Below are 71639 nucleotides of genomic sequence, written 5' to 3'. Positions count from 1 at the left end.
GAGAAGGAAATGGCAACCCACTCCAGTGTTCTTGCCTGGAGAATCCCAGGGATGGGGGAGCCTGGTGGGCTGCCGTCTATAGGGTCCCACAGAGTCGGACACGACTGAAGCGACTTAGCAGCAGTAGCAGCGGTAGGTCGTGAGGGCAGGGCCCTCATAAGCGAAACTTGTGGTTACAAAGGAGGCCTGAGCAAGACCCCTCATCTCTTCCAGCATGCTAAGACACAGCGAGAAGGTGTCGTCGATAAGGAAGTGGGCTCACACCAGACACGCAACCTGCCAGCACCGTGACCTTGCATTTCCAGCCTGCAGAACTGTTAGGAATCGAGTCCTGTGGTTTATAAGCCACTCAGTCTATGGAGTCATAGTCACAGCAGTCCGAACAGACAAAGACAGGACAGTAAGAAGTATCCTTGTTTAGATTCTTAAAAGGAGTAACCTTCCTGTGAAAAACTAAACGAGAGGTTATGGATTTAAAAAATAGTACTTTTCTCTGTCACAGTATCATTTTATCATGACTAAAAATTATGTCAGCACCAGTAAATATTACCAAGCAGGTCATAATAATTTGTGGCTCGGAGTTACTCATTCATTGTTCAACAGGCATTTCTGGAATGCCCGTTTTGCGCATGGAGCTGGATGCTGAGAACACAGTGGTGAGGAAGAGAGGTTTTTTAAAATACTGCTCTTTTGTAAATCTACAAGGCTTTCTCGCTAATGCCTTTCATGGCGATATTCATTTCCTGGGTAATAGATGAAATCATTAATACAATTGATTCCATTTATCGTGGATTTATTTTTTAAAATAAGACCTTCTAAAAGTCTTGTCTCCGTTTGATCTTCGAACTCATCATTCCAGGCAGGAGTGAGGAGCTTCAGAGCACAGAACTGGGCAAGTGTCTTCTGTGCGAGTTTCCTCACACATATAATCGGGATGATGAGAATAAAAGCTCTCCTTCATATAGGATCGCAAGAATAAAAAATAAATCAATATATGTATAATGCTTAGAATGGTGCTCTATGTGGAGAAAGCACAAAATAAGAGTGAGCTTTAATTTTGTTTGTGAATTAACTCAGCACCTACTATGTCTTTTCTATCCTTATAAACAAACATACAAAGATTTTATGCTTTGATAATAGCTTGTTGTCTCCTCGTCCCTGTCTTATTCTCTTTTTTTTAATTGAAGGATAATTGCTTTATGGAATTTTGTTGTTTTCTGCCAAACCTCAACATGACTCAGCCATAGGTACACATATATCCCTTCCCTTTTGAACCTTCCTCCCATCTCCCCCCACATCCCACCCCGTTAGGTTGACAGAGAGCCCCTGTTTGAGTTTCCTGAGCCATACAGCAAATTCCCATTGGTACCTAGGTTACATATGGTAATGTAAGTTTCCATGTTACTCTTTGCATACATCTCACCCTCTCCTCCCCTTTCCCCATGTCCATAAGTCTCTTCTCTATTTCTGTTTCTTCATTGCTGCCCTGTAAATAAATCTTCAGTACCATTTTTCTAGATTTCATATATGTGGGTTAGAATACGATATTTATCTTTCTCTTTCTGACTCACTTCACTCTGTATAATAGGTTCTAGAGTCAACCACCTCATCAGAACTGACTCAAATGTGTTCCTTTTTTGGGCTGAGTAATATTCCATTGTGTATATGCACCACAACTTGTTATCCATTCATCTGTCGATGGACATCTAGGTTGCTTCCATGTCCCAGCTATTGTAAATAGTGCTGCAATGAATAATGGGATACATGCGTCTTTTTCAATTTTGGTTTGCTCAGGGTGTATTCCTAGGAGTGGGATTGCTGGGTCATATGGAGGTTTTATTCCTAGTATTCAAAGGAATCTCCATACTGTCTTCCATAGTGGCTGTACCAGTTTACATTCCCACAAAAGCGTTCCCTTTTCTCCAAGAAAAGAGTGTTCCCTTTTCTCCACACCCTCTCCAGCATTTATTGTTTGTACACTTTTTGATGATGGCCATTCTGACTGGTGTGAGGTGATATCTCATTGTAGTTTTGATTTGCATTTCTAATAATAATGAGCTATGTTGAGCATCTATTTATGTGTTTGTTAGCCATCTGTATGTCCTCTTTGGAACCTTGTCTTATTCTTCGCAACAGAAAATTTTCCAAAAGACAAGCTTTCCCATGATTTCCATCTGAACCCTCTGTCCTGTGTCTCCAGTCCTCTGCATATTCTGTATCGCTTTTTGCTTTCTCATTTTTGTTTATTTATTATTTATTTTTGGCTGGGCTGGGTCTTTGTTGCTACATGCAGGCTTTCTCTACTTGCAGTGAGCATGCTCTTGACTTTGGTCTCAGTAGTTGTGGCACCTGGGGCCTGGTTTTGCGAAGGAAATGTGGAATCTTCCCAGACCAAGGATTGAAACTGTGTCCCGTGCATTGAGCTTCCTCGGGTGGATCAGTGGTGAAGAATCCGCCTGCCAATACAGGATTTTTTTTTATTTGAAGTCGCTCAGTTGTGTCCGACTCTTTGCGACCCCCGTGGACTGTATCCCACCAGGCTCCTCTGTCCATGGGATTCTTCAGGCAAGAATATTGGAGTGGGTTGCCATTTCCTTCTCCAGGGGATCTTCCTGACAGGGATCGAACCCAGGTCTCCTGCATTGAAGGCAGACACTTAAACCTCTGAGCCACCAGATGCGGGTTTAATCTCTGAGTCAGGAAGATCCCCTGGAGAAGGAAATGACAGCCCACTCCAGTATTCTTGCTGGAAAACTCTATGGACAGAGGAGCCTGGTGGGCTACAATCCATAAGGTCCCAAAGTGTTGAACATGACTAAGTGACTAAGCACAAGACCTCCAGCCACCATCCCGCTTCCCAAAGGTCAGTGGGTGAAAGCTCCAATCTTCTAATAACTTGGTCTTTCTGGTGACCAGCCCTATCCTGAGGCTCTGCAGGGGCTCCACCCTATGTCCACTCTTTAACATAAACTTAGATGGGATGGAAGGGGGTTCATTATGAATAACAAAAGAACTTCCTATCATCAGGAAATTCCTAGGACCAGGACAGCAACCAAATGCATTACTTATTAAACCAGAGTCCCACGCCAGACTGTCTGGGTTTGAACCCAGGTATCCGGTCCTATCACTTCATGGGAAATGGATGGGGAAACAATAGAAACAGTGACAGACTTTATTTTCTTGGGCTCCAAAATCACTGTAGTTGATGACTGCAGCCATGAAATTAAAAGACGCTTACTCCTTGGAAAAAAAGTTATGATCAACCTAGACAGCATATTAAAAAGCAGAGATGTTACTTTGCCAACAAAGGTCCATCTAGTCAAAGCTATGGTTTTTCCAGTAGTCATGTATGGATGTGAGAGTTGGACTATGAAGAAAGCTGAGTGCCTAAGAATTGATGCTTTTGAACTGTGGTGATGGAGAAGATGCTTGAGAGTCCCTTAGATTGCAAGGAGATCCAACCAGTCAATCCTAAAGGAAATTAACCCTTGAATATTCATTGGAAGTACTGATGCTGAAGCTGAAGCTCCAATATTTTGGCCACCTGATGCAAAGACTCCCTGGAAAAGACTTTGATGCTGGGAGGGATTGGGGGCAGGAGAAGAAGGGGACGACAAAGGATGAGATGGTTGGATGGCATCACTGACTCGATAGACATGAGTTTGAACAAGCTCCGGAAGTTGGTGATGGACAGGGAAGCCTGGCGTGCTGCAGTCCACGGGGTCACAAAGAGTCAGACCCGACTGAGCGACTGAACTGACTGACCATGACTTATGAACTGTGTGACTTGGGTGCATTAAGGCATTTTCAGGTACCCCAGTTTCCTCATCTGTTAAGTGATGGTAACAAATGGTCCTATTATTATTACCAATCTAATAGGTTTGCTCTGAAGTTTAAATGGGGCTTCCCTTGTGGCTCAGCTGGTAAAGAATCCACCTGCAATGTAGGAGACCTCGGTTCGATCCCTGGGTTGGGAAGAAGCCCTGGAGAACAGAAAGGCTACCCACTCCAGTATTCTGGCCTGGAGATTTCTATGGACTGTGAATGAGTTAACAAAAGCACTTAGGATGATGCCTCCCACTCAGGAAGCAATCTGAAGGTGTTTAATTGCTATCTAATCCCTGGCTCAGGCCACAGTAAGATAAAATTCTAAGCCCTCTGTGCCTACAGACCAAATTCCAAACGGCATTCAAGTATTTTGCAAAAGCCTCAATTTCATATTATTCCCAGCAAGTAGTTTAATAAGTGTTAGATAGAGGTGAGTTTGATTAGCATGTCCTTTCTTCTAAATGGGGAACATGGGGAGCATAGGTTGTGTGTGTGTGTGTTTTTCTTTTTTTGTGCAAGTGCATGAGTGACTTTTATCGAACTCCACCCTCCATTATGCAAATATTTAGAAAGTGTATATCTATGTTTTCAGTTATTCCTGTCAGTACAGATAAGTTTCAAACCATTGCTCTCAGTAAGCATGAAGAAAAAAATCTTTTCAAATCTGAAACTGATGAGTGATTTTTGGTCAAGATATTTCAATAAATCATGTTCCCAGTTGCTGGCAGAATGTCAGTATTTCCAGTAGAAGATGTTATCAAATCCAGACCATATACGATAGAGGTTACCATGTTCCATTGCTGCTACTGCTAAGTCACTTCAGTCATGTCCGACTCTGTGCGACCCCAGAGATGGCAGCCCACCAGGCTCCCCCATCCCTGGGATTCTCCACGCAAGAACACTGGAGTGGGTTGCCATTTCCTTCTCCAATGCATGAAAGTGAAAAGTGAAAGTGAAGTCGCTCAGCAACCCCATGGACTGCAGCCTACCAGGCTCCTCCATCCATGGGATTTTCCAGGCAAGAGTACTGGAGTGGAGTGCCATTGCCTTCTCCAACTATGTTCCATTAATGACTCTCAATTTAAGGGTGCAGGTACCTTGGTTTCCCTCAGGTGTGACACACTTATCAAAACAGGGATAAATCAGTTGATTCATTAAGCTGATCATCATTTGACAGCGCACAATAAATTCAAAGACCAACCTGTGCAGGAAAAGTCAGGTTGTGAAAATGAATCTGTCTTACACACCCACATGTCTTTCCTGTGCAGCTATTTTTGGGACTATCCAAACCAAAAGTGAAGTCGCTCAGTCGTGTCCAACTCTTTGCGACCCCATGGACTGTAGCCTACCAGGCTCCTCTGTCCATGGGATTTTCCAGGCAAGAGTACTGGAGTGGGCTGCCATTGCCTTCTCCAGGGGATCTTCCCGCCCCAGGAATCGAATCCAGGTCTCCTGCATGGTAGGCAGACGCTTTACCGTCTGAGCCACCAGGGATTATACAGCAGTTTAATTTACAAGGACTCAGAGAACCTTTTCAAAAATCTGCCTGGAATTTCATCCTCTGAGCCAACGACATACTATGCTTCTTCTAAGGAAGTTCAAGTCACTCAGATGGAGAATCTGCTTCAACAGCCTTAAATTAGCCTTGGCCCTCTGTTCGTATGGGTTCATCATCATAATTACCTAATGAGTTTTGGGGGAAACAAAAATCTCAGGCCACACTTGTTGAGATTCCCATAGGGGATTTGGGGGGTAGAGACCAGACATTTATCATTTTTAAAGTTTTCCAGGGCATTACGATCAGGCTTCCCTGGTGGCTCAGCAGTAGAGAATCCACTTGGCTTTCCAGGTGGTGCTAGCAGTAAAAAACCTGCTTGGCAATGCAGGCAACATAAGAGATGTGAGTTTGATCCCTGGGTCAGGAAGACCATGCCCTCTGGAGGAGGGCATGACAATTCACTGCAGTAATCCTGCCTGGGAAATCCCATGGACCAAGGAGCCTGGCAGGCTGCAGGCCACAGGGTCGCAAAGAGTCAGATACGACTGTGAGCTAAACAACAACAAACAAGAGGTTATAATCATTAGAATTAGAAGCCACTGCTCTCTCTCAACGATCTGTTACTTGACAGAAGCGCCGGAGGTGAGGTCTGGGGATACCCAGCTTCCCCTGAGACGCCCCTTTACCGAGGACTCTTCCTCATCCACAAGGGGTAGGTCTTGACCAGCAGAGTTTTAATGCCGGACTGTCTTCCAGGCCATGGAGATTTGACCGAGGGAAGGATTGTCGCATAACCCGGGCTAACTTTTATCTCTTATTTTATTTAAATTGAATCACTGAGACTGAAAGAGCTGGAGGAGGGGACACAGAGGAGCAGAATCTCGGAGGCCCATGTAACAGTGCTGGGTTCCTAAGATGACCCTGGTTCCCACCTTTCCTGATGCCCACGCTGTTCAACTTCCCTTGAATTCTGCAAAACACTCTGCATTACCCACTGGGTGGCTTAAAACAATTGGAATTTATTGTCTTCCTGCTCTGGTGGCCAGAAACATACCATCAAGGTGTCGGCAGGCTTGGTTCCTTCTGACGGCTCTGAGGGAAAACCCTTCCCCTGTGTCTCTCCTGGTTTCTGGTGGCCACCTGCAATCCGTGGCATGTTCACGTGGCCCCGTTTCCTACAGCTCGCATGTACACACTGTCTCCTGGCTGCCACGGGATACCAGCGTTTCCCCCATCCTCCTCCATGGGAGTCTCTATTTCCCCAGCCACCCCTGGCACATGTGGTCTGCGGTATCTTCTCCACCTCGGAGACGGCTGATCCTGCTGGACACCGTGGTCATTCTCACGGGTGGTGTCCCTCTCCCCTCTCTCTCTGTCCCCTGCCCCCACAAGCCTTCCCACATGTGCAGAAACTTGTCTCCCACAGGAAGAAAGACCAGCGAGAGGGCTAACCCCAGGGAGGGGAGTAGATTTCCTTTTTTTATTTGACATACTTTTTTTTGTTGCTGATTTTAAAATAATTTCAAACATACAGAAGCATTTCAAGAACGGAAGAAATTCCCTCGAACAGTTTGAGAGTAAGTGACTGATATGGTACCCCATCACCCCTCGATGTTTTAGTTTGTAATTTCTACAAACAAGGACGTTCTCCTACCTAAGCAAAATGATCACCATCAAAATCAGGAAGTTAACACTGAAACCCTCATACCATGTAATCCACAGATTTCATGCAAGCACCTTCTCTTCTCTATGATCACATGTTGAATCTTCTTTGATGCTTTCCTCGATGTTAGCTACTTGAGGGAAAATACAGATTATCTTTATTTAAAATGTGTCCTTCACGTTGTTCTTGAGCAAACAAGGTGAGAGTTTCCCGGAACAGGTGGGAACACATGAGTAATGGTGGAACATAAGCATTGTCTCGGATCTCAGGGCTCCATGGAAGGAAGTTTGGGCTGGGACCCCTGGAGAAGGACTCAAGTCCTCTACCCCCACTCAGTTGCTTTCCCTTTTTATAGAGCAAGCATTTGCGTGGCCTTCCAATGGGGACACAATGCCTGCCTGAGCATCAGGCAGTCCGAAGTTAGGTGGCAGCTGTTCAGGGAGCGAGTCTGCAGTGCCTGCTGCCAGCACCTGTTGACCTGGGGGAAGTTGCCTTTGGACACAGCCCCTCCTGCTGGGGGATGGGGAAGTTCTGGACCCATTCAGATTGTTGCCAGGCAACCTAAGTCTTCAGGGTCAGACAGTCCTGTTTGTCTTTCCACAAGTATATAGGCAGTTTGTAAAGAAAAGTAAAGTTTAGATTGTTGAAGGAATGTTGCATGTGTGCGCTCAGTCGCGTCTGACTCTTTTGCAACCCCATGGACTGTAGCCCACTAGGCTCCTCTGTCCATGGGATTCTCCAGGCAAGAATGCTGGAGTGGGTTGCCATGCCCTCCTCCAGGGGGTCTTCCCGATCCTGGGAACCTGTGTCTCCTGCATCTTCTGCATTGCAGACAGATTCTTTACCGCTGAGCCACTGGAGAAGCCCCGCTGCTGTTGCTTCTGCTGCGAAGTCGCTTCAATCGTGTCCGACTCTGTGTGACCCCATAGACAGCAGCCAAGAACACTGGAGTGGGTTGCCATTGCCTTCTCCAATGCGTGAAAGTAAAAAGTGAAAGTGAAGTCGCTCAGTCGTGTCCAACTCTTCACGACCCCATGGACTGCAGCCTCCCAGGCTCCTCCGTCCATGGATTTTCCAGGCAAGAGCACTGGAGTGGGGTGCCACTGCCTTCTCCGGGAGAGGCCCCGAGGGAACATTAAATAGGACTTTTTTTTCTCTCTCTCTTCCTTCCATGATTGTTCCCAAAGGTTACAGATTTGAAGCAACTTTTAGATGGTCTGCACACATAGTCCCTGCAGGAGAGACCACTGGAATAAGCACCCCCGGAGCCAATGCTGTGATGATATTGTCATGAATGAGGAGTAGCCTCAGGGGAGCGCGGTGATTTATAATCTACTCTTTACAGGATGCAGAAATAGAGCTACTCATGTGATTTACATTGAATAACTCCACAAAATTCTTCTTTATCTTTTCTTTTTTGCTGTACTGTGTGGCATGCAGGATCTTAGTTCCCCAACCAGGTGTTGAAACTGCACCTTCTACAGAGTCTAAACCACGGACTGCTAGGGAAGTCCCCACAAAATTCTTTAACCATTTAATCATTTAGGGCTGTGGTTTCAGCATTTCACCTTGATCATATCTAAATCCATCCTCTACCACTGCCATAGGAAATCTTCCCTCTAGACCTGTGTATACAACATGTCCACGAGTCACATACGGTTGGTTATACATATTACAGTTATAATGCACTAATATTTAAGAGTTTAGTTTCTCAGTCACACGAGCCACATTTCAAGTGTTCAAGGGTCACATGCAGAAAGTTCTGTTGGAGAGTGCTGTTGACCTTTGCCAGGAAATAAAGTCTTGAAATGTCCAAATCCTGTCAAAAGCCTGTTTAGGAGAAGCAATGTTTACAGAAGACTGATGGAAGAGGGCTGGTTCCTCTGGTTCCACTCTAGCCTCAAATCAAACAAGATCATCAGCAGCATTTTTGGATCCCAGCGTCTTGGCTCTCACCAAAACTGCTTTCAGTGAGACCTATTTTGGGATTTTGTCCAAGAACTCATTAACCTATAACCTTGTGTACCGCCATGCCAGAAAGTGAAGAGCCACTCAAGTATGCTGGGGACCTGTCAAAAGGATACATGTGCCTGTTTAATGGAGCATTTGCCGGTCAATCAATCTGGGAGAAATTGAGCAGCAAAATAGGTTAGGAAAAAGTGGATTCGAGAATAAGCCCAGCATGGAAATGAGTCCACACCGATGTGTGGAGGAGGACGCTGTACTGGAAAATGCCAACAGTAAATGCAGAAGGCATGATGGACTGAGAACATCACTGCTGAACGCTCTCCATGGTCATAGCAGTTTCAAAAAAGAATCAGCAACAGAAACTAGGGGGAGAAAGTTGGAACAAAACATTTGCTTATGATCAGAGTATCTCATTACAAATTATTTCTGAATTATGAAGGTAAGAAATAGTGTGAGTTCGGGAACTTCCCCGGTGGTGCAGTGGTTAGGACGCCATGCTTCCATTGCAGGAGGCGTGGATTCAGCCTGGGAGGGTGGGGGGAGCGAGGGTGGAACTAAGATCTCACGTGCCTCGCAGTGCAGCCAGAAAAAGAAAAGAAATAGTGACTTCACAGTGGAGAAACCTGGCAGATACTACCTCACACAAGTGTTCAGAGTTGACATCATCAGGATGGGAAGAGCAGGGATTCTGTAGCTTCTGAAGGGTCACGCCAAGAACACAATACTACTGAGATTCTCATGCCAAAATTTGCCCTGAATATAATCGTGAAGAAACACTGGACAAACCAAAATCTTGTGACCCTTTACAAATATCTGGCCGGTACTGTTCAGAAACGTCAAGGTCTTGCAAGATAAAGAAAGACTAGAAGTGTTCCAGATGAGAGAGCAAGGAGACAAGGTGACAAAGTGCAAGCCTGATCCTAGGTTGGGTCCTGGGACAGAAAGGTTTGTTCTTTGTTATAAAGGACATTCGAGGAAAATGATGAAATCTGAAATGATCTCATATTAGGTGATAGTGGTGTATCAATGTTAATTTCTTGATTTTGATCAGAGCACTGTGGTTATGTAACACAACATCCTTGTCCTTGAAAATACACGCCCAAGTATTTAGGAATAAAGGATCGTATATGTATATGTGTATGTATATATGTATAGAGAAATAGAGAGATGGGGTGGAGAGGGAGGAGAGAGCAGGGAGAGAGAAAGAATGATAATGCATATATGATAAAATACAACAAAGGCAACATTTGGAGAGTTTGGGGGAAAGTATAATGGACATTGTACCGTTTTTGCCATTTTTCTCTAGTTCCGAAATTAATTCAAAATGGAAATAAAAAAATAATCTTATGAAGCCCTCATAAGATTACTTTTGTATTTCCATTTTGAATTAATTTGGGGGAAGTTTAACCGTCTCTGCTTTCCTGCTGTGAAACTTAATATGAGAAAGTTCTTAGAGAGTTAAAAGCTAGAAAAGCTTTGATTTCCCCCAAACACTGTATCATTTCTCATTTTACCCATTAAAAGACTAAATTTCTGGTAACTACAGCAAACATATAGGACCCAGTAGGAAATGCTCTGTGCTCTATTTATCCCCATTGGTTCTGTGCTTTTTATCCTTTCCTCATCCTGAAGTCTTTTGGTTGTCTGCGTGTTTATAAGCTGTCTGCCACAAACCCTCCGTGGTCTGAGCCAGCAGATACATAACAACTCCAGTTTCAGCATGACTAGGTTCTAGACCCTGTTCTCCGTACTGTCCATCCTGTCTTACTTAATGTGCACACGACCCCACCAGATGGTTGCTCCTACTTCTCTCCCCATTTTGCAGATGGAAAGACTGAAGCCCAGAGGGGTTAAGGAGAGCACAGGCTGGTGCGTTTAGGAAGCAGAGGAATCAAAGGTTAAACCTAGGCTGTCGGTCCCCACGACTGCAGCTGTTAACAAAGAGGAACCTTAATGTTTTGCCAAAGGTGAGACTCAGAGAGCAGGAGGTCATTTCACTTACGCACAGAGATCTTCTCTGCGCGGTTTGTTCTCAGGCAAGAATTAAACCATCTTGGATATAAATATAAAATTACCATGTGGAAATACAGCATAAGAAAGAGGGAACTACCTGAAAAGTTCAGTTACATTCATGGATGATACTCTGATGTATGATATTGGAGAAGAACTGGGTCACATTAGAAAAAAAATGGGAAGGGAGTCGCAAATATGGCAAAGATGTTAAAGTGGTAGCATTAGTTGTGATTCGCGGCCCCCCACCCACCCCCTGCCACCATAGCTGTTTAGGGAAAAAAGATACAAACAGCAAAGTTAAAACTATCTGTAAAGTGAGAGAGTGAGTCGAAAAATGCAGCTTTGGTGTCAACTGTTAGAACCTACTAATGATAATCAAAACAGCTGATGTTCATTAGCGGGTTAGCTCTGGACATCTCACCCAGCACCCATGATGGCACATCAGAGTCCCAGGGGCCCAAAGAGGGGGCTTCTTCTGGTATAAAGATGGGGAATTCAAGGGCTAGGAAAAACTCCTCGTTCTCTCTTCCTGGAATAAACTCACCCCCTTTACCTGGCCATTCCCAAACTAGAGCGAGACCTTCCTGTCAATCTATCTCAGCAGACCCTGATTTTTCCTCCATAAAATTTACTGTAAATTGTAATTACAAGCAAAAGCATTTCTGTTTATTTTCAACATAAAACCTTGTGCAGACAGAAACAAAGCTATACTCAGAACCAAAAAAATGAACCCCAGAAACAGAGTCTGGCCACAGTCGTGCATAGAGCAACCAGTTTGTGAATTTTCCAGCATTATCACTGAAAGTCATGTGTCCTAGGAAACCCCAAAGTAACTTGGTTGTTGTGCTGTGGTCAGTCATGTCTGACTCTGTGACGCCGTGGACTGTGGCCTGCCAGGCTCCTCTGTCCATGGGATTCTCCAGGCAAGAATATTGGAGTGCATTGCTAATACTGGAGCGCCCTGCTCCAGGGACTCTTCCCCACCCAGGGATAGAACATGCGCCTCCTGTGTGTCCTGCATTGCAGGCTGACTGTTTACATTGAGCCACCGTGGAAGCCCAAGTAACTTTACCATTCTGTTGTTTATCTTTGCTGCAAGATCACTGCTGGTACATACAGGCAACTCTGTGACCCCTAAGAAGAGAGGATCCCTCCTTTTGGTAGACCAACCGGAAAAGCATTTTCCTTCTCCCACGCTGGTGGAAGGTGGTCAGAAGCTGGGCCAGGCAGTTTGGTGATCAGCATGGAATTTAACCCAACCTGAGGCCTGTGCAAGGCATAAACACACATGATGGCCTTGCTTTGCGGGCATCACAAACTTCATAGCCAAGGGCCCTAACCCATGGCTAGGTTTATTTGCCCTATTTTAAATATATTTTAATCAGCTATGTTTGAATTCAGGAGGCCCAATCTAAAAATACAGATTTTGGACTCTCCTTGAAAGACCTGGTAATATTCCACTCTTCTCCCATGGCAACAACAGGCTGGAGTCAAGCCGTGCTGCTAACTTCTTGCTCTGCAGACCTGTGTGCTCCCCATCACCCCAGCGGTCTCGGGCTCAGAGACCCAGTAGAAAGTGTCCTTCCTTAATGCTTTGTACTGCCTTTCCTAAAGTCAACCAGCTTCATTCATATTGTGACTGCCAAGCCACTGTATGCTTTTAAGCGTCCAGTCCTTGTTACCATCTGTCTCTCCTTTGATCATGCGGCTTCCCGGGTGGCTCAGATGGTAAAGCGTCTGCCTGCTATGCGGGAGACCCGGTTCGATCCCTGGGTCGGGAAGATCCCCTGGAGAAGGAAATGGCAACCCACTCCAGTACTCTTACCTGGAAAATTCCATGGATGGAGGAGCCTGGTGGGCTACAGTCTGTGGGGTCACAAAGAGTCAGACATGACTGAGTGACTTCACTTTCTTTTCTTTTCTCCTTTGATCACAAGGTGACACACCACAGCAAGTTCAAACCTTACAGCATCTTGGTTCTTGGTTGGAAGACAAAACGCAAGAGCATCTCTCTGAGTCCTACTGTATTTCACTGTTTACTATCTGCTGTTAGTAGTGCCAGACCAGGGCTTCCCAGGTGGCTCAGTGGTAAAGATTCTGCATGTCAATGCAGGAGCTGCAGGGACACAGGTTCGATCCCTGGGTCGGGAAGATCCCTCTTCCGTGGAGGAAGAAATGGCAGGCCCACTCAGCATTCTTGCCTGTATAATCCCATGGACAGAGGAACCCGGTGCGCTACATTTCTTAGGGTTGCAGAAGAGTCAGACATGACTGAAGTGACTGAGCACGCACGCAAGCACACACGTAGGGCTAGACCAAACCTCACAATAGCGTGGGGTTACCTTGGATGTTGCATTTCTGGGCTTCCTATTGTTTGCAGTCTCACACTGTTCACATCTTTAGGGTGATGGTGGCTTGAAGAAAGGATAATGGATTTGCATTGTGTGTAGATTTCAGGGAGAGTTAGGTTTCTAGGAGGATACTGTTCTTGAGCTATTTTTAGGGGAGGGTGAAGGAACCCAGGAGCCGGGTGACTACTTCAGACTGAGGGGCTGGGACAAGGAGGGACAAACTGTGCTCAGGGTGAGGATGGAGAGCCACTGCCTGGCACTCCTGAGGACGTTCTGGGCTGTGTCTTTCTCTTCTTCTCTACAGAAGCTGGACCTATTTGTGATGCACGTCTCCTACAAGCTCTCAGCCAGAAACGTTTGCTGAAATAAAGGCCATCTGTCCTCATGGCTGAATGCCAACTTGTAGGGCTCTCCCAAGGAATATGAAACAAGAAAATGAATTCATTCTAGAGAAGGCAGACCTGACTTTGATCCCCTGTGGGGTTGGACACTCCCTGGTTTTCAGTAGATGTCCAGAAGCCAGCGAGGTCAGGCTTGCCAGTTTTCCAGAACTGCCAGGAGAGTACAAGCCTTCCAGAAGCCACTGAGTATGTGAAGGTGTCTATCTCTCTCTCTCTTTTTTAAATCAAATACATATTTAATTAAGCAATATTACCCAAACAAAATGTAAGCACATGTTCAATTATCATGTTCCATATTTCAGAAACCATTAAGGATTTATGGTTTATTTACAAACATATTTAGGATGCTGAGTTCAAGGGACTGATCCTTTTAAGAGACTGCACCTCTTAATGTGCTCCTCTTCCTACCTGTCTCATGGATTACTTTTTAAGCAGTTGGTGTCTTACTATAAAGAAAGGTGCAGCAAATTGAGACCCAAAGAACAAAGTCATCATAGCTAGTAACCTCCACTTGTTTTCCACTGAAAATGGTATATTCTTCCCTGGACCCTCCTCATAGTGGCTCCGATGAACCACAGAGATTGTGAACCCTTGGATGCTCTGTCCCAACATAGCGCTGCTGGACGCTCTACAAAAGATCCAGAGACCGGAGGCAGAAGAAACGATGGCTGCAAACCTACCACTCCTTGCCTCACGACCTTGCTCCTCTAACTGCCAAGGTGTCTCTCTTTGAATCAAGGAAGAAGCTTGCTGGTCAGCACAGTGCATTGGGCAGGTACTTGGAGGAACCAAAAGGCTGTCTATTTTTGATGCCTGAAAGACACAGGCCTGGGCAAGTGACAGGCGATCTGGAGTGAATGGATCCACTGTAAAATGGGAATGAAAACACTGTGTGGAGATGGACAGGTCTGCGACTCACTGGGCATAAAGGTCAGTTATTAGGGAGAAGCTTTGATGTGCGGGTAAGTAGAGAAATGGGACCACTGAGGTGGAAACAGATGGGAGGTCAAAGAAGGGATTTTCTCGTTTGAGAGGAGAGAGAACACGCTTGTTGGCAAAAGGGAAGGATCTAGTGGACAGCAACTGATGCTGCAGAGAGAAAGGGGTGACAGCAGTGTCCTAGAGAGCGTGAGAGGCAACGGGATTTAGAACCTATGAGGGGAGGTGAGCCTTGGCTAGGATGAGGATCTTTTTACTCGGTGCAGCGGTGAACACAGGTGGACCTGAGTACAGCTGCAACCCGGGTCACATGACGGTGGGAGATGCGTTACGTTAAGCAAGTGGTCTCCCCCCAGACTGAGGAGTGGCATTTAATCAACGTGGAACTTAGGACATGGGCAGGTGGGAGGAGGGGGAAGGGAAGTGGGAAATTGTGAGGTTTCCTAGGAGCATTTGGTTCAGTGGTAAAGAATCTGCCTGCCAAGCAGGAGATGCAAGAGACATAGGTTCGATCCCTGGGTTGGGAAGATCCCTGGAGGAGGAAATGGGAATGCACTCCAGTAAGCTTGCCTGGGAAATCCCATGGACAGAGGAGCCTGGCGGGCTCCAGTCCATGGGGTGGCAAAGAGTTGGACACGACTTAGTGACTAAACAACAAGAATAAAGTAGCACGTGGGCACTGAGTGTCTAAAGCACAGAGGAGGGACAGAGGGAGGGGGGACACATTTCTCTCTGTGTGGTTTTATTGAGGCTGCCTACACTAGTGCTGAGCTGATGAATAGTCCTGGAATCTTTGACATGAGTGCCCACAGACTGCCTCATCCTGATCTAAACTGGAAATCCTCTCAGAAACCAACTTCTGCTGAGTTATCAATGAAGATCAAGAAAGAATAATCCTCAGTGGGGAGAGAAGTTAAGACAAGTGCTGGGGAACCTACCTCGGCCCCATGGCCCAGGGAGGAGGGTCAGAGTCCATGTCACCTGGGAATGACTCAGATTCCAGCACGCCTCTGCAGCCGGGCCTGGGACTGGGGCCTCAGGGAGACGCCGGACAGGCCTTGTCGACTGAACACTGTCACTCAGCAGTTCTGTCCCTGATCGAGGAAACCACACGTGGGGAAGAGACATTATTGAAGGGTGAGATTTAGGGAAAGCGGAGCAAGAAATGCTAAACTCATCACTGGAATGCTTTGGAATGACTTTCTCCTTTTGCCAGCAGAATCGCTATGTGGGCTGCAAAACGGAGTATATTTCTGTTTTTTGATCACTGACTCAGTCTAGTAGTAAAGTAGGGATTCTGCCGTAAAGCTTGATGTGGTCAGAATGACTCAGAGGGGCAGCTCAGGTAGGAAGCAGTGGGACACGAATTTTGCAGCTTGTTAAAGACACAGGAAGCTTAAATAGGACTTCCCTGGTGGCTCAGACGGTAGAGTGTCTGTCTACAATGCTGGAGACCAGGGTTCAATCCCTGGTTTGAGAAGATCCCTTGGAGAAGGAAATGGCAATCCTCTCTAGTACTATTGCCTGGAAAATCCCATGGACAGAGGAGCCTGGTAGGCTACAGTCCATGGGGTCACAAAGAGTCGGAGACGACTGAGCAACTTCACTTTCACCAAAGACACAGGAAGCTTAAATAACATGCAGGATTCTGCTCTAAATGCGAAGGAAAGTAAAAATGTAAAGCAAGGATCCATTTGTTGACAATGCAAGAGGTAGAATGTGTTTTTCGCCATCTCTTAATGAACTGTAGGACTCTATTGGATAAACTGTATCAGAATAAAGCACCCTGGACATGCTCTGGTTGGCTGGTTTGTTAGAATTCACCCCTATTGACTTTCTGTATCTTTGGTCTCATCTAAGCACTGTTCTGGTTAAATACAGGATTATTTGATCAGATTCCATTGCAGTCCTCACAGGCATTCAAGGCAAGCCGCAATTTAGGATTTGGAAAAGTGGTTTTCAATTTTTTTTAGAAAATAGAACTCACAGAACATTTTCTATCACAGCCCAGTGTGTAAATGCTCACTGGTTCTAAAGCAAGCTGGAAATGTCCCACAGACCATTATCTACTCTTAGAATGTATATTGTATTCTGATCTATTCTACTCTGTTCATTAAAAAAATCTGTTGGAAGTCTACAAAATTGAATTTATACCCACTCATGCATTGGGTTGTGAACCAGTTAAAAGAAACATAGGTCTGGAAAAATGTATTAGTCAAACTAAATCAAACCAAACAAACATATAGATATCAAGACCAGAGTAGCAATTACCAGGGTGGCAGGGGTCTCGGGTGGGGAGGGCAGAATGGGTCAAGGTCTCTACTGTATGGTGATGGATGCAAGCAAACTGAATTTCTGGTGGTGAGTAGGCTGTAGGGTATACAATTTGCATGATTTTCCTTAAGAACTTCAGTAAAAGCTTGTTTTTTTTTTTTCTTTTAAAAAATCAAGTTGCAAGTTCATTGAGGTTCAGTTCAGTTTCTCTGTCCTGTCTGACTCTTTGCCAGCCCATGGACTGCAGCACCCCAGGCTTCCTTGTCCATCACCAACTAGCAGAACTTGCTCAAACTCATGTCATCGAGTTGGTGATGCCATCCAACCATCTCGTCCTCTGTCATCCCCTTCTCCTCCCGCCTTTAATCTTTCCCAGCATCAGGGTCTTTTCAAATGAGTCAGTTCTTTGCATCAGGTGGCCAAAGGATTGGAGCTTCAGCTTCAGCATCGCCTCCTTCCAATGAATATTCACGACTGATTTCCTTTAGGATGGACTGGTTGGATCTCCTTGCAGTCTAAGGAGCTCTTAAGAGTTTTCTCCAACACCACAGTTCAAAAGCATCAGTTCTTCAGCACTCAGCTTTCTTTATAGTCCAACTCTCACATCCATACATGACTATTGGAAAAACTATAGTTTTGACTAGATGGACCTCTGTTGGCAAAGTAATGTCTCTGCTTTTAATATGCTGTCTAGGTTTGTCATAGCTTTTCTTCCAAGGAGCAAATGTCTTTTAATTTTATGGCTGCAGTCACCATCTGCAGTGATTTTGGAGCCCCCCAAAATAAAGTCTCTCACTATTTCCATTGTTTCCTCATCTATTTGCCTTGAAGTAATGGGACTGGATGCCATGATCTGAGTTTTTTGAATGTTGAGTTTTAAGCCAAATTTTCCACTCTGCTCTTTAGTTCTTCTTCACTTTCTGCTACAGGGTGGTGTCATCTGCATATCTGAAGTTATTGATCTTTCTCCCGGCAATCTTGATTCCAGCTTGTGCTTCAGCCAGCCTGGCATTTTGCATGGTGTACTCTGCATATACATTAAATAAGCAGGGTGTCAATATACAGCTTTGACGTGTACTCCTTTCCCAGTTTGGAACCAGTCCAGTGTTCCATGTCCAATTCTAACTATTGCTTCTTGACCTGCATACAGATTTCTCAGGAGGCAGGTAATGTGGTCTGATATTTCCATCTCTTGAAGAATTTAAGACAGTTTGTTGTGATCCACACTGTCAAAGGATTTGCTGTAGTCAATAAAGCAGAAGTAGATGTTTTTATGGAATTCTCTTGATTTTTCTATGATCCAATGGATGTTGGCAATTTGATCTCTGGTTCGTGACTCTGCCTTTTCTAAATCCAGCTTGAACATCTGGAAGTTCACGGTTCACGTACTGTTGAAGCCTGGCTTCATTTTGAGCATTATTTTGCTAGTGTGTGAGATGAGTGCAATTGTGTGGTAATTTGAACATTCTTTGACATTGCCTTTCTTTGGGATAGAAATGAAAACTGACCTTTTCCAGTCCTCTGGCCACTGCTGAGTTTTCCAGATCATCCAGAGCACTTTCACAGCATCATCTTTTAGGATTTGAAATAGCTCAACTGGAATTCCATCACCTCCACTAGCTTTGTTCGCAGTGATGCTTCCTAAGGCCCACTTGACTTCACATTCCAGGATGTCTGGCTCTAGGTGAGTGATCACACCATCGTCATCTGGGTCATGAAGATCTTTTTGCATAGTTCTTCTGTGTATTCCTGCCCCTTCTTCTTAATAGCTTTTGCTTCTGTTAGTTTCATACCATTTCCTTTATTTTGCCCATCTTTGCATGAAATGTTCTCTTAGTATCTCTAATTTTCTTGAAGAGATCTCTAGTCTTTCCCATTCTATTGTTTTCCTCTATTTCTTTGCATTGATCACAGAGGAAGGCTTTCTTATCTCTCCTTGCTGTTCTTTGGAACTCTGCATTCAGATGGGTATATCTTTCCTTTTCTTTTATGCCTCTAGCTTCTCTTCTTTTCTCAGCTACTTGTAAGGCCTCCTCAGACAACCATTTTTCCTTTTTGCATTTCCTTTTCTTGGGGATGGTCTTGATCACTGCCTCCTGTACAGTGTCATGAACCTCCATCCATAGTTCTTCAGGCACTCTGTCTATCAGATCTAGTCCCTTGAATCTATTTGTCACTTCCACTGTATAATCATAACGGATTGATTTAGGTCATACCTGAATGGTCTAGTGGTTTTCCCTACTTTATTCAATTTAAATCTGAACTTGGCAATAAGGAGTTCATGATCTGAGCCAGAGTCAGCTCCTGGTCTTGTTTTTTTTTTTTTTTGCTGGCTGTATAGAGCTTCTCCATCTTTGGCTGCAAGGAATATAATCAATCTGATTTTGGTATTGACCATCTGGTGATGTCCATGTGTAGAGTCTTCTCTTGTGTTGTTGAAAGAGGGTGTTTTCTATGACCAGTGTGTTCTCTTGGCAAAACTCTGTTAGCCTTTTCCCTGCTTCATTCTGTACTCCAAGGCCAAATTTGCCTGTTACTCTGGATATCTCTTGACTTCCTATGTTTGCATTCCAGTCCCCTATGATGAAAAGGACATCTTTTTTGGTGTTAGTTCTAGAAGGTCTTGTAGGTCTTCATAGAATCATTCAACTTCAGCTTCTTCAGCATTAGTGGTTGGGGTATATACTTGGATTACTGTGGTATTGAATGGTTTGCCTTGGAAATGAACAGAGATCATTCTGTCGTTTTTGAGATTGCACCCACATACTGCATTTTGGATTCTTTTGTTGACCATGATGGCTACTCCACTTCTTCTAAGTGATTCTTGCCCACAGTAGTAGATATAATGGTCATCTGAATTAAATTTGCCCATTCCAGTCCATTTTAATTCACTGATTCCTAAAACGTCGATGTTCACTCTTGCCATCTCCTGTTTGACCACTTGCAATTTACCTTGATTCATGGACCTAGCATTCCAGGTTCCTATGCAATATTGGAATCACTGAGATTACCTTACACTTATAGGATAATTTAGGGAGAATTGGTATTTCAAAAACCAAATTTGTTTCAGTTGCTCAGGTCAAAAGCTTTGGAGTCCTTACTGATGCATGTCTGTTCATTTCTCCTACATCCTTCATCCGATCTGTGAGCAAGTCCTGTGGCAGTTCTCTCAACACACATTCAGAAGCTGATCACTGCTCACCCACCTCCACCCCCTCACCCTAGTTCAAGCCATTGATATCTCCATCCACATTTCTGCAGGCTTCCCTCCTGGCTCAGTTGGTAAAGAATCTGCCTGCAATGCAGGAGTCCCAGGTTCGATCCCCACTTGAGGAAGATCCCCTGGGGAAGGAAATGGCCAGCCACTCCAGTGCTCTTGCCTGTAGAATTCCATGGACAGAGGAGCAGGAAAGGTTATAGTCCATGGAATCGCAAAGAGTCGGACATGATTGTGCAGCTAGCTTCCACTTTCACTTTTCCACATTTCTGCAACAGCTTCCCCACTGGTCCCTCCCTGCCTGCCTTCCAGCTTCAGTTCATTCCCAACACTAAAGCCGCAATAAACAGTTCAAACAAAAGTCATCCTGTCTCACTCCTCAGCTCAGAGCCCTCTATGTGATGGAGTATTATTCAGTCATGAAAAAGAGGAAATTCCACCATTTACAACAACACAGATAGAATTGAGGGCATTGTGCTAAATGAAATGCCAGATAGACTAAGACAACTATGGAGTGGTGTGTATGTGGAATCTGAAAAACTCGAATGCACAGAAGCACACGGTAGATTGGTGGCTGCTGGGGGCTGGAGGGTTGGGAAAATGGGGAGATGCTGGTCCAAGGGAACAAAGTTCCAGCTATAAGATGAATAAGTAATGTCCAGCATGGTGACTGTACTTAACAATGCTGATTTCATTCTTGAAAATTGGTAAGAGAATAGATCTTAAAATGTTTTCACCACACTTAAAAATAATTATGTGAAGAGATGGAAGTGTTAAATATGTGTATATAAGTGTATATGTGTTGATAAGTGTATCAAACCACAATGTTATATGTCAATTACAGCTCAATAGAGCTGGGGGGAACCCCCTCTTGAGGCTGTCCACCTTACTCCGAGTGAAAAACAGACTTGGAGGAAAAGATAGAAACTAGGGGAAATTTTAACAGATGGCATTGTCAGCAATTAGTGGGAGTGAAGCTTCTCTTTTAGCAGATGGGTGGATGTTCTTGTAACCGAACTCTATGATTTCTTCGTTATCATGGAGACTTTGAATAAATAACCACCACCAATTTAAAACTATCTTTGAGCAGCCCCTGCAAGGGAAGGAATATTTAGTGTATTCAGCACATATCGAATGAAATGGCCAACTTGTAAATCCTAGATTTAGTGATCTTCAGAGACACAGGACAGAAAGACGAAAAGGTTTCACTTAATTTCATTCACATTTGTGCTTAAAAAAGAAATCATTCTATTGGGTAGAATTTGAAAAGGGTGTGATTTTAAGAGTTCAAAGCAGACAGGGAAAAGCATATAGGAATTTATCAAGAGTTTGCTGCCACTGAAACCTCAGAAGCACTCAGATTTTCCCAGGATACAAGGTCTGAGTCTTCAGTATGTTCCTTCACCAAATGAGGTGGGTAGTGACTCAGGACACTGACTGTGCTCTGTCAAAACACACACATTACCACTTTGCAGTCACAGCAGAATGAAGCGCTAGAGGACAGGATTCTTGGTCTACACGCGGGGCAGTAAGGCTGGTCCCTTGCAATTCCACACAGGAAAACCTTTCTCCTTATCTCCTGGGCTCTAAATGCCGTCATCAATTAAAGCTTAAGAGGTTAATTTCTAACCACTTAATCATGAAGCAAGACGTTTCTCATCTGTATCCTCTACTCTCTCACTGGGACAGTTTATTCCTTACTTTATAACTTGCATTCTCTTTTATGAAAGAAGAAAGAACTGATCATACAGAACCGTTTGTGGTTTCAAGTATCAAGAAGTGTCCCAACAGGCCCAGTCTTTGTGGGAGCCACAGAAATAGATCTTTTATAGCATCCAGAAGGACACAGAGAAATGTGCAAGGTCACTTCAAATTCCCTAGCTGCCAGTAATAACAGAGGCCTGGGACAGGGACGCTTCCTGTCTGTTTTATCACCACCATAGGTGGCTCAGACAGTAAAGAATCTGCCTGCAATATGGGAGACCTGGGTTCGATCCCCGGGTTGGGAAGATCTGCTGGAGAAGGGAATGGCTGCCCATGCCATTATTCTGGCCTGAAGAATTTCACTGACTATGTAGTCTATGTGGTGCAAAAAGTTGGACACGACTGAGGACTTTCACTTTCATACTTTGATAAGCAGATTGTAATTTGTCAAAGTATGTTTTTTCTTAAAAAAATTGGCAGCACTGGGTCTTAGCTCTGGCACATGGGATCTAGTTCTCTTACTGGGGATCGAAGAACCTGGGTCCCTGGTACTGGGAGGGCAGAGAGTTAACCACTGGATCACTGGGTACAGATGGTGTTTGTCAGCAATTAGTGGGAACTTAAGGTTTTCAACTTTCACTTAACTTTTTAGACTCTAGGTATTTCTTACTCTCTCTTCAGCTCATTTAAAAAATCTTTTTTTTTTTTTTTTTGGTCCAACATTTTGCAGTGTTTCTAGTTGGATGCTACATCTTGCATTTGTAAGTCAGTGCAGTTATAAAGCCAACAATTCTTAGGTTTATTTTGGAAACTGGATTGATATAGGAAACCCAGGAAGAAAATGATCATTCCTCTAGAAATGGTGGGAAAGTTGATAATTTTATGTTCAGTTCTTATCTGTATGAAATTAAAGCTATTAAAATTATTTATCTAATTATTTATTCAGGTATTAGCTCTTAGGTGTTCTCTTTAGTTCTTCATATAAGCTAAAACTGTCTTGCAAGGATTTTCATATTACAAATTTACAGTCATTAAAACACCCTACTCTAAATCAAATGTTTTGCTCTTCTCCCACTATACTATGCAATGTGGCTAATTCATCTTCAGGAATAAGGCAAAAATCAACAACGAACCTTCTTAGCACTTTGAAAGGCAGGCTCATTTTGTCTTTTTGAAAATTAACAGCCTTCATGTAAAATCTATTTCATCTTTTATATGCTCTCAGCAGTGGCTTTCAAACTTGTTTCACCATTACTGACTTTAAGAAATAAATTTTACATAATACTTAAGCACTGCAGAATACCTTACATGTCATATCCACTGGTATTTTCTTTAATTCCCTAGCGTCATGGAGGGCAATTTTCCCATGGACTGGCAAGTGAGTGTGTATTGTGAATTTTATTTCTATTATCATTACATCAGCTCTACTCCCAGATCATCAGGCATTAGATCCCGAAGGTTGGGGACTCCTGCAATAGACTGTGTATCACTTATTTTGTCAAAAACACTGAAATTCAGAATCATAGATCCCCTGGTAATCCCTACCAGGTAACACTCCTTGTTCTATTTCCACAGACCTTCTGTTTGGAGGTCTGGATTGTGGGTGGGTTCAACCTTCCACAGTAGATTTGTGGTCCTATCAGCTGCCCAGAGGTTCTTCCCACTCCTTATCATCCTGGGTTGAGGGTTGTTGTTTTTTTTTTTTTTTTTTGAGATGGCAGCTCAGTCAGTGAAGAATCTGCTTGCTGTGCAGGAGACTCGGGTTCAATCCCTGGGTTGGGAAGATCCCCTGGAGAAGAAAACGGCAACCCATTCCAGTATTCTTGCCTGGAGAATCCCACAGACAGAGGAGCCTGGCCGGCTATGGTCTATGGGGTTGCAAGAGTCAGACATGACTTAGCGATTATACCACCACCACCACAGCGGGGAGGAATTTAGGCTGAAACCCAAGAGTGAGATAACTTGCTATGAGTTGCAGGAGAGCACATGTATGTATACCTACATTTACCGCCCATGCAGAACCAACGTTCAAGACAAGAACTCTTCCCCAGGGGTCCCACGAGGGCCAGGGCTCAGCCTCATGTGTGCTGTGCATGCATGTGTCTCTCTACCCTGAGCTGATCCTGGACCTCATCTCCTGTCTTCTGGGCCCCGAGGCTGTGAGAACTAAAGGTTTCCAACTTGGCATTTAAACTTTTTAGACACTGGGTATTTCTTACCCTCTCATCAGCTCATTTAAAATATCTTTTTTTTTTTTGGGGGGGGGGTCCAACATTTTGCACCGTTTCTAGCTGGATGGTACATCTTGCACTGTAAGTCAGAGCAGTTATAAAACCAACAGTTCTCTCTCAAGGGACGTGAAATAAAACATACAGAAATGTCACTGGGTAAAATTCAGGTTTTATTGCTTATTACATCATTCCATACAACTTTACGTAAACAGACTTTGAGAAAATATACTGGGAGTATTAACCAGATGATGGCAACCTTGATGAGAATGTTCAAGTGTTTTACATAAGGTAGTAAGAGGCACCACTGCCACCATCACCCCCCGGAATTTGTACATTTCATATAAAAAGAGTAAAAATAGTTCATTGGCATTTAACTAGCATCATTCTTTGAAATCTATGAGCCATGACACACCTGAATAATTTCAGAATCTTCTGCATAAAACAAAGCATTTTTTCCTACTAGCAGATGTAGCAGTTTCAGTTTCTTCAAAAAACCAGCAAATTGGCACAACAAAAACTACGCACACAACATGAAAACAAACGTTAGCGTATTCCAGTGGTCCTGAATTTTGATGTCTCTATCGGACTAATCCAAGCAATAAAAATGTGATTCAGCATTTAAGAATGAGACTGAGCTTCTTCACTGTAGTTATGCTTATGTTAGAATTCAAGTGGTTTAACTGACGCCTATGTGAACCTAGCAAAAACCGTGGCTACAACAATCTGCTCTTTTGCTAAGGAAACGTCTTTAAAAGTTTACTATTTGTTAGAAACTCAGACCCAAGCTGCACAGGTATAACTTGAGGGACCAACAGCCAACCTTTCCAGAAACCACGGCAGCAGTCTAAGTATTTGTGAAGCTGGGGAGCATATGCTATCTCACATACATGTCAGTAACTTCCTGCTAAAACTGCACTAATAGTTTCCTCTGTTAATGACTTAAAAAAAAAAAAATCCAGCAAGCACTATAGTTTAGCATTTGAAAGATTTCCAAGTCTATTTGTACATGGATGCCTGGGCTGAGACACACATTTGGGTACTAGAAAATCAACAAGGCTTAAAATGTGGTTTTATGTGAAACCACTTTGAAGAACTCAGTTACCAAACAACTAAAAATACACAATGGATAAATAGGAATTTATTAAAACCGCTGTCTTTAACAATATAAAAATTAAATATTAAGGCATCTTTTACTCCCATCTAGGTATATGCAGCAAAGAGAAATGGTTTAAATAGGAACCAGCACTTCTATTCAAATATTTTCTAATGTATTTGGCAGACCTTTTATTTTTTTTCCTTTCTCTGATTCCATGTATCATTGAAAGCTCTCAGGATCAAACATCGTTACCCAAATCAAAAATATTAACAGATATACATTTCTTAAAAAGCAGTTCACCCTTGAAAAATGAAAAGGACCTAGAAAGAATATTACATATAAAGTTCGTATAAGTTACGTATTACTTATAAATTTAAAGTATTTAAATTTCTCTGAAGCAATTTACGCTTCAGTAATTAAGAGAAAGAAGGAAAAAAGACTTAAAGACGAGAAGCCTGTTAATAGGGATCATACTGTGAACACACTGTTCACTCACTGTTCTCCACTGGGATAAGAATTTGAAAAGGCTTGAAACTCCTTTAAAAAATATCACATCCACTGGAATAAGATCACATAAATTGACATCGATTATTTGTATTTCCTCGTATTTGTCCATTTATAATTGGTTCCATAAAGTATACTAAACAGTAACATTTTCACCTTTTATTAAGGCAAGTTTGTGAAAATAATTTAATACAACCAGATACCCTTCATGAACTTTCAGCTGAAACATTTTTTTTTTACATAAGAAACATACAAAATAATTGTTTTATAAAAAGCCACCTCAATACCAGAAAAGAGTAATGAAAGATTTGGAACCCCATTTACTTATTAAAGGATGCTCTTCCCTCGTCTCAGATTCCAAGGGCTATTCATCGTCTTTAGAGCCAGTTTTGCTCAACTACAAAAAGAGATGAAAACAAATATTCAACAAGTTTAAGCTATCGTCTTATCTGAGTTCACTTTTTCCACTTAAAAACAAAAGTCAACATTTATAGTTAACAGAACAGGCAACAGGGTTCAGGTAACTTGTACCACCTAAAGATTTCACCATGTGGAAATACTAATACTTTTTAACTTCAGGCTCAGCTACTTTAAACAGGATTGTTTGATAACATAACCTCAACAGAAAAAGGAAAAAAAATTCCTTAAAGCTTTCCAAGAAATAAATTGGAACCAAGAGTATACAAAAGGTGCCATTTATAAAATGAATGATATATATTTTTTAAAAATAACAATAAATTCTAAAATTTTTAAATTGTGGTAAAAAAAAAATATTAAGATTTATCATCTTAACCAGGCAATTCTTAACATTTTGAAAATGGTACAACTCTTAAATTGCAGGGTCAGCCTCTTGCCCAAGAAGACGATAAGAAATAAAGATCAACCTCAAATCTTGTGGGTTGGGTTTTAGACCATTGCGGTAAAGCAAACATCACAATAAATCAAGTCACACAAATTTTCTGGATTCCCAGTGAATATAAGTTATATTTACACTATACTGTTGCACTATGTGTAAAAGAACAATGCACATACCTTTATCAAAAAATACTTCATTGCTGAAAAATACAAACCCTCATCTGACAACACAAGATTGTCACAAACCTTCAATTTGTACAAAACCGTATCTATTGAAGCAGAATAAAGCGAACTGCAGGAATATGAGGTCGGTCCATACTGAGTTTCTTTATTCCAAGTGCAGTTCATGGCTCCTCACTCTCAGATGACTGGGTACTAGGTTTTAGAACCACATAAATTGCTTCAAATAGTTTCTATAGAAAAGGCCCAAACAGCTGGCTTCAAAATAAACTTTACAAAAACACCGCTTTTAAATTACCCGTGTTTGTGGGTCCTCAATGATCCTAATTTTGGATCACAGGAATTACTTCACACAGCATAGTGACAATAATTGGCATGAAAATGCATTTCACAAAGTTCCAGATAGGGCATTAACTTGCTGTGTTAAGGATCTGTTGACGAGGAATGCAAGACAAGCACTGAGAGAAGGGGGCCGAAAATCCCAAGTGGAAAGTAAACAGCTCTGCACAACAGAAACAAAAAGCCTTTCCTGAGGATGGCAGGCAGCCACATTTAGGGGTCTGTCCTGAAAAAAAGTACCTCACCTCCATTGAGAAATCAAAGCACTCCTTTTCATGACTTGTTCCTTCAAACTGCATATTATCTATAACTTAGAGTCATGTTTTACATAAACAGTCACACTTTATTGTAGTTAAAACTCACTTCTACAGATTTTCCACTATTTAAAAAAATAAAACCTATAAACTTAAGGACTAGGGAAGAGAAAAATGTGAAGGATATTTCAAAAATACTTACATGCTGAACGTCAGAAAGGAAACACAGACATCCCCGGTCCAATGCAAAGATTGATGGGGGAGAAAATGGAAGAAGTAAATTTCACTACTTGACAGCAATAACTGTAACAATCTTTTGAAGAGGAGAGCAAAATGTTACATACCTTCACCACATCAACCCAGTTCCATCCCCGAGGAAGCTCTCCTTTGTGATCTAGAGGAGAAAAACAGTAACTTTATTGCTAAGACCAATCAGTAATACTTAAATTTAAATAAGATTTTTCTATACTATTCTATACCACAAATGGATTAAAAATTTAAATCATTTATTATTAAGGTGGAAAAACAGCTTATCATCATTGTGCACTGAAAGCACTGTTCCCCTGGGAGTACTTGCAAGGCATTTTAGAGGTACTGCCTTTCTTATTTATCCTCTTCCCATTCAAGACAAAACCTGACATCACGGAAAAAAGATGGAGGTGAGCTGGTAATGCCAGGAAGAGAAGCTAATTAATTTATTAGTTTGATGCCCTTGCACAACTTCCCTGCTTTATACAAGGTCCCTGCTTAATGAAATAAGTTATGTCACTGTGCTATTCTGTGAGTTATATAAATAGATCAATTACAGAAAAAACCCGTTATTTATTGTGTTATGTTCTGATGGTAGACCAGACTTCATTTCAAATGAAAGCTGTAGTTCAAAAAAAATTTCAATATACTTATCTGTCATAAAGGTAAACAAACAGGAAAATCCCAAACATGTCAGAGAGGGAACCAGCAGGACACATATTTGTTCACTATTCTAATAGTCGACAGTATGCAGACTCATGGATACTTTGCCACTTCACCTTCTTAAATACTTCTCTCTTGTGGTAGTTCAGTTCAGTCGCTCAGTAAAGTAGTAGTAAATATTGTCAATATATATTTGTGACCTAAAACTGTCTCTGATCCAAATGGTTTAAGAATAAAGAGTGCAGAGAACCGATATTCTAAATCTAAATACTTACTAGGCACCCATATCACATCAAAGAGCAGTCAAGCGTATCATACAAGAAAAAAAATAACACAAACCTGTTTTATCCGCCAGCTTACGTTTCTGGGCTTTTGAAAGTTGTTCCTTTTTATCTTTCTTCTTACTTGATGGAGCTGTGTTAGGAGTTTCAACTGAGATGATATTGCTTATGGATGTCTAGAAAAAAAGAAATAATTCTTAGACTCTTGCCTTAAAACTTACTGAATTAAACTAAATATGCCCACATCCTGCAATGAGCTGACAATTTTTAGGTTTGTGAAGTAAAAGAATCCTTCATTATTATATTCATTAATCAGGTAAGGAAGCTCAGCGCATGACTGGTTTTATTCTCCTAAAAGTTCACACTGAAGGACATAATATTGTTACACTGTTATCACCAGTTTCTTGAGAAAGAAGATCTGATACCAGGATTATCCCAAAGCTCTGAAGTGCCGAGGTAATTTTACAACTCAGTTCATTTGCTATTATTTGAAAGCTTAAATATGTCTTTAGAAAAATCACGTGTGCCTACTTGGAGCCTTCTGGTTCCCAGAGGAAATGAAGGAAAATTTTTAAATTATATGAGTTCATGGAGTCAGAGAGACAAAACTGAAAATGCTTACCAGGTGCCAAGCACTGCTGTAAGTGTTGTAAATATATCACTCATTTGATTCTGAGTACAATCTTATGAAGTAACTACTATTATAACTTCCATTTTACAGATGACAAAACTGAGCACAGCAAGATTAAGAAAGCTACCTAAAGTCACACAGTAAAGAGGGCATTCGCAGGGCCACATGGTCTCGCTCCCAGCGCAGGAGTCCCCGGCCTTCTCTGCTTCTCTAGCTGCCTCTCAGTGTCCAGCTGTAACTATCATTCTGCACGTAATACAAAGTCTCCTTCTAGGCTCTGGTGGTGGCTCAGTGGTAAATAATCCACCTGCCAATGCAGGAGACACCGGTTTGATCCCTGATCTGGGAAGATCCCACAAGTCGAGCAGCAGCTAAGCCCGTGTACAACTACTGAGCCTTGCTCTAGAGTCCAGGAGCTGCAACTACTGACGTGGAAACGCTGAGGAGCCCTGCTCCACAAGAATAGAAGCCGCCACAATGAGAAGCCGATGCACCGCAACGAGGGAAAAGCCTATGCAGCAAGGAAGACCCAGCACGGCCAAATAAATAAATAAAACTAAAAAAACCACCAGAAACAAAGTCTCCTTCCAATTAAAAAAATAAGTAAATAAGTAGTAAAAATGAATCACTAGTAGCATAAAACCAAAACAAACAAAACGTGGCAAAGCCGAATCCCCTGCTCACAGCAGAATGAATGGGATGGTGGTTCTCCATGAACTGCTCCTTATTGTCCTTGGCGTATTCAAACAACGTGTAGGTCATGGCCGTCCCGAGGTGGACTTCCACTGCTTCCTGTAACTTGGCTAATATGCTCTGTTTTACATCTGATGATCTGCAATGCACAAGAAATACACCACTAAGAGAAAAGTAAAAAAGGGAGTTACCATGACTGAAATGACAAAGTAACAGTACTCACATGGTGTTGTTAAAAAAGGCATTCATGGATATGATGGGAGGTGTCTGCGGATAGGTTTCTGTCCAGGAAATCTCTATGAGGAAGGCTTTGGGATCCCCGTTTTCACCTATCTGAAGAAAAGGGGAATCTTAGGCTTGTAAAAAGTTCTACAAAGACAGAATATTAAATGATGATTATTAAAATGATGACCTCAAAAGCTTGTGATCAGATCGGAAATGTCGTTATTTTGAAAAGTTCAAGGGGATGAGCTAAGACCCTGCTGAGGGTGAGGGCAGTGGAAACGTGTGTGACTTTTAACCCGCTCTGAGCCTGTTTTAACAGCTTTGGTTGATGTCCACGGCCTGCCTCCGGTCTTTCCCAGCAGCAACTATATGTCTTATACATACAGTTTTTATACCATCAAAGATTGCTGAGGACAAAGGTGAGGACAACAACCATGGAGAAAAGGAAGAGAATAGATAAAATCCACACACTTGAAATACCTCATCTTTCCCTTCAGTTTTCCAGCTGCTAAATCATAATAGACATTAAGAACATGTAAATGGATAGGGATTAATCAGCACAATCCCAAGAAACTAGAAAATGAAATGTAAAATTCAGAGAAATAAAGGGCAGAGAGATAAGGAAGGCGTGCCTTAGCCTGGATGACAACTCCTAAATTTTTCTCTTTTTGTTTATTCTATTTTTGAGGTATAATTGACATAGATTATGTTATTTTCAGGTGCATGACATAACGGTTTGACATTTGTATACACTGCAAAATGATCACCACAATGAATTTCGTTAACATCCATCAACACACACGGTTATAGTTTTTTTTGTTATGATGAGAACTTTTACGATCTATTCTCTTAGCAACTTTCGAATACACAATAGGGTATTATCAACTGCAGTCGTCATGCTGTACACAATATCCCCAGGACTTATAATTGGAAGTTTATATCTTTAAACAGCCTATTTGACCTGAGCTGCTTAAAGATCTCTTTTTTTTCTTTTGCTTTCCCCAGCTTTTTATTTTGAAAACTTTTACAGAAAAGCTGGAATACAACAATGAACACTACGCACACTTCACTGCGTACAAATCCATCAGTGTCTACACCACAGGACACCCACATGTCCTGCAACATCCTCAGTGAGTAACTGCTGGTTTGGCGCAGACACTGGGGGAGGATGGGGGGCTCTCCCATTCGCTAGGGTAGGGGGGCCACGGATGGGGAAGTCTGGGCAGGTGACTGGAGGCAAAGAGAAGGGCCTAGTGCCCACTAAGTCTCTGTTGTTCTATATGTGGGGTGGTGTGAGGACTGTGGAGCTTGAAAGAGAATTGAGAAGCAGTGAGCAGAGAGGGGAGTTTTTGAAGGAAATAACTATAAAGGATTATTTCCTGTGAGGTCAGTAACAATCATGCGTAAGGATCAATTTATTGTAAATGGTGACAATGTCAACAACCATAAACCTTTCCTAAGTCTTTTACAAAAAAAATACTTCCTCTACCACCCACCACTACTTAACAGTTTGGATAAATGGTCTATATTATTTGTTTATGAAATCAAATACTGTTGATTTCAGTATGGTGCTGTTCCATGCTGAAAAAGAATTATAAGCAACCTGTATTTTAAAGAAAAATTGACATTTCATTATATGTGAAAATTTTTCACACATGTTGATAACATAGAACTACAAAAATATCAACTTTTCTTTACTAAGCTGTAAAGCAGTAAGAAGAAAACTAGGCTTGGCCTAGAGACCTGGATTTTAACCCTAACATTTGTCAATATCGCTGTGGAAACTTGGGAAGTCAGGGCTGAGATGCTATCTTTAAGGTAAGAAGGTAAAAACCACAATTTCTAACGTGTCTTCCATTTCTAATATTTTATATTTCTCTTATAATAAACACACATTTATCTTACTTTGAAAAAGCTTCTGAATTAAGTTTTCTAAGTTTGAAAATAACTGATGTCATGGTGATGAGTTTTCATTTTCATTTAAATGTGTCAGCAAATCCAAAGACATAGTAAATGTAAGCCACTAAATTAAAAAAAAAACAAAACAGCATTTAAAAAAACAACTTCCCAACAAAGTAGTAAGTGCTCCTATTCATGTCAGGTCTTACCCTGTATTGAAATGAAACTGGACTTAATTCCCGGAAACTTTCATCTCCTTCATAAATAGAGCGTAATGCCTCCAGTTCCATCTGAAAGAAATGAATTAAAAGGGTTTTGTTTAATCGTACAAATGGATTAGAAATAGAACATAAATTTATGTCCATGGTCACACAATTCTTGAAGCCTGAAGGAACTAATAAGAATCAACAAATGGAGAAAAGCTGAAAGGAACCAGTCAGCGTGAGAAGAGGAGGTCTGAAAAACTGGGCAAGAAAGTGATCTTCAAACATCTGAAAATCGGTCCTATGAAAGAAGAATTGAATTTTATTGTTAAATGGAGATCTGGTTCTCACTGCAGGAATTTTGCTTCAGTATACCTGAGACAGAGAGCAGCCATCTGTTTTACTAACAACTGCCCAAATGGTTCTAGGTGGTGGTCCCTGGGCCAAACTGGAAGGAACATTACACTGTACACTGCACGCTTCACAGTAAGAACTGTTCAAGCCTTAGCTTAGAAACTAACCTGGCAAGAGTATTTTAGAAGCATTTGGACATCATGGCTTGTGGGTCTTCTTTAAAGGTAACTTCCAGCCCCGAGATACCATTACTTCTAGCATGTACTGATAAAAGTGCTAACTTTCAAGCAGTATATTCTAAATGAAGAGTGAGACTGGGATTATTTATCTAGGAGACTGGGATTCTAGACCTGATTTTACCACAAACTCACTGTGCAGCCCTGGGACTGTCACTTTATGTTTGTAGACCCTTCTTCTCATCTGTACACATTACACATTTAGAAGCTCCCTCTAGAGATGACCTGGAGCATCCCTTCCAACTCTCACGTCATATGAGTCAATGTCAAAGTGGCATTTCATGAGAAAATACCTGAGTGGAAACCATACAACTACCCTAGTACATGGATGCTCAAAACAGACTTCGTATCTGCTGGAAAACCATCAGGTGGATAAATGATTCCTTCCACCAAGCTATATGGCCAGAAGACACTAGGATCATTACTTCCCTGCACCAGAAATTTAACCAACTCAATTAACTTTCTCTGCCGGCCAACAACAGATTCTAAGATGTAAAGGAGATGGGATTCCAAGAAGCCTAACTCGGAACGCGGGCGCTAAACAGCTGCGGGGTTTAAGGCCAACCAAGTGCACCGGCTTGCGGGCCAAGGACACTCGCCCTTATTATCAAGAGAGCCGGAGGTGGGGGGCGGATCCCCGGCTTTGCAAAAATCCAAAACTGCGGGGCGGGTGGGGGTGGTGGTGGAGAAAAAGCAGAGGTGGGCCCCCACCCCGGTACGCGTGCCAGGGCCTCTCCCCACAGGACGCTGGCAAACTTGGGGCTGCTCCAACCAGACTGCCGCCTTGGGGGCGAGGGGCACCCGCGGGCGGAGAGGGGCACCGCGCCTGCGCGGGGAAGGGGCGTCCTGCCCCGACTCACCTCCTGGTCCTCGTTGGCACCCATCGCCCCGGTCACGGGGTGCACGGCGTTTCGTGACAACGAAAAGGAAGCAAGGGCCGTGGCCCCGAGGCCGGGCCGCTCCCTCTCCGGCGCCCTGGGCTGCTGAGACACACACTTCGCTCGGCAGAAGAGTCGCGCGTCCCCGATGCCGGGGCTGAGCGAAGAAGTCGGGCCGCTGACTGGGGACTGAAGGCCGCGGCAGCCGGGGCGCCGGGAGGCTTGGAGGAGCGGCGGCGGGGCGGTGACAGCAAAAGCCCCGCCCTCTCCTATTTCTCGCTGCTCCTATTGGCTCCTCCTCTCCCCGCCCCCCCAGCTCCTCCTCCTCTAGGACACGGAGCCCCTTCCTTACGTTTCCGGGAGCGGCGTCCAGTTCCGGGGCTGCGATTGGTGCAGAGCACTGTCAGTCAAGTCCGGAAAGTGCTTCCTGTGCCTACGGAGGTGGGCCCTGGGAAGTTTCGCTTGCTGGCCCCGGCGCAGGGGCGGCGGCGGAAGGGGCGACGGATCCAGCCTCCACGGCGGCGTTCTGTGACATCTCTGCCTGCTTCCTCTCGTCCTCTGCCGGCTGGTGGTGAGCGGCCAAAGCCGCAGCGGGCCCGAGACGTGCGACCCAAGTGAGTCTGAGTCGGAAGACCTCCGGGGCCGGGAGAAACCGCCGAGGGAGATTGCTAGCGCCTAAAGATGCTGGGGTTTTTTTTTGGGGGGGGTGGGTTGCGGGGGGAGCCTGTGATATCCTGCAGCATCAGCGAGTGCATTCCTCTTTTAGCTGCTAAAGAAAAGACGCCCCAGCTTTAAAGGGGGTGGGGCGGGGAGGAGAGGAGGAAAGTAAGCGTCTGCCTTTAGGGCTGCAGCGTTTCTTCATTTGAGCTCCGGGGAGCAAGATTCTGGACCGCGGGGCGGGGGTTGCGGCGCATGTCTTTCCTAAGTCGGGCTATTGCTTCACACCCTCAACATCAGCTTTTGTTTCACCGTCCTGGCTCCAAGCTGTCGTTCCTCTTTTGATCGTTTTTGTAGCTGGACATCGTTGAGTCCCATCCTTACCGGCCTTGTGTTCTGCGCATCCTGAACCTCCGTTAACTAAAAAAATAGGCACTGCGTTATTATTGTTCTTATTACCTGCCAGTTTGATTAGATCACCTTTCTTTGCAGTCTGGTCATTCTTTCTAAGGGGGCTCCCCTGGTGGCGTTACTGGTAAAGAACCCACCCGCCAATGCAGGAGACATAAGGGTGGTGGGTTCGGTCTCTGGGTTGGGAAGTTCCCCTCTAGGAGGAAATGGCAACCCACTCCAGTATTCTTGCCTGGAGAATCCCATAGATAGAGGAACCTGGTGGGCTACAGTCCATGGGGTCGCAAAGAGTCTGACACGACTTGAGCGACTTAGCACTCATGCATTCTTTCTGAGCGTCTTCCTTGTAGTTGTATGATCACGCCAGCTCCAGACTACTTCCCTTGCACAACTTGCTCTCCCATCCAGAGTGTTTACTTCCTACTTCTACATCTCCTTCCAGGTCATAGTTTGGTTAGTTGCCTCATTGGTTTCTTGCAGGAGATCTGGGAATTTCTCCTATAGGCTGTCATCGAGATCCATAGAACCTCTGCAGTTGGCCTTTGCTGATATTCTTCCCATTTTTGGGGGCCACTGATTAGGCATAGCCATTTCAAATGCACAAACTTCCTAAGGTAGTATGCGGCAAGACTTTCTGATATATTTTCACACGGTAATTTTTGGTACAGAGTCACCATCATTTAGAGTTGCATGGTGCTGCTGCTGCTGCTAAGTCGCTTCAGTCGTATCTGATTCTGTGCGACCCCATAGATGGCAGCCCACCAGGCTCCCCTGTCCCTGGGATTCGCATAGTTTAGTATAATAGCCAGTCGTCATAAATGGCATATGAAATAGACTAGCCTGATTGAGACGTGCTCTGAGTGTACAGTACACACCAGGCTTTGAAAGACTTAGTATTAAAAAAGGTAAAAGGTTTCACTAGTAACTTTATAGATACGTTGAATTGATAATATTTTGGACATTGGTTAAATAGCTTATTAATAAAATTAACTTCATCCTTTTTTAACGTGACTACTACAAAAGATGAAATGATTTATGTATTAGTAGTTTATGTTATATTTCTCTTGGACAGGATTTTGATTTTAAGTGATTAATAGTCATTTCTGTTTCTCCTTATTTCCACCCCATATGCAAGGACCACAGCTGATTCTTTTGAGTCTTTGGGGTTGTTAAAGGAAGTGGGCCTTTAGGGCTCTAATCTAGACTTCTGGGATCAAGCGGTGGCACTCAGATTGTGCTTTGACCATCTCTTTTGTTTTCACCCCAAATTCGCTGAAACTAGAATAGCTGTTTTTCTGAACATGCAGTCCTTTGCCCTCATAGCTTACTCTTGTCCTCAGAATATCTGTTGAAGCAGTTTTGAAACGTCTGTCTATTGTAGACATCTGTTATTTCTGGTAGGCTTTCCAAACCGTTTATCTAATAGCCGGTGTTCCTTTAGGACCTAAGGTGAGAAGCCTAATAGCCTTTCCTAAATCAACTTTTCAGGTAAAAATACTGTTTCAGTGGCCTAAGTGCTTCTCACAGGAATTGTGTGTGAGTCCTGTATGACATGCTGGTGAAGATAACCTCTGAAACGAGTCTTATAGTACATGTGTATGGAATCAAGAAATTATTCTTGTAATACAGTGATAATTTTGTTCACAATAAACACATCTTTATATGATTGCTTTTGTAAATTTAGTGCATATTGGATTGATACAGACTGCTTCTCAGTTAAAGGACACAATACAAATATGTTCTCCTAGAGGGTTCCATTCATTATTAATTTTTCCCTTGTAGATTTTCCTTTAAGTGATGTATTTGCATTAATTGTGGAGAAATGAGAAAACATAGCTATTTTAGATAATTAGCATACAATTTTAATGATAGCTCAGAAAATCAGAAATTAGACATTAGCAGTTACAGAGAAGTTAGAGATAATTGTACTTTATTGTATAAGTCAGTCAATCATTACTATTATTATTTTAATAACTGAAGTAGGTAGTTTGATCACCCTCCTGTGATTTTGGTCTGTTCATCCTGAAGTTCTGTGTGGTTTTGAGATGTTACAAGAAATCCTGTTTTGCTTAAAGTTGACTACAGTCGTTGTACATGTTGTTGTTCAGTCGCTCGGTAGTGTCCCACTCTTTGCAGCCCCATGGACTGCAGAACGCCAGGATTCCCTGTCCTTTACCATCTCTCGGAGCTTGCTCAAACTCATGTCCATCCATTCAGTGATGCCATCCAGTCTCATCCTCTGTCATCCCCTTCTCCTCCCACCTTCAGTCTTTTCCATTGAGTCAGTTCTTTGCATCAGGTGGCCAGAGTATTGGAGTTCTAGCTTCAGCATCAATCCTTCCAATGAGTATTGAGGACTGATTTCCTTTAGGATAGACTGGTTGGATCTCCCTGCAGTCCAAGGGACTCTCAAGAGTCTTCTCCAATAGCACAGTTCAAAAGCATCAATTCTTCAGCACCCAGTTTTCTTTATAGTCCAACTTTCTCAGTCCATACATGACTACTGGAAAAATCCTAGCTTTGACTACATGGACCTTTGTTGGCAAAGTAATGTCTCTGCATTTTAATATGCTGCCTAGGTTTTCATAGCTTTTCTGTCAAGGAGCAAGCATCTTTTAATTTCATGGCTGCAGTCACCATCTTCAGTGATTTTGGAGCCCAAAAAAATAAAGTGTCATTGTTTCCCTGTCTATTTGCCTTGAAGCGATGGGACCGGATGCCATGATCTTCATTTTCTGAATGTTGAGTTTTAGGCCAACATTTTCCACTCTCATCTTTCACTTTCATCAGGAGGCTGTTTAGTTCCTCTTCACTTTCTGCCATAAAGGTGGTATCATCTGCGTATCTGAGGTTATTTACATTTCTCCCAGAAATCTTGATTCCAGCTTGTGCTTCCTCCAGCCCAGTGTTTCTCATGATGTACTCTGCATATAAGTTAAATAAGCAGGGTGACAATATACAGCCTTGATGTACTCCTTTCCCAATTTGGAAACAGTCCATTGTTCCATGTGCGATTCTAACTGTTGCTTCCTGACCTGCAAACAGATTTCTCAAGAGGCAGGTCAGGTGGTCTGGTAATCCCATCTCTTGAAGAATTTTCCACAGTTTGCTGTGATCTACACAGTCAAGGCTTTGGCATAATCAATAAAGCAGAAGTAGATGTTTTTCTGGAATTCTCTTGCTTTTTCGATGATCCACCGAATGTCGGCAATTTGATCTGTGGTTCCTCTGCCTTTTCTAAATCCAGCTTGAACATCTGGAAGTTCACAGTTCACATACTGTTGAATCCTGGCTTGGAGACTTTTGAGCATTACTTTGCTAGCGTGTGTGATGAGTGCAATTGTGTGGTAGTTTGAGCTTTCTTTGGCATTGCCTTTCTTTGGGATTGGAATGAAAACTGACCTTTACAGTCCTGTGGCCACTGCTGAGTTTTCCAGATTTGCTGGCATATTGAGTGCAGCACTTTCACAGAATCATCTTTTAGGATTTGAAATACCTCAACTGGAATTCCATCACCTTCACTAGCTTTGTCTGTAGTGATGCTTCCTAAGGCCCACTTGGCTTCTCATTCCAGGATGTCTGGCTCTAGGTGAGTGATCACACCATCGTGATTATCTGGGTCATGAAGATCTTTTTGTAGAGTTCTGTATATTTTTGCCGCCTCTTCTTAATATCTTCTGCTTCTGTTAGGTCCATACCATTCCTGTCCTTTACTGTGCCCATCTTTGCATGAAATGTTCCCTTAGTATCTCTTAATTTTCTTGGAGGTCTCTAGTCTCCCATTCTGTTGTTTTCCTTTGTTTCTTTGCATTGATCACTGAGGAAGGCGTTCTTATCTCTCCTTGCTGTTCTTTGGAACTCTGCTTTCAGATGGGTATATCTTTCCTTTTCTCCTTTGCCTCTAGCTTCTCGTCTTTTCTCAGCTATTTGTAAGGCCTCCTCAGACGACTATTCATTTTTGGATTTCTTTTTCTGTGGGATGGTCTTGATCCCTGCCTCCTGTACAATGTCCGAACATACCTCCATCCATAGTTCATCAGGCACTCTGTCTATCAGATCTAATCCCTTGAATCTATTTCTTACTTCCACTGTATAATCATAAGGGATTTGATTTAGGTCATACCTGAACGGTCTAGTGGTTTTCCCTACTTTCTTCGATTTAAGTCTGAATTTGGCAATAAGGAGTTCATGATCTGAGTCACAGTCAGCTCCTGGTCTTGTTTTTGCTGACTGTATTGAGCTTCTCCATCTTCGACGGCAAAGAATATAATCAATCTGATTTTGGTATTGACCATCTGGTGATGTCCATGTGTAGTTATTAAATTCTAATAGGTCCAATTCAAGAATTAAAGTTTTCCCATTTGCTCTCTTCTTTTGGATTTGCTCGACAGTTTGTAAACACTCAAAGTCTTTTGCCTTTTTGTAATATTTCCTGAATGGTAGAGGTTCATATATTAGATGAGGATGTGGGCTTTCACTAAATTGATTATTGATGTATTAATGTTTGCATTTCAGAGTTTTCGTGACGTCTTAAACATGAGCCCCACCCAGTGGGACTTCCCTGTGGAATTATGTTGTCGGCCTATGGCTTTCGTCACTCTCACAGGCCTGGATGTGGTCTATAATGCTGTCCATCGAGCTGTCTGGGATGCCTTCTGTGCCAACCGGAGGGCTGATCGGGTACCGATTTCTTTCAAGGTGCTCCCAGGTGACCACGAGTATCCTAAATGTAGACCCAAGGTAATGACATTATACTTGCAAGGGGACCCTCCTTCTCCCTCGATCTCCCCTTCTTTTAGTGTGTATATCTTTTTTGTCCCTATATCTGTGCAGAGAACCCCCTGAGTTGATCAGGGGTATGGTTACAGAGGTGCATGAAGAAAACTCTAGATCTGTTCATGTGTGTAATACGCTGCAAGCTCCCAAGTTGTTTTGTATCCTGTTCTCTCTTTCCTCGTGTGGAGTAAAGGTTGGACCAGCATGAGCTGGAGTAGTCTGGGTTGGTGCAGGTGCTCTGGGGGTGATTCTAGAGTTTCTGGGTGCTTCGGGCCATCCCCTCCCATGACGGGGCACTCCTGCTGACTCACAGTGACTGCCCTTCCGCCACTGTACTTAGGAATTAGCCTTCATTTCTTTCTTTTACCCACAAGGAGGTATAATGCCATCCTGGTCACATGACTTCAAAACAAATGAAGCCATTTTGGGCTTTAGAGAACACCTGAGCAGCTTTTATAAGAGCAGAATCTGGGATTGTGAGGAATATAAGTAGAATTTATCAGGGAAAGGGCTGTTTAATTCAGCCTCTTGAATTTGAAAGCTTGACATAGTTATTTGAAAGACTTGACGTCATTAAAAATACTTTGGCTTTGGTCCTTCTTTAAATGGTTACGGTACTGGCTCTAGGGTTGAGTGTCTACCTCCAAAAATTGCTGTCTCTTATTTGGTCTCTGTAAAAAGTGTTATCTTTAAAAAGTGTGGCATGTGTATATGAAATGAGAGAAATACACAGAAAGTGCCTGCACTCCATAACAAGTGGTCTCTGCTGTTCTTGTTGTCAAGTACCTCTTTTCAACTTTGGTCAATGTTTGCAGAGAACTTCGTATGAATGGTACATCCCCAAAGGGATCTTAAAAACTGGCTGGATGAACAAACATCTGAATCTGGTGCCAGCCCTGGTGGTCGTGTTTTATGAACTGGACTGGGACGAGCCCCAGTGGAAGGAGAAGCAGTCCGAATGTGCCACCAGAGTGGAAATAGTCAGGTATGGTCCCCTTTGTGAGGTTGACCGTGTGAGGTCAGACCCACCTCTGGAGCTTACCGATACTTACTGAAGGCAGCTGAGTGCTGTTAAGACTGCAGTGATCATTCGGGGATCACTGGCCTCTGGGGAGGCCTGTTGCCATGGTAATAGGTAGCATTAACTGACCTTAACTTACAGTATGCTAAGCAATGGGAAGAAATTTCAAAGACAAATTGGCCTGAATATCCAAATATTTTTTCTTGCATTTGTATATTTTTTTGAACCGTAGCGGTTTATTATTTAGTCTAATAAAGCACTTTTTGCATTATCACTGTTTGTTTCTAATAATTCTTTTGGATGACTTCTCTAACATATCACTATAAAGAAATAAGTTGTTATAGAACTTTTGTATTAAAGTTTATGTTAAACTTTTGCCTTCTAAGAAGATTCTTTTTGTAAGAAATAGGAGCTCGGTGTGAGATTATACTTTTAAGACTTAAATCATTGTGGCATGTATGTTTCATTATATGTGGGGAAAAAAATTCCCCTAATCTTGATTTTTTTTTTCTTTTAGTTTAAATTTGTCTTTCTTGGACTAAATTGTCAATCTTGTATCTTATGTAAGATTTTGAATATACTTTTTTTTGTTTGTTTGTTTGTTTTTTTTGAATACACTTTTTAAGTAAAAACAGTTTAATTATTAATTCATCTTACTGCTCTTTTTCCGCTGCAGGCAGAGTTTACAAGGGAGAAACACCAAAGTTGCAGTGGTTCTGATTCAGAAGAAAACCCCCTTACCCCCAGGTAGCAGAAGGTTGCTTAGCAACTCATTGATTGGTTTATCCCTCCAGTTCTTATTACCAGAAGGCATCATCTTTAATATTGAAATCTTTTGCATTCTGTTACGCGAAAGATGGTGTGTTAACCTTAAAAAAGTGCCAATAACACAGGAGTAAATGCTTATTATAAAGAAATTAAAAACACTAAAGAGGGCCCATCTTCTCAAGTGCTGCTCCCTAGTTCCATTCACCTCACCTAGGGAGGCACATATTAATTGACACCATAGTTGTTCACTTAATGTTTAAAATTAAAGGCTGTTTTGCTTTTGAAATCTAGTTGAAATTATATTCCTTACATAATTTTTTTTTTTTTTTTAAATTTCCAATAGGGCAAAGAAAAGTGCGGCGGGGTGGGGGGTTGGGTCTAGTTTTCTATAAGAAAATGTCTTATTTCAAGTGCTGATTTCTTCTACCATCTCAAGCTTTAGAAGCCAAAATGTGTTTTTGTTTCTGTGTTGAAACTTGAAGCATCTTAAATAGTTTTCCAAACCATTTTCATGAATTATTGCTTTTATTTTTAGTTACGATTTTGAAACAGTTACGTGGTGTATCCGTTGTCTTTCCTTGGCCTGTCTGTCTTGGCTCTGTAGACTATTCCACAGTGTTTTTCTATGACAGAGATGTGTGGTACAGCTTCTAAGCACCCCACAGAGCTCTCAAGGGTGCCTGGGGTCCTACAGATGTGGTGAAAAGTGGCTTGAGTTTTTTTTTAATTACATTGTACCAATCTGGGGAAGTGTTCATTGAGAAAAATATATTGATTTTCTCTCTTTATGGAACTTGTTGTGAACAGGAGAAGATGTCATTGCTTCAGAAAGGGCTGCAGCCTTATGCAACGCGTGTGAGCTCTCAGGAAAGTCTTTGTTTGTACTACCCCATACAGACCACCTTGTGGGTTATATTATAAGGTAAATAACCGAGACAATATATTGAATTAAGTTTTGACTAATCTGTTTTATGTTACTTTTCTGCACATTTTCCTTAGAAATACTGAAACCCTTTTATAACTTCAGAACTCTTCCAAGGAGGAAGAGCCTTGAAGGTCAATCTTTGTCTGACTTTGAAGTCAGCTTTCTTTCATCCCTGGGAAGATGCTTCTGATATGTACTTATTTTCATAAGCAGAACTTTGAGTTGTTTATCCATCTTCAGGCAATTTTGTTCCTCTGTAATCTCATAATTACAGAATGAAGCAGGATTTAACTTACATAAATGTTACTTTCACCTCATTTGCTAATTCTCACTTCTGGTCCCTTTCCTGTTTTCTTTATCTTTAAACCCTAAATGTTATAGTCACAAAAACAGTCAAATATAATTGAGTATTAGATATCTTATTTCTTTCATACTTATAAAATAATAAAATAATTAGAGTGGTTGTAATCTTAGGGCTTACCTAATTTTTACAAATTGTAGAGTTATTTTTATTGATTATTTCTTAGACTGTAAATAATTTAAAATGTCTTTTGGTGGGTCTTATTATTAGATTTTTTTTTCCCTAAAAATTTAGTTAATAGTTTGTTTTACTTTTTATCTTACAAAGTAAATCAGGCATTATTTCTGTCAGGATTTACTTTCAGGTCTTAGAAATGTGATTCTTGAAAACACTTTGGTTTAAAGTAACTTTGGTGTTTGAATGTTGTTTTTTTTTTTTAACAGATTAGAAAATGCCTTTTATGAACATGCACAGACTTATTACTACACCGAGATTAGAAGAGTGAAATCTCATAAAGAATTTTTGAATAAAACAACACACCAGGTACATGTCTTTTCCTAAAGAAGGAAATAGTAGCAGCATTCTAGAGCGGATTATTCATCATCAATTATTTTTGAGGAGATTAAAGTTCTTAAATACTTTGATGTTTTAAAATGTCTTCTGTACTTTTGAGCTTTTTTAAAAAAGCTTTTAAAAATGAATTTATCTTTTGTCCTCTTTGCCCTTAAAGCTCATTCAGATGTACCTTTATAGCCTTCTTCACTACATTTGTTTACTGGAGTAATCCTGAACCTTACTTTCAAATAGTTTCCTTTATACTTTAGATTTCCTCTTAACAAGCATTATTACAATTTTTATCTTTTTAAGAGAAGATGTGTAATGTATTTTTTTTTCCTGTTTTTTCAGCTTTTATTTGTTAGACATCAGTTCAAAATAGCTTTCTTCAGTGAGTTGAAACAAGATACACAGAATGCTCTGAAGTAAGTTTCTAACAGTTGTCAAACTAGATATCTTAACAATAACATATTAAGAGCAATTTCTGAATCACAACCAAACTTTAATTTCTAAAATGTTTATCTTGGTTAGATTCAGGTTCGTAATATTCACTTTAATTTTTCTAGAGATAAATGGAATATAATGTTTGAATTTTTTGGAAAAATATCCATTTTATTATCAGAAGTAAATTTTATAGTATTAAAAAGCTTTCTGTTCTAACTTAATTTCATGATCTAAAGAAATAAAGTACTAAAATCTTTCCCTCTTGTTGCCTGCTTCTCATTTGTATACTCAGTAAAACCCTCATGTTAAGACTGATTTTCAAAGTTTAATATGTACTGAACATTATCTGAATCAAACTGAATTTTTTAAGGTGTGTAGTACATTTATTCAATTCAACTCTGATTTTATTTTAATTAATTTGTTTTTAGTTTCTAATACCTGCCAGTAGCATCATCTATTATTCAAAGGCTCTGTTTAGCACTTTGAAGAATAGTTGCAGAGGCGTTGGCAGTGGTTAGATATTTTATCCCTTTGCTTTTATTTTGCTACACACAATATAGTAAAACATCTCTTTCTAGCTTAACTGAATTTTTTGAGATTGACAGTGCCAGTGTAGCAAAAGGATAAAAACCAGCTTTATACCCTAAAATTGAGGAAGGACTAAGTCTACTTGGGAGTGGAATAGAGAAAAATCTTAAGTCCGTCATTCAGAAGAATATTGCAGGAACCTTTTCTTGTTTGTTTCTGATGAGGTGCTAAATACCAAATCTTGTTTTATAAATCTCAGCAACTTCATATATAGTTTTAGCTGGTTTTAAAAGGTAGTTTACTTATTGTCCATGGTATTAGTGAAACACCTTCAATTCTAATTCTGCTCGAAAACAGTGCTGGGAAGAAAGCTGTTACTGGGAGAAGTCAGGCGCAGTTTTCTTGATTTAATGATTTTCCTCATTACCTTCTGTCTTCTGTCAGACTTCGCTTTCTCACCCTGTTCTCTCCTTAAGCACTAGCTGCCCTGAGGCTGTCTCCACTGAGCCCGTGCCCTAGACCAGTGGTTCCCGCTTCATGTGGAGAGAAACCTGGCTTTAAAGCTGCTGACCATCTCTGTCTTGATGTCTCCTTCTTTGCTCATACAATGTCTGTCTGTTTGAGGAGCTCAACAATGATGCTTTTAAAAATTACTTGTTATTTAACAGAATGTTAATTTTGCCATGTAACTCTTGGTCAATTTTCCACTTTACTTTTGTTTTTCCAACTTATTTCTTGTCAGCTGTAGACAGATGTTAGTGACCGAACAATGTACCGTGGGTTCTGTTCTTAGTGGAAAGACATTGACTCCTCCCACGCATAACGAATCAGTGTGCCATTTTCCAGGACATCAGAGACTGATCTGTGTATGTTGTTACTGAAGCTATTGAGTGTTAAGACATGTTGAGTAAATGTTGATTCTGTTATTTCTGGTTATTTTGCTGATAGGAATTTTTCTTTAAAATCAACCGGCATCATTTAACCGCCTTCCCCATGTTTATGTTAGGAATTACAGGACCGCCTATAACCTTGTACATGAATTGAGAGCCCATGAAACTAACATTCTGGAAATTAAGACCATGGCAGGATTTATAAACTACAAGGTAATAGTTCCGCTTCCAAGAATAAGGAATATTTGGCTTTAAATATGGGATTGTCCGCTTAGGATTTGAAAATCCTGATTAGTCACTTGCTTTGAAAAGTGATCACTTGATAAATTGTGTTAGGCACTCAGTCATGTCCGACTCTGTGACCTCCCTGGACCGTACCCCGTCAGGCTCCTCTGTCTGTGGACTTCTCCAGGCAAGAATGCTGGAGCGGGTTGCCATGCCCTTCTCCAGGTGGTTAATTGTGTTCTATTCCTTTATGTCCCTTATCAAGGGCTGCCCTGGTTCTTAGCAGCCTAATTGTAGTGCTTGGTTATGAGCTATGGGTCCCAGAGTTCTCGTTTAGAGCAGTTTTATCTTTGTAAAACTCCTCGAGGAGGGTCTTTTGTTTTTAAGTGGGCACAGGAGACAGTGAGAAGAAAGCTGTCTCTAGTACTGAATTTTAAAAGATGCAGTCTATTAGAACTGGGTAAGCCTTCCTTGGTGTAATGGCATAGGTCCAGAAAAAGTGTACTTATTCCTCTAGAGAAAAATTTATACCTGTTATGTGAGCACTTTAAGATTGTATATGAAAAAAAAAAAAAAAGATTGTATATGGTCCAAGTAGACACCTGTGGAAGGTAAGAGAGGCTGTGTGCTGTGCTTTTCATCTTTCTGCACTCATCTTTTAAAGAGGCTGTCTCTGGGTTAGTGATGTGAGGGCAGACGGACACTTGATTCATTGCTCGTGAAAGTGTAGATTGGTACACCTTGTACAGAAACTATTTTTTTATAATGACTGTGAAGATTTAAATTTGCACATTCCTTTTGACCTAGCAATTCCATTTCTGGAAATTTATCCCACGTCTGTGCTAAGACTCACAAATCACATGTTTGAGGATATTTATTGCATCTTGTGATAAGAAAAGATTGGAAACCCAGCAGTAAGTGATTGGTCAACATAAATAACTCCGAACAATAAAATACACAACTATTAAGAATGAGGCAGCTCCGCATATTGACATGGAATGATAGCGAAAATATATTGGTAGGTGAAAAAAGTGAGGCACAGACAGTATATTTAGTGAAATGCTATTTGTATAAAAATAGTATTAATAGTTCCCATGTAAATGCATGCACGTACTTGTCTGAGCATAGACTATACCACGAATGCCAGGAGCTGGTTGCCTTTAGAGGGGGAAATTGCATCCCCAAGGGACAGGGATGGATGAGAGAACAACTTTTCATTTATTCCTTTTTACCTAAAAAATAAAATCAAAACTGCTAATAAGTATGTGAGCCTCCCAGGTGGCTCAGTGGTAAAGAATCTGCCTGCCAAACAGGAGACACAGGTTCGATCCCTGAGGCTTCCCTGGAGGAGGGCATGGTAACCCACTCCAGTATTCTTGTCTGGAGAATGCCACAGTCAGAGGAGGCTGGCGGGCTACAGTCCATGGGGTTGCAAAAGAGTTGGACATGGCTAAGTGACCAAGCCACAACAGTAAGCATGTAGAAATAAATTTAGGCTTTGTTTCTTCTTTTTTTTTTTTCATTTACCCTACATGCGTATAGAATTTCTGTAATCCTTCTTTGATACAGAGGCTACTATGCTTTTATTATGCTGCAGAATATCTTTTGCTTTCTGACAGTTCTAAAACTGAAAGTTATCTGTCCTGTCTCAGTTACCTGTGGGAAATATTTTATTTTTGCCCATCTTTATGCTCTTCACTGGGTTTAATATTTCCTTATGCTATACCTTAACAAAACTTTCTAAGGTATAGAATAGATTCACTAAAAATAGTGAATAATTTTATTTCATCAATCGATGGGACATAACCTTTTTAGATAACTTTTCTAACAGAAAATCAGTTTTGTTGTACTTCAATTCTGCTGAACTTCAGAGAGGGACATTCCGTAGTTTTTTTAAAATTAGTCTCAAATTTTATATACTTTTAAATAAACCCACCTTTGAGTTTGGTTCTTAACTTTGGATTTGGTCTTACATCTTGCAGATCTGTAGGTTGTGTTTTCAACACAACACCCCGCTGGATGCAATCGCTCAGTTCCGAAAGCATATTGACTTGTGTAAGAAAAAAATTGGAAGTGCAGAGTTGGCTTTTGAGCATGCAGCATGGATGTCTAAACAGTATGTTTTAAATTTTATTTTCAGAATTTTTTTTTAAATCAAACTCTTAGAATTTGGAGGAATGGAGTTAGCATGGACTTTGGTTATAAATCGCACTAAGATTTTTGTCAGTAAGTAGGTTTTTAATGATCCAGTATGTTTGGTGTAATGGCAGATATTGATTCATACAGTTCCTTAATGGGAATCAGCTGTTTACTGGTCCCATCTCTTTCATTCAACACACACACACACACATACATATATATTAAGTTTCTGTCATGTGTCCAGACACTGAGAATATAGCAGTGAATAGACAATATCCCTACTGATATGGAATTTGCTCTCTGAGACTGATGACAAAATTGCTAAAATGAACAATTTCCCAGACACATGAATGTATTTGAGTGGTTGGAACCATGTTGACATCTGGTTTGAGGATACATTTATAGACTCGCTAGCATGGGAGAGTTGACTTAGAGAATTTTTCTGTAACCTACAATTAGTGTGTATTAGTATTTACAAAGCAATCCCCACAGTTTACAGCTCACCAGTGGCATTTTCTGGATACAGTCTTCTGAGGTTATGGTTTCAGGATGAAAGAATAGTATTAATAGAAGTAAGCTGCTTTTTCTTTTCTCTCGTAAAATTTCTTGATTTTTTTTTTCCCCTTGAAGATTCCAGGCCTTTGGAGATTTATTTGATGAAGCTATTAAGTTGGGGTTGACAGCTATTCAAACTCAGAATCCTGGTTTCTATTATCAGCAGGCAGCGTACTATGCCCAGGAGCGGAAACAGGTTGCCAAAGCCCTCTGTAACCATGAAGTAAGTCACCAACTCCTGTATTACCTGGCAATTAGGAAGTTTATTAACCTTCTCTTGAAAGAGGACGAAGTTGGTTGGTGTTGATAATTTTTTTTCCAAGCCTTTGCCTATAATGATTTTTTATCGTTGATATTTTCAGGAATTAGGATTATTTTCAGTTTTAGCCTGAGTACTCTGTTTTCACCTATGAACTAAGCAGACATTTTTCTTTGAAGAACTGATTTTTGATTAGCCATAAGTTAGTGATTTTGACCAGGGAAAGTTGCTTTAAAATAAAAGCCACAGTTTAGTCTTTGCCACACTGTAGTTTCATTGTTTTGCAGTGTGAAGGACACTGAGCAACGTGCTTTATTTTGACCCAGTGGAGAGGACGTCATTGGACTTCTTTCTCTTCCTGGGGTTCTCCTCCATGAAAAACTCTAAAGAATCTGTTTAAGAGTATTAATTGCATAGTTTCTTAAACTTGACATTTTATATTGCCTTTCTCTTGCATGTTTATATTTAAATACCAATTACTCCATAAGCAGCTTTTAAAATAAAATCATGGTATGTGTATGTTTATATACATAGATAGAGACACTTGTATTCATATAGTTATGTCAGTTTATTTTCACTTAAGATCTCAAAATTCTTCTCTGAAGTTAAAGGGAATTTAAACAACAGTGCTACTTAAAAAACTGCTTAGAAAAAAAAAGCAATTTGCATATAAGTACTTTAAATATTTGAATTTTTTTCCCCTTAAATCATAATATACTGAGACTGTTTTCTACCATGTTATTTGTATATGATGTATAATTTCATTGTATGTTTTATATTTTTAAAGTTTGTCATATTATCATTTGAGCACAGTATTTTAAAAGGTGATTAAAACTAGGTCTCATCAGGATATGTATAAACAGGCATTTGCAAGTCTTGGCTTGAGTGTAAAATGATCTTTCTGTCAAGTATTACTTCCATCAAGTAATTATATAATCATGCCTACCTTTTGACCGAGAGTTTCATATTCAGGAAGCCTAAGGCAGATAAGGGATCCTAAAGAGATAAGTTTTAAGAGTTATTTATAAACTATTAATCATAGTGCAAAATAATAATAATGTAAACAACTGTAGAGAATCTGTTAAAATGTGGAATAGCAGGCAGCCATGAAAAATAATGTTTTGAAAAAAAGAAAAATAATGTTTTGGAAGAATATTCAATGATATGGTAAGATACAGGGACTGTATTTAAATGAAAAAAGTAGGTTGAAAAATTATGTTAGCTGATGACAAGCAAACATTCGCATATAAAATCTGGAAGAATAATGCACACACTTAATAGTGGTGGTAGGTCTACAGGTAATTAAATTTTTTTCCTTTGGAAGTTTTCTTTATTTTTCAACAAAAACTCTTATTATGTTTTGGTTTCAGAGGGGAGAAGGTTATTAAAAAAAAAAGAAAAGAAAAGGAAAGCAGCGTAAATTTGTGAACCCTGGTGCCCAAAATATCCTTCCTCCACCAATACCAGGACTTAATACACTTGCAATAAAAGAAAATCATATCTTTCTTTAAAAAACTTCTGATAACATTTTTATTTGCACAAAAATATATATGGTTTAACTATCAAGTTTAATTTGTAATGTATTTTTACTGGTTTATAAATAAAAAGAAAATGTAGAAAAGTTAGTTATTATTAAATCATTTGTTAGAGTCAGGTTGGTTTATTCAGGTTTATTTTTATGATACTACCTGATGCCTCCCAGGGAAATTTACCCTATTTGCCTGGGAAATCCCATGGACAAAGGAGCCTGGCGGGCTATAGTCCATGAAGTTGCAAGGAGTTGGACATGACTTAGCAACTGAGAACACCCACATCCAATATTAAACAGTTTTTGTTTAATTTTGTGAAAGTTCAGTTTGTGTTGAAATAGTCACAACTTTGATATTTAATTATGTGGTTTGTATTTACGAAAGCTCTTTTATTCTGACAATGATTAGGGAAGAGTTGGTTAGTGACGGGTTATGTAAACTTATTCAGGGTTGTGTTTTAACTTACAGGCTTCTGTAACGTATCCCAACCCTGATCCCTTAGAAACGCAAGCAGGCGTTCTTGACTTCTATGGACAACGATCATGGCGACAAGGAATACTCAGTAAATAATTTTTCCTTTTTCCTTTTTTGTCAATCTTGAAAGGCAAGAGATTGCTATCTAACTTTTCCTTTGGCTGCATTAGTATAACAAATTATGTTGAGGTAGAAATATTTGCTTTTTAAGCATTCTTTATAATTGAAGTACAGTTAATTTACAGTATTGGGTTTCTGCTGTCTAGTAAAGTGAATCAGTTATACATATACGTATATTCAGTCTTTTTTAGATTCTAAACATTTTTTGAAGATTTTTTTTAGAATGTGTTGTTTCTGTCACTGCATCTTAAGAGTAACATAGCTAATGATGTGATCAACACATTTGGACATTTGTTGTCTTAAACGAAAGAATTTAATAAGCCACTGTGGCCAATTTTTATATTTGACACTTTAAAACATTACTTGTACTACCTTAAAAATAATTTCTCTGCATTTTTCTTGTTTTATTCACACTTAACTGGAGCAGTTTCTGTGGCTATTAAACCCTAAGTGTTAAGAAATCATTTACTTTGGGGGAGAATGGATACATGTATACGTATGGCTGAGTCCCTTCCCTGCTCACCGGAAACTATCACAGTATTGTTAACTGGCTATACTCCAATGCAAAATAAAAAGTTAAAAAGAGAGAAATTATTTACTTTGGTCTCTAGGAAATGTATTCTATCTAGAGAATGATATTGATATCACTTTTTTTTTAATATATCACTTTTGAGGTGGTCGTTTCCACTGAGCAAAAGAGTACTGAGCTCAGTATCGCACCGTTCAGAACAGAGGCCATACCGAAGATTCCATGCTGATAGAGCCGCCTCTTAGACGCTTCAGAGTTCTAGAATGTTGAAGAGTCTGAAGTACATTGTAGTAAAGGCCTCAAGGAGTGCACACATCCAATGTCCGTGTGGAGGATCTGTGTTCAATGAGCTATCTGAAATGGGCTGTGTCCTCTCTTACACAGGCTTTGATCTTTCGGATCCCGAAAAAGAGAAGGTGGGGATTCTTGCCATTCAGCTGAAGGAGAGAAGTGTTGTTCACTCTGTGAGTTTTTTTTTTTTTTTCCTCCCTCAACACAAACTGTATTTTCAGGGAAAACATGAGATTATTTTTATTGGAATGTTTCACACTTTTTATCTTTCCCAACAGGAAGTAATAATAACTCTTCTGAGCAATGCTGTTGCACAGTTTAAGAAATATAAGTGTCCAAGAATGAAGAGTCACCTGAGTATGTATCCCTGACATGCCATGACTTCACTCGACTTTGAGTGATTTCAGATTCTATTCATACAAGATTTCAGATTACATTCATACAATCTTTGTTTCCTTTATAGTGGTTCAAATGGGAGAGGAATATTACTATGCAAAGGATTATACCAAAGCTTTGAAGTGAGTCCTCTTCACTATTTATTTTTGTAAGCATTCTGATTCCCTTGCAGCTAAAATGAGAACGGAAATTTGTATTGGAGGATTTACTACTTCCGTGTTTATTCCCACTTCTATTAAACACCATTTATGTGATTTTTTATATTTTCAAGTAATGCCTATTGGTACAGTCCTTTTCTGAGTCTTAGCAAACCTCACATTTATTTAATGTGAAAATACCTGTTGAGCTATTTCAGGAAGATTTTTCTGAAGTTTATATAAAACGAGTAAAGCACTTTCTTTTAGTTTCTGCATGAACTCTTCCTGCACTGCCTTGTGAGGCTGGCTCGGCGTGTCTGACATGTCGTCCTCTATCAGGTTGCTAGATTACGTGATGTGTGATTATCGGAGTGAAGGGTGGTGGACCCTGCTCACGTCTATACTGACCACGGCTCTGAAGTGTTCCTACCTCATGGCCCAGCTGAAAGATTACATCACTTACTCCCTGGAACTCCTTGGCAGAGGTAACAACATTCCTTCAGTAAAATCTGGAATCTTAACAACTACAGAGCCTCTTTAAGCTTCTTATAGTTGGAAGAATAATTCAGTATCAAATATCTGATAGTACTTGTATCACCTGCTGGTCACCTTGCTGAGAGAAGAGGTTTATACTTTAATGGAACTTGTCACAGTTGAAGGTCCTACTGTAGCTGAGAAGAACAGATTTCTTCTGCCTTTTCAAATTATGGTGTAAAGTAATTTTTCACATAAGAGTTCAAATGCACATACATAAAGTGTTGAGGCTGACTTAGAAAGCTGAGCTATCAGTTTTCTGGAATTGTGTTTAGCCATCTTAGAAGAGAGATTTATCTACAGTATTTTAATACCTGTAGGGGGGGTAGTATTGGGCTTACTTGGGGCTTACCCCACTAATACCTGTACGGGGTCATGGGCTTACTTGCCTGTCTTGTAGTTCTGATTTTTTGCTTCTTCCTTCCTATTAGCTTCAACGCTGAAAGATGACCAGAAATCTCGGATAGAAAAAAACCTCATAAATGTTTTAATGGTAGGTTGGAACTCTTTATATATAAAATCTGTATCTGGATATGTGTTTTTTTTTTACAACTAGCTGAACAAACGTTTAACTCCATGTTGGTGCAGAATGAAAGTCCTGATCCTGAACCTGACTGTGATATCTTAGCTGTGAAAACTGCTCAGAAGCTGTGGGCAGACCGAATCTCTCTGGCTGGCAGCAATGTTTTCACAATAGGCGTACAAGACTTTGTGCCATTTGGTGGGTAACCAGCATCTATAGTATTATCTTAGAGAAATTGTCCATTTTCTAAGAAATAAATAGATGCAGAATAATACAAGTCAAAGAATTTTCCAAATACAGTCATTTTGTAGATAAACTAATTTTTTTTTTTTACTTCCCCCATTGACATACAAAGATGGTCAGAATTTTAAATACTTAGTTTAGATCTTAAAATTTCCTGCTGTGTTCATTTTTAGTTCAGATGTTATTTGAAAAAACAGTTATTTAAAAGGTTTATGCTTTCCTATCTAGGCAGGTATTTTGAAATAAGCTAAAAATAACAGAATGGTTCTTTTTTCTTTAAAATCATATGTCAGTTATATTTCAGGAGCAAGCATGCTTTTAAAATTAAAAGGGTTTTGGAGGTAGAGTTGATTTAAATTTTTTTTTAAAGAGTGAACTGCATTTCTGTCTGTTGAAATGCTTCAAGTTCAGAAGTCAGTTAGAATAATCAGTAGAGATGTTTCCTTTCTGAAGAGCAGATGTAGGTTGGAGAATAACGTGCGTGGGGCTAGCACGTCTGGTGGTGTCTGAATTGGCCCCTTTTGTTTTGTTTCTAGTGCAATGCAAAGCCAAGTTCCATGCTCCAAGTTTTCATGTCGATGTTCCTGTGCAGTTTGATGTTTATCTGAAGGCTGATTGTCCACATCCCATTCGGTTTTCTAAGCTCTGTATCAGCTTTAATAATCAGGTAATGGTATCTTTTAATGTGTGTGTGGTTTTTTTTTTTTTTAACCATGTATGTGTTGTATCATAACTTGCATTAAATGAAGTAAAATAAACAGTGAATTTTAGGTCTTCGTAGATTTCTCGCTAATAGGTGTATGATACAGTCTATCTAAAAATAAATGTATTTGTAATTTTCAGCTTCTGTGTCCACAATGCAAGTTTTACAGTTTTCCTATTCTAATTTTTGTTTTCACTTCTTGCTTAGGAAACCTATGAACTTTGTCTATACATAGAGACAAGTTTTGTAATATGTAACTTAAATTTCAAATAAGATATATTTAGAATGAGTGTGATTAGATTTTCAAAAGCATTTGTTTTATTCTCACATTAGTATTAGGTTTTCATTATAAAACTGTTTGGAGAAGGCAATGGCACCCCACTCCAGTACTCCTGCTTGGCAAACCCCATGGATGGAGGAGCCTGCTGGGCTGCAGTCCATGGGGTCGCTAAGAGTCGGACACGACTGAGCGACTTCCCTTTCACTTTTCACTTTCATGCATTGAAGGAAATGGCAGCCCACTGCAGTGTTCTTGCCTGGAGAATCCCAGGGACGGGGGAGCCTGGTGGGCTGCTGTCTATGGGGTTGCATAGAGTCGGACACGACTGAAGCGACTTAACAACATAAAACTGTTATCTTTTTGATTTTAAAGAAATGAAAGTGGAATAGATGGATATAAAGTAAATGTGTAAACGTGCGCTCTTCCAGTTTTCTTCCTTTGAGGGCATCACAGTTAACTTCTCAAATAGTTCAAACACCGTATGGCGCCCATAAATAAGCAACTTTTTTCTACAGAATTGGGACAGTATATTTCTCACATTTGAACATATTTGTAGTATGATGTAGGCAAGTGCTTGATTATATTCTGTTTCAGTTATAAGCCCACTTCTAATTTTCTGGTGACCCAGAAAGTATGTTGTGCTGTTAACCAGCAAGCATTTTTGAATTTCAATATTCTTAGCATCTTGGTGAACCTGAGAAAGTTTAGTGTATGTCAACCCCATTAAAATAGAAGCGTTTTGAGAGCAAGGGCAGCAGCAAGCCTGGGTCACTTGAGGATTAGTATGTTTTATTCAACTACAAACCATTACCCAAGAATTCCTCCTGATTAATTGGAGAATCTTAAAGCAAGAGCATGAAATGTATGTTTTAAGAAACATAAACCATGACCCTCACTCTTGTCTTTTTCAGGAATACAACCAGTTCTGTGTAATCGAAGAAGCATCCAAAGCAAGTGACGTTTTAGAAAATTTGACTCAAGGCAAGATGTGTTTAGTTCCTGGTAAAACAAGGAAGTTTTTATTTAAATTTGTTGCAAAAACTGAAGATGTAGGAAAGAAAATTGAGGTTAGTTATAAAATGTGTTTAAAAAATATTTTAAATGATACAAGTAATAATGAGTATGCATCAGAAAGAATTTCCATAATACTTAAGTTTATTAAGTTAAAAATGGAAATCTTCCATTTGGACTTACCAAGGGAAATCATTCATTACGGTTTTTTGATAGGTTTCCTGTCAGTGAGGATATATTATACATAATATTCAGTCAGTCAGTCAGTTCAGTCGCTCAGTCGTGTCCGACTCTTTGCGACCCCATGAATCGCAGCACACCAGGCTTCCCTGCCCCATCACCAACTCCCAGAGTTCACTCAGACTCACGTCCATCAAGTCGGTGATGCCATCCAGCCATCTCATCCTCAGTCGTCCCCTTCTCCTCCTGCCCTCAATCCCTCCCAGCCTCAGAGTCTTTTCCAGTGAGTCAACTGTTCGCATGAGGTGGCCAAAGTACTGGAGTTTCAGCTTTAGCATCATTCCTTCCAAAGAAATCCCAGGGCTGATCTCCTTCAGAATGGACTGGTTGGATCTCCTTGCAGTCCAAGGGACTCTCACGAGTCTTCTCCAACACCACAGTTCAAAAGCATCAATTCTTCGGCGCTCAGCCTTCTTCACAGTCCAACTCTCACATCCATACATGACCACAGGAAAAGCCATAGCCTTGACTAGATGGACCTTAGTCGGCAAAGTAATGTCTCTGCCTTTCAATATGCTCTTTAGGTTGGTCCTAACTTTTCTTCGAAAGAGTAATTGCTAGATAGTGTTGTGTTAGACATCACTTCCTGTTACCACATGAGACCAACCCTATTTTTAATGCCTGTATAATCACATGAGGAATTTTAAACTATATATGTCCTGTATATGTGTGTGTATATGTTTTCTGTAATGTGGGCTTCCAGGTGGCACAGAGGTGAAGCGCCCACCTGCCAACACAGGAGATGTAGGAGACCTGGGTTTGATCCTTCGGTCTGGAAGATCCCCTGGAGGAGGAAATGGCAGCCCACCCCAGTGTTCTTGCCTGGGAAATTCCACGGACAGACGAGTCTGGCGCAGGCTACAGCCCATGGGGTCATAAAGAGTCAGATACTGAGTGACTGAGCACAGCATTCTGGAATGTAGCAATTATATTTTGTAAAATCTGACATAATTCACGCTCAGGTGTGATATCATTGTGATGTTTAAACATTGCTGATTGCGTCTTTTTAAAAAGATAAGTACTTTAAAGGGTTCGTTTAATGTAGATAATTAAAATGTCTTTCAGGAATATAAGATGAAACTCATTTTTATTGAGCATAAACTTTGGAGCCAAACTCCACGGGTTTCAGTTCCAGCTCTCCAGCTTACCTGCTTGTGGCCCTGGGCAGTTACTTGACTGCTTTTATCACAGTTTATTCATCTGTAAAGTGGGCATAATAATGTTACCTACCTCTTAGTGTTTCTTGAGGATTAAATCAGTTAGTGTAAATTTCCTGGAAGAGAGACTAGGGCGGGGTAAGCCTCTCAGGAAATGTTGCTTTCCCATGGCTGGAATGGGACAGGTAATCTAATCTGAACTTGGGACCATTTCTCAAACAGAAGCGTAAGACTGCACCCCTGGTATTCCCATAACGATTTTTGTGAATCTGTTTATTATATAATCTGTAAACCAGTATCCAGAATTTTTGCTTGTTCATTTAAAAAAATTCTTCATGATTTTGACTAAACCCCTAATGTCATGTTTTAATTTTTCATGAGAAACTAAGGTAAAGTTTTTAAAAAAACTTTTTGCAAGATACCCCAAGGAAGCCTATGAGATGCAAGTCAAAATTAATAATGCTATTAAATATATTTGCAAATAGATTTAGTGGAAAGGACATTTATTCAGTTAGCAAAAAATTTCCTTGCTTGTGCTGTTGATGTCATCAGGAAAAGTCCGTGTGGAGCTAGGAGTTAGGTTCAGAGGAGGTGAGTGGTTACCAGAACATTGGTTAATTTCGCTCAGCAGCCACTGCTTGCGTGTCTGCTCCCTCGGGCACCACCCCAGGTGCTGAGGTAACTGCCGCATGGCCCATGTCCGCTGGAGAGTCGGGTTATTGTCCTCATGTGAAGGTGAAGAGGTTGAAACCTGGTGCAGGGTTACTAGCCAGTGTCCCAGCCAGCGGGAGCCCAAGACCGGGCTCTCCGAATGGGTGTTTCGACCTGTGTGTCACGTCGCAGGTCCCAGGAACGCCACAGCCCAGCAGCCCACCCCGAGACTTCCTGGGAGGGGATGGTGACAAACTGTGCGAGCTGGCATCTCTGACAGACCTCCTCCTCGTAGATTACGTCCGTGGATCTGGTTCTGGGCAGCGAGGCGGGCAGGTGTGTGGTCCTGAACTGGCAGGGAGGAGGCGGGGACGCTGCGTCCGCCCAGGAGGCCCTGCAGGCCTCGCGCTCTTTCAAACGAAGACCCAGGCTCCCCGACAGCGAGGTCCACTGGGACGGCATCGTGATCCAGGCGAGCACCATGTGAGTTGGGCTGCGGGCCGGTCGTGGAAGGTCGTCTCACTTCTTTGAATCCTTTGTTGTTGTTTTTAGATCAGTTACTTAGCTACCATTTTTTTCCACCAAAGGATCATATCCAGAGTTCCCAACGTTTCGGTCCATCTGCGACATGACCCCCCGGCCCTGACTAACGAAATGTACTGTTTGGTTGTGACCGTTCAGTCCCACGAGAAGACCCCGATCAGAGATGTGAAGCTCACTGCTGGTTTAAAACCTGGTAAACTTTTCTTTTCAAAATTTCATCTGTGTTGATCCAACATGAAATGAACATCACGGTGTTAACCTCAGGAAACCTGTTTTGAAAATGGTTATGATCGAGTGCTCTCTCTGCAGTAGTGTTGATTCTCAGGACAACATTGGAATCTTCTGTATTTTTAAAATGTCAACATTTGTACTTTCAGGACAGGATGCCAATTTAACTCAGAAAACGCATGTGACTCTTCATGGGACAGAACTGTGTGACGAGTCCTACCCGGCTCTGCTCACTGACATTCCTGTCGGGGACTTACAGCCCGGGGAACAGGTGAATTCGTCCATCCAGGACTCAGAGGAAATGGGTCAGGTTGTAGTGTTAAATATGGAGTGGGTTTTAGACAGCTTTAGCGCATTTTAACAGCACATCCGGAGACTAAACAAGTCATTTAACTAATGCACATTTTATACACATATTTCACATAGTTCAGTTCAGTCGCTCAGTCGTGACTGACTCTTTGCAACCCCGTGGACTGTGTGCAGCACGCCAGGCCTCTCTGTCCATCACCAACTCCTGGAGCTTACTCAAACTCATGTCTGTTGAGTTAGTGATGCCATCTACTCTCATCCTCTGTCGTCCCCTTTTCCTCTTGCCTTCAATCTTTCCCAGCATCAGGGTCTTTTCAAATGAGTCAGTTCTTCGCATCAGGTGGCCAAAGGACTGGAGTTTCGGCTTCAGCATCAGTCCTTCCAATGAATATTTGGGACTGAATTCCTTTAGAATTGACTGGTTTGATCTCCATGCAGTCCAACAGACTCTCAAGGGTCTTCTCCAACACCATAGTTAAAAAGCATCAGTTCTTCAGCACCCAACTTTCTTTATAGTCCAACTCTCACATCTGTGCATGACTACTGGAAAAGTCATAGCTTTGACTAGATGGACCTTTGTTGACAAAGTAATGTCTCTGCTTTTTAATATGCTGTCTAGGTTGCTGATAGCTTTTCTTCCAAGGAGCAAGTATCTTAATTTCATGGCTGCAGTCACCATCTGCAGTGATTTTGGAGCCCCCCAAAATGAAATCTGTCACTGTTTCCACTGTTTCCCCATCTTTTTGCCATGAAGTGGTGGGACCGGATGCCATGATCTTAGTTTTCTGGATGTTGAGTTTTAAGCCAGCTTTTTCATTCTCCTCTTTCACTTTCATCAAGAGGCTCTTAGTTCCTCTTTGCTTTCTGCCATAGGGTGGTGTCACATATTTAAATGTATAAAATATCTTCAGCAGTTTTTATACAAGGGATTTTATAACAAATGATCCTAATATAGGAAATCCATTGCCTGATAAAATAACTAAATAACATAAACTTTACAACTTCGTAAAAGAACCTTTCAGTCAATTTTTATTTCCAAAGCAAACACAGAGTTCATGAGAAGTTGAGAATGATAATAGAAAAAAAAGATGGTGTGATAATGACCCCACTCTTAGGCTGTGGCAGGAACAGCTGTAAAAAAGTGTTCAGGTGTTTACCCAGTTAGTCCAGTAAACTCTGGAAGGTGGGAGCATTATCCTAGAATATGTATCAGGAGGCAGTCTCTATAATATTAATTAAAATACTTCTATGTTGTTGCAGCTGGAAAAAACGTTATATGTTCGCTGTGGAACAGTGGGCTCGAGAATGTTTCTTGTGTATGTTTCTTACCTGATCAATACAACGATCGAAGGAAAAGAAATTGTTTGCAAATGCCACAAGGTACTTTTTTCATGGCGACTTTGGGAAATATCATATGTGGAGTGTTTTCCTATTTCGTGTTAATTTTAGTTAACCTGTGAAATAAGCAGCTTAGGTGATTATAGTGTCCTCCCAGCCCAACAGAGGAGGAGACCCAGAGATCTGGGGGTTTGTAGTTTGGTCACTGCAGAGAGTCTGGGCTGCGGGCTCTTTTAAAAGTCACTGGGAAGCAAAGATAAATAAAAGCCCATTGTTTTGTGAATAGACCCTGGCAGAGGAGATGGAACGTGGGTTAGGAGTCCAGACTCCAGGGTCAGATTCCGTTCAGCTGCTGCCTTTGTCACCTACTAGCTTTGTGACTCCCCCCCAACCCCCGCGCCCGCCCATCTTAAAGCAACAGTAGTACTGACATCTGTTTCTTGAGTTACTGCGAGCATTACAGTACGTGTACAGCGATTATAAGGGGCTTCCCAGGTGGCTCAGTGGTAAAGAATCCGCCTGCCAATGCAGGAGACACAGATTAGATCCCTGGGTCGGGAAGATCCCCTGGAGGAAGAAATGGCAACCCACTGCAGTATTCTTGCCTGGAAAGTCTCCTGGACAGAGAAGCCTGCTGGGCTACAGTCCACAGGGTTGCAGAGAGGCAGGACTGGCCACACACAGTGATGCTCTGTCATATTACCTTATTGCTGTTATCATCATCCTGATTCTAGTCGCCTGGAGCCAAGGCGAAGGAAGGGACTTAGGAAGAAGACCCAGATTCTAGGCTTCATACCACTGGCGTCATGGTTTAAGGCCAGTTGCTAAGTCTTTAACTTTTGGTTCCTCTTCTGTGGAATGGTGATGGCGCCTGCCCTGCCCGCTGTTGCTGGATCCTGCCATAAATAATGTATGAGAAAGCGCTCTGCAGGGTGAGCCGTTACACAACCATAGGTGCCTTGTTAGCATTGCTAACCTGGACTCTCAACATAGGTTTTTACAAATATTGTCTAAGGGAAAGGTCCTAGTTTCGTAATATTTAAGTTGGGATTATTTGATCAGTAATTGATCTGTGTTTTCTAATCTTCTTTTGTTAAGACTGAGAAAAGCCACTGATGTACCCTTTCCGTTTCCTTGCAGGATGAAACTGTAACAATAGAAACGGTCTTTCCATTTGACGTTGCAGTTAAATTTGTTTCTACAAAGGTATGTCCTGGGAAGCATGTTGGAAATCACTTAGCTGATAGAAATTAACAGAGAAAAGGAAATGGGTTAGTGTACTTCCTGACAGACCTTTGCCTCCATCTGCGACAGTTCGAGCACTTGGAAAGGGTTTATGCGGACATCCCCTTCCTGCTCATGACGGACCTGTTGAGCGCCTCCCCCTGGGCCCTCACCATCGTCTCCAGTGAGCTGCAGCTAGCTCCCTCCATGACCCCCATGGACCAGCTGGAGTCCCAGGTGGACAGAGGTGAGAATGTGGCTCATTCCCCTTCACTAGCAGAAGGCAGTGGGGGGGACGATTAGCATCGCTTACAGTTGACCTTGTTTTAAAGGATCAGGTTCTTGATACATTAAGAAAGTGACTAAGAAATATACTTGAAAATACAGTATTTTTTCCTATTTGGATTTTTAATAGATTTTTTTTCCTATTAATTTTTAATTGATGTTTACTATTGTTTATAATTTGAAATGGAAAAAGGTGTTTATCAAAGAAACTTTGGAAAACAGAAAAGTAGACAAGTTTTCTAAATCATCCAATTAAAGGTAAAACAGTTTATAGAGGAGATAATACCTTTCTGGTTCAGGGTACTTTGGGCTTTCTTGTATTTCTTAAAAGGAATAAAAACTAGTTTGAATGTTAGCCCAGCCGAATTGTGGTCAACTGGATTATAAGGGCAAATATTGTGAGGGTTTAAAAAAATCATGATGTAGTCTTAAGACCAAATACGTGTGTGGGTTGCTCAGTTGTGTCGGACTCTTTACGACCCCATGGGCTGTAGCCCACCAGGCTCCTCTGTCCATGGAACTCTCCAGGCAAGAATACTGGAGTGGGTAGCCATGCCCTTCTCCATGGGATCTTCCCGCCCCAGGGATAGAACCTGGGTCTCCTGCTTTTCAGGCAGATTCTTGAGCATCTGAACCGCCAGGGAAGCCCAAGACCAAATATAAGCAGGTTATTTTAGTTGCTCTGTTTATCTGTCTTCCTTGAAAAAGTCATTTAACATCTCCAAGTCTCTATAGATAACATACAGAAAATTGATGTGTCCTTTCTTTGTTACATTACTTGGATGTAAAGCGCTCTGTTTATAGATGGAATGATGGGAGGACTATAAAGTCTCTGTCTTGCAGTCGTCTTGCAGACTGGAGAGAGCGCCAGCGAGTGCTTCTGCCTGCGATGCCCGTCGGCTGGAAATGTTGAAGGCGGAGTAGCAACCGGGCATTATATTATCTCCTGGAAGAGGTAGGATCGTGTGCGCCCTGCCTTTTCTCCATTATCTGTGTCGTTCTCACACCTTTATTGTGCGTCACCGTCAGTTAATAGTTGAGAGCTTCTGCCAGCCTGTAGAATAGACGAGAAGCTGCATGCTGCCACTGACCATTTGTCAGAAACACACAGGTTGAAAAGGATACCTTTTGTTCATGTTTGTTACAGCTTGTGATCTATATACTGACGAGATTTTAGCCAAATTCTGACGACAGGACCAGTAAAAGCATTAGGAGAAACTGGCCTCATTTGCAGTCAGTAGGACTGTTCGCACAGAAAACCCAGGGGGCCAATACATTATTAGAATTATAAAGAGTTTCAGCAAGACTGCTGTGGATATAGCATCAGTATACAAAAATCAGATTCCACATATCAATAATAAACCTCGAGGCAAAGTACTTTTAAAACAGGTATCATTTATGTAACAGCAAAATGACGAGAAACATATCTAGTAGAAGATATATACTGCCTTTATGGAAAAAAATTATAAAAATTTAAAACATTAAAGGAAGACCTAAAGAAATGGGAGAGGTACAAAGTAGTCTCTGATAGGACTTGGCTAAGATTTACTATTATAAACTGTCTGTAGATTCAGTGCAACTTCCTTCAAGATCTCAGCCGCTTGTTTTGTTTCTGTGGAACTTGACACTCTTGGATCTAAAATTTGTATAGAAAGGCCAAATGTCAGCAATCGTCACAATTCTCAGAAGAGGTACAGCTAGACATTCAGACTCTTAAGACTTGCTGTAAATCTACTACGGTCCTCACTGTGGTGTGGGCTCAGGGGAAAGTAAATAAGCCAGTGGAACAGAAGAACGAGTCTAGAAATCATTCCACAGATGCACAGATGGAAATTACGTTCCATAGAGGTAGCATTGTTACCACTGGGGGAAGGATGAGCTGTTTTAGAATTGGTGGTAACAACTGAGTATTGAATTGGGGAGAAAATGGGATATCTGTTGTACATTGTATATGAAAATTAATTTCAGATTTATCAAAATTCTGACTGTAAAAAAGCAAAACTTCACTACTTTTAGGAGAAAAATAAGAGAATCATTTTATGACTTTGGTGTAGGGAAGAATTTCTTTAAATAAGACCCTAGAAGTATGAGCCTCTAAAATTGATGAATTTGATTTCTTAAAATTAAGTTTTTCAGTTCATTAGAAAATGCCATGAGGAATGTGAAAAGACAGTACAAAGTGGGGAAAGCTACTTAACAACATCTGAAATGAGCAGAGGATTCGAATTCAGAGCAAGAACTTTTTCAGGTCATTAAAAAGAAACCTCTAAGCTGAAAGTTGAGAAAAATACTTGAGTAGGCATAGTGATCAGGAGAAGCTGAATGGTCAGTAAACACAGGTGAAAGAAGGTCAGCCTTACAAGTAATCTGAAATTTGTGTACTCCCACTACTTGGAAAAAATAAAGAGGTTTAACAATGTAGAGTTTGTCACAAGGGGAAGTATGATCGGAATGCTGCTCTGGAAATCTGTTTGGCAATACCTGGTAAGCTGATGGCTATACCATGCAGTCCTAGAAAAGATTCAAACATACAGGAAGGGGACATGATTGGGAGTGTTCATAGCAGCACTGTTTATAATAAAATATTAGAAGCAACCTAGATGTCCACCAACAGGAAATTAGATAAATTGTGGCATGGTTGTGCAGTGGAATATTATATATCAGTGAGAATGAAGGAGCCAGAGCTATGGCTAACAGCCTGTTAATGTTGAATGAAACAAAGCAGCTGCAGATGTTCAGGATATGAACAAATTGTGCAGAATTGGAAAACATGTAAAACATGCTTCCTAGGCTTTATGTATAATTTGGAAAAGCATAAAGAAACCAGAATGATAGATGCCAAATTCAAGCCAGTAGTTGCTTTTGGAGCGGAGGGTAGGGGGCTCCAGGCAGGAATGGATCCACGAGAAGCTTCAGCTCTGTTGTTATGGTCTCTTAGACTAGGAGGGGGATACATGGCATTGCAGGTGCTATTTTTTTGTGTGCGGCTTATTTTATAAATCTTAAAACTAATTATTAAAAGTAAGAAAGAAAAAATAATTCTCTTAAAAAAATAACTTGTCTTTTTTCCCACACTGCTGAATTTGCCATGTCTATGTTTAGCTCAGTTCACATTTGTAGGAGTTAAAACCGTGTTTTGAAGGCACTGCTTACTTTACTCTGTCGTGTTACCGTAATGCTGTAAAGACAGGTACTTCTTAAAAGGGAGGGGTTGGCTGTTTTTGCCCGTGGCGTTTGCTCAGTAATGCTTTGCACTTTTGAAACGGTGTCACCTGTTCCGCCTCTGCATACAGGCTCTTCCCACGGGTTGTCAGATAGTTGCCAGCCGCCCCTGTGGTTCCCACCCTGACTGTCCTACAGGGAAAGTACTGACCATTTCATAACGTTACTCACTTTATCTCAGTAATGCTGGAATGCCACTGTGTCTGCTGATAGTGAAATATTTTTAGGTCTTCAGTTTCTCCTGCACACCCACAGGGCCGTTACAGCAGCGCGTGTCCGGTGGCCTGGGCTCCTCTGGGGACGGTCCTCAGTGGGAGGAGGCGTCGTGTTGTAATGTTACACCACTCTGCTACCGATTGAGGACATTTTGCTACCAAAACGCTGGGTCAGATGATGTGCTTTTTGGTACAGTTGACTTAGGTTCTGATGCGAGTCCTGACTTCATCACTGAGACCAAACAGCAGCCTTGAGTTGTAACCCTCTTTCATTGGAAGTTCTCAAAAATGGGATTGGAAAAGCTCCTACTTCCCAAAACTCCTTCCATTAAACCTTTAGAAAAGGAGTCATTTGTATTTGCTTTGTAGTGAGTTGGTGAATACCCATGTTCCCTGGTTTTGATGTATTTACTTCTCACATGAAACGTGGATTTAAGGGGCCTCTCTTCTGCCATAGGACTTCAGCAATGGACAGCATCCCCGTCATCAGCACCGTCATCACCCTGCCCCACGTGATCGTGGAAAACATCCCTCTCCATGTGAACGCAGGTGACCCGACTCACATTTTATTTGATTTACAGAATCCAGAAAGAATATTTATTTTAGCTTCTAAGATTTTTCTTTCTAACTTTCCCTGTTACAAGAAATGCCCACCATTTACAAAAAGTAGATTGTGACCAGTCTTGTTTTATCTATACCTCTACAAAACCCTTCTGCCCTCAACATTTTGAAGCAAATGCCAGAATGTTATTTCATCTATAGAGATTTCAGTATGCAGCTTTAACATCACTGGCTATTTTTCTAAACATAATCACAGAGTCATTATTTTAACTTTAAAAATTAGCAATAATTTTGCAATATGATCAAATTCCTGTGTTGAAATTTCCCTAGCTGACTCTGAATGTTCTTCATAGTTTGTTCTAAGGCCTCTGCATTGCTGTTGATTGGCGTTGGTGTCTAGACTCTTAAAAGCCTTGGGCAGGCAGACAGCCTCTCCCCCACTGCGCTGCCTCTACCCCCCGTCACCTCCTCTACGCCCTTCACCTCCCCCTTCGCTTCCTTGATGTTCATTTGTTGAAGAAACTGTCCTTCTCCTGTAAAGCTGCCTGCAGTCTGGATTTGCTGACTTGCATTGCATCATTTTTAAGTATTCCTCTGCCCCTGTAAATTGGTAGTTAGACCTGTGCGTGTGTGCGCGTTCAGTCGTTCAGTCACGTCTTTGTGACTCCGTGTACTGTGGCCTGCCAGGCTCCTCTGTCCGTGGCATTTCCCAGGCAAGAATACTGGAGCAGGTTGCCAATTCCTCCTCCCAGGGATCTTCCCAACCCTGTGTCTCCTGCATTTCAGGCAGATTCCTTACCACTGTGCCACCTGGGAAGCCCAGTTAGATCTATAGTCTTGATCAAATTCAGGTTAAAGGTTTTGACAAAAATACATCATAATTTCCACCAAGGAGCCCATAAGGTCTGTCATCCCATCTCAAGCCATTATTGATATTTAGGGAAATTTTTGTGGGTTTAAGAAATTATTTCTAAAAGGTAATTCAGCTTTTGGTAGCCAAGACCCTTTCTGAGACTAATCAGTTGTAGAAGGAGACTTTGGTTCTTCTTAGCCTACTTTATCATAGCCCTGTGGCTATTTTCCAATCAGAGAATTTTCTTCAGTTCAGTTCAGTTCAGTTGCTCAGTCGTGTCCGACTCTTTGCGACCCCATGAATCGCATCACGCCAGGCCTCCCTGTTTATCACCAACTCCCGGAGTTCACTCAGACTCACGTCCATCGAGTCAGTGACACCATCTAGCCATCTCATCCTCTGTTGTCCCCTTCTCCTCCTGCCCCCAGTCCCTCCCAGCATCAGAGTCTTTTCCAATGAGTCAACTCTTCGCATGAGGTGGCCAAAGTACTGGAGCTTCAGCTTTAGCATCATTCCTTCCAAAGAAATCCCAGGGCTGATCTCCTTCAGAATGGACTGGTTGGATCTCCTTGCAGTCCAAGGGACTCTCAAGAGTCTTCTCCAGCACCACAGTTCAAAGGCATCAATTCTTCGGCGCTCAGCCTTCTTCACAGTCCAACTCTGGCATCCATACATTAACAACAACGCAGTGCTATCATTAATTTAAATAATTCCATGTCTATGGAATGAACTTTATTTGCGAAAGGAACCCATGAATGGTGAGCTTTGTTGTGTTTTTTTAACCAAGAGAAATGTCACCTCTGCAGATCTGCCATCATTCGGGCGTGTCAGAGAGTCGCTACCTGTCAGGTATCACCTGCAGAATAAGACTGACTTAGTTCAAGACGTGGAGATTTCCGTGGAGCCCAGTGATGCCTTCATGTTCTCAGGACTTAAACAGGTACAGGTTGTACCTCATGGGGTTGCTTGTGAAGACACAGGAGTGTGGCCAGAAAGTGAAGAGCTGTCAGAAATGAATTGATAAGGCTGATTGTGGTCCCTCTTGTTTTGATAGTGGTGGATCTTAAGTACTTTTGAAGATTTAATTACAACTTGCTGTAGAAGTGGGTTAAATGGGCCACCCTTTCCATATTGAGATCACACATAGAGGTTCTTTCTCCGTATAAAACAAGAGTTCACAAATCCCTGGACTGATAGAATTCCTAAAAATTTTAAACTATTCCTTTTATTGCTAACGAGTTTGTGTGTGTGTATCTTTTAATTTGAGATCTTTTGAAGCATAACTTCACAGATTAAAAGCCTAATTTGCTTCTGAACTATCAGTATAATTTTTTAGAGATTTTGATCCTGCGTAGAGTTATCTGTGTTACGTGTAGGCACAATTTTGTATCCACATAGAGAAATACATGATTCAGATGTTTTTCTTCATGTCTTCATATCAGAGGTGGAAAAGTTCATCAGATTTTGGGGTGGAACATGCTCTCAGGCAAAACCATGTTTTCAGTAAGAATACTGTCCTCCTCTGTCAGAATGGCAACAGAGACACAACTCAGTGGTCAGGACATGCTTTTTATTGTTAATAATAAGGGTGTAATTAGAGCACAAACTTGTAATAACGCCAAGTAGTATTCACCCTGCGTCAACCATCTGGCTAGCATGTCCTGAGTGCTGTGTTTGCTGTTAAATGAAAGTAAAATTACTCATGAAGTGTGCTATAAGTCTGTACACTGATATAAATTTATAATATTAATATACTCAAAGTATACTGTTAGCTGAATATGTTGGTTCACACACACATGTATTATCTCTGATGCATGATACATGAATACCTTTATGTATTCATTTGCAAATGAGTAGGCTTTTCTTGATTGTCCTGATCTCTTTCACATATTGACTTGAAAATAATTAGATAAAGTACTGAAAATCTTACCAGGTAGTGCTCTTTCCTTTTGCCCTGAAGGTACTTGCCTTACCACAAAGGTAAAATCCCTAAGACAAAACACAGGAAACAGCCAGCTCCTCTCCTGTTAACGTAGTGTCTACAGAGATGCTCTTCTATAGATTATCCCATAGTGCACTGTGGCTGTAACGCCTGCCTGGTCTGAAACACAGGAAATGCTGAGCTGTCTGGTGTTTGCATTATTAAGCAAGTACAGGTTGCCTTTTGCTGTTGGTGGAAACTGAGAAACCATGCACATGTTTGTGTTACACTTGTTACCTGTGTGGTTCTGGCCTCATTAATTCAGCCCTACATTTTGGTGTCTGTCTAGAAGATGGAATAGGAGAGGGTGCAAATATTTCTCAGGATTTAAGTGTCTGATCATTTGCCAGAATGCGACAGATAACAACATGTAGCTGTTGGAAGTTTTTCTGATACATGGATGTGTTTATCTTTTTCTGTCACTTTGTGATTTAGATTCGATTACGTATCCTCCCTGGCACAGAACAGGAGATGTTATATAACTTCTACCCTCTGATGGCTGGGTACCAGCAGCTGCCGTCTCTCAACATCAACTTGCTCAGGTTTCCCAACTTCACAAATCAACTGCTCAGGCGCTTCATACCAACTAGTATTTTTGTAAAGGTGAGGCTTAGACATTTTCTGTTTTTTATTGTCTTGGAAACAAATGGAAGTAGATGTTTTTTCATGTCAGTCAGTTCAGTTGTTCAGTTGTGTCCAATTCTTTGCGACCCCATGGACTGCAGCACGCCAGGCTTCCCCGTCCTTCACCAACTCCTGGAGCTTGCCCAAACTCATGTCCATCGAGTCAGTGATGCCATCCAACCATCTCATCCTCTGTCGTCCCCTTCTCCTCCCACCTTCAATCTTTCCAAGCATCGGAGTCTTTTCAGATAAGTCAGTTCTTCTCATCAGGTGGCCAAAGTATTGGAGTTCAGCTTCAGCATCTGTCCTTTCAATGAATATTCAGGACTGATTTCCTTTAGGATGGACTGGTTTGATCTCCTTGCAGTCCAAGACACTCTCAAGAATCTTCTCCAACACCACAGTTTTTTCACATAAACGTCACTAAATAGTATTTTGAGACTAGCAATGTTAGTATTTTGACTGTTACTACATAAATTTGGCAATATTGCTATTTGTTTCTTACAAAGTTACTATTTTATCAATTTTTTATTTTCTATTTTATAGATTTTTTTCTTAGATCTAATTTTAAAGGTTTTTATTCCTTTGGGCAAATGAAGATTTATCTTGATGGCATCCTTAAACATGTGTTTCCTTTGGCTTAGTAAAATATATTTCTATTTTTTTCTTTAAAAAATTTTTTATTTTACTTTATAATTTATTTTTTAGAAATATATTTTAAAATTGTAGTCAATTTGTAACTCATTTTTAATCAAAATGGATTAATTTTCTGAATACAATCCCTGAACTTTTCTGATTCTAATAACTGTGCAATGCTACTGGATTTGGATCTTTTCTAAAAGTGATCACCGGTCGGAAACTATACTCGGGTTTAATGTTTTGATTTTTTTAAACAGTGATATGATTTCCAGGTTCCTGTGCTTTTATTGACCTAGCCTTCCTGCATTGAGCTTCAGTTGCCTCACTCACACATGCATGTATGTGTACCTACACGTATGAAACCTCCCTGCAACAGAGCAGAGCAGGAGGACCCCTTCCCTGCCTCAGGGAACCCCCAGGACCGTAGGCTTAACGCACAGCCGTCGGCCTGTGGTGCTGTGGTTCTCACGCTGGTCTGGTGCCCCTCCTGCTCTCCCCACAAAGGTCTGCTTTTAAAGTCCGTCAGCATAATATGGTCATTTGCAGGAATCTCATTCTTTTAACTACTTGATGACTCTCTGGGGCGTTGTCAGACTTTCTGACTTGTCAAATTTTACACCTAAAAGTAGTCACGATATCTTCTATTGACTGTTAGCTTTTCCTCTTCCGATGTCATGTTTTAAAATTTTTCGGTCAGTGAACTTCGAGAAAGGGGCATTCTATGTTTATCCTCTGCTTCAGTCCTCGCAGTATTTGTAGTTACGCACCATAGAGTTCATGACACATCACTCTTTCCCAAACAGGAGAAGGGGAGCCCTTGAGTCCCAAGGAGCTTGCTGGCAGCTCAGGTTTGTGGCCTGCTTAAAGCTCGGGACACAGGCTGAGCACGAGAGGGAGGGTAAAGCTTTCCCACTCGAGCGGGAGTGGTGGCCAGGCGCCCTGTCGCCCACGGTACACTGATGGGTGGGTGGTGGCTGCAGGTTAGGGGGCGAGGGGACTCCGCGGGCAGAGGATGTGATGTGCTGGTAAGCTTGCCACTAGGAACAGAGGGAGCGGGCCACACGGAGGCTGTGAGGTCGCTGTCCCTATGCTCACGTGGCGAGAAAAGGTAGGGAAAGGAGACAGATGAACATAATCTTGTTTGGAAACTTGCACACGTTTATTCTGTCTGTGAAACAGTTCCAAGTACTTGCAGACCCTCTCCAGTTAACAGCGCTTCTGTCGTCATTCTTACCTTGCAAACCCTCCTTGTTTTCCCCTCCGAAGCCACAGGGCCGGCTCATGGACGACGCCTCCATCGCGGCCGCGTGAGATTCAGGACGGGCCTCAGCCGTTCTCAGAGAAACTGGACAGAACTGTGTGATTGTTTCCTGGTGAGCTGTACTTGATCATGGTACAGGTTAATCTTCTCTATTTTTTAATGGATGTTACACCAACTCTTCAGAGGAAGTCATCCTAAAATATTAGGAAAATCTCTCTTCTAGTTTGACTAATAAATATTTGAAATCTGTCAGCGTGACGTGAAAGGGTGTTAGCCCTTTGTTTTTGTTGAAAGTTGTTTTGTGGACACGGGCGTCTTCCCAGTTAAGGGGGTTTTATATGTGCAGTAGCCGAGGAAAGTTAAGTCTCTGAAATACGCCTGGACAAGGGGAGCCAAGCACCAGTGTCTCCCCTGGAAAGCTTGGAATCCCCGTGGGTGCCTTTGAGAGTTGGCTAAACCAGAGATGGAATAGAATAAATCTGTTCTCATGCATCTAACGTCTGTTCAGAGTCCATACAGAGGAACCAGAAAGCAGTCACGGGACTGACAGAGACAGCTTCCAAAAAGTTTTAATGAAAGCAGTTTAAGATGTCTAAAAAAAACAACCTTTGCTTACCACCAAAACATTTCAGATAGGTTCAGCTTGCTTGGTTCGTTTATGAAGCAGGTTCGTAAACAAGATCCTCACCTGTCAGGATCTGAACTGCAAGATACTCAGCATAATCTCCTAAACTGAAAGTTTTAGAGAAAGATGCAAGGTCTAAATCTAAAGTTCTAGAGCTTTTAGTTATGTCGTGCAGGTTGAAAAGAACTGTTTAAAACTCTTGAAAATTCATGTACATAAACATATTGTGAAAATCCTCTGTTAAAATATCTTAATGTAAAACTCCCCCGTTGTTCAGAAATTTTTATTATTTAAAAGTATAGGAGTTGTAAAAAGGAAAAGAATGGTGTAAATAAATAACTTTCTCTTTCACACATGCTTGTGCGTATCTTTCATTTATTTTGAGCTTGTTGGATAGCTGCTCTGTGGAGCGGCTTTTGCTGGGAAACACCGTTGCAGAAGTGTGTGTGGTGGGGGGTGTGTTCTGGAGCCAGGGGCTGTGATGGGCTGGGGGAATCTGAGTTCCCTGTTGTCCCCGCTGCTCAGGGGGAGACCACAGGAGCTTGTCGGATTGTTCCAGGGCCAAGTCCCAGCTCTGGTGACTTTGTTTATGTTGCCCTTTGTGTGTCTCAGCTTCTTACCTGGAAGACATGGATGATATGATGATAATACCACCTGAGAGGCATGTTATGAGGATGATAAAAATTAAAAACACCAGAGGGCCTGTAAACGAAACTGCCATGAAGTAATGTTTTCTCTATGCTCTTTTATTTTATATCCTACTCTGTTTTGTTAAAAGATGTTCCTGGTGTAACGAATTGATTTCATGACTCACTAACAGGATGTAACCTGC

At 41.3% G+C, this 71639-nt stretch overlaps 2 protein-coding genes and 1 pseudogene across 3 annotated transcripts; 1 reads left to right on the top strand and 2 right to left on the bottom strand.

Moving 5' to 3' along the window:
- Positions 14131-14334, bottom strand: LOC102175269 (annotated as a pseudogene).
- RWDD4 (RWD domain containing 4) lies at positions 24237-33882 on the bottom strand. Of its 2 annotated transcripts, none has more exons than XM_018042107.1 (8): positions 33610-33882; positions 32166-32246; positions 30056-30165; positions 29824-29971; positions 28567-28684; positions 27660-27709; positions 27518-27520; positions 24237-26084 (listed from the first exon to the last, which is right to left on the bottom strand). In XM_018042107.1, exons 1-8 carry the CDS (start codon positions 33631-33633, stop codon positions 26052-26054), a joined length of 567 nt encoding a protein of 188 aa, XP_017897596.1. In that variant the 5' UTR covers positions 33634-33882; the 3' UTR covers positions 24237-26051. The 2 variants fall into 2 exon arrangements, with proteins under 2 accessions (XP_017897596.1, XP_017897597.1); XM_018042108.1 differs by having other exon boundaries at positions 30056-30161.
- On the top strand, positions 34065-71162 carry TRAPPC11 (trafficking protein particle complex 11). Its single transcript, XM_005698706.3, has 30 exons — positions 34065-34241; positions 39211-39435; positions 40287-40456; positions 41169-41239; positions 42068-42182; positions 42930-43029; positions 43393-43466; positions 45020-45116; positions 47111-47244; positions 47898-48045; positions 50079-50172; positions 51118-51197; positions 51303-51381; positions 51488-51542; positions 51897-52042; positions 52523-52584; positions 52680-52812; positions 53394-53524; positions 54752-54907; positions 57195-57382; positions 57487-57635; positions 57820-57941; positions 59240-59359; positions 60458-60523; positions 60632-60788; positions 61670-61781; positions 64721-64812; positions 66484-66617; positions 68094-68261; positions 70188-71162. The coding sequence occupies exons 2-30, from the start codon at positions 39232-39234 to the stop codon at positions 70230-70232; spliced, it is 3402 nt and encodes a 1133-aa protein (XP_005698763.2). The 5' UTR covers positions 34065-34241; positions 39211-39231; the 3' UTR covers positions 70233-71162.

The sequence above is a fragment of the Capra hircus genome, chromosome 27 (assembly GCF_001704415.2).
Source record: "Capra hircus breed San Clemente chromosome 27, ASM170441v1, whole genome shotgun sequence".
Lineage (NCBI taxonomy): Eukaryota > Metazoa > Chordata > Mammalia > Artiodactyla > Bovidae > Capra > Capra hircus.
The sequence above is the reverse complement of the archived record's forward strand: the minus strand, read 5'-3'. Positions and strand labels throughout refer to the sequence as shown.

Coding starts and splice junctions, on each gene's coding strand:
- RWDD4 (XM_018042107.1), bottom strand. CDS start 33,633: ATGGGTGCCAACGAGGACCAGGAG. Junction 30,166..32,165: donor CAGTTTCATTTCAATACAGG/GTAAGACCTGAC, acceptor CCTTTTCTTCAG/ATAGGTGAAAACGGGGATCC. Junction 29,972..30,055: donor GCCTTTTTTAACAACACCAT/GTGAGTACTGTT, acceptor TGTGCATTGCAG/ATCATCAGATGTAAAACAGA.
- TRAPPC11 (XM_005698706.3), top strand. CDS start 39,232: ATGAGCCCCACCCAGTGGGACTTCCCTGTGGAATTATGTTGTCGGCCT. Junction 52,813..53,393: donor ACAAGACTTTGTGCCATTTG/GTGGGTAACCAG, acceptor TTTTGTTTCTAG/TGCAATGCAAAGCCAAGTTC. Junction 54,908..57,194: donor ATGTAGGAAAGAAAATTGAG/GTTAGTTATAAA, acceptor TCCTCCTCGTAG/ATTACGTCCGTGGATCTGGT.